General features: G+C 32.7%; 4 protein-coding genes across 4 annotated transcripts in view; 3 read left to right on the forward strand and 1 right to left on the reverse strand.

Annotated features, from left to right (window-relative positions):
* Positions 1–14746, forward strand: part of LOC133200529 (uncharacterized) — a 54186-nt gene extending 39440 nt beyond the window's left edge. The window contains exons 8-13 of the mRNA XM_061336316.1: positions 6120–6605; positions 10017–10268; positions 10768–11013; positions 11698–11825; positions 12571–13833; positions 14034–14746. Of these exons, the coding sequence (XP_061192300.1) occupies positions 6120–6605; positions 10017–10268; positions 10768–11013; positions 11698–11825; positions 12571–13833; positions 14034–14063 (2405 nt within the window). The 3' untranslated portion in view covers positions 14064–14746. The remainder of the gene's footprint in view (positions 1–6119; positions 6606–10016; positions 10269–10767; positions 11014–11697; positions 11826–12570; positions 13834–14033) is intronic.
* A 15480-nt stretch (positions 14747–30226) lies between these two features.
* On the forward strand, positions 30227–42655 carry LOC133200530 (ficolin-2-like). Its single transcript, XM_061336317.1, has 6 exons — positions 30227–30385; positions 33091–33178; positions 33804–33922; positions 34863–34959; positions 41942–42106; positions 42369–42655. The coding sequence occupies exons 1-6, from the start codon at positions 30227–30229 to the stop codon at positions 42599–42601; spliced, it is 861 nt and encodes a 286-aa protein (XP_061192301.1). The 3' UTR covers positions 42602–42655.
* A 2603-nt stretch (positions 42656–45258) lies between these two features.
* Positions 45259–53436, reverse strand: LOC133200643 (tryptophan--tRNA ligase, mitochondrial-like). Its single transcript, XM_061336424.1, has 7 exons — positions 53325–53436; positions 52223–52404; positions 49697–49778; positions 48965–49045; positions 48427–48506; positions 47975–48093; positions 45259–45739 (listed from the first exon to the last, which is right to left on the reverse strand). Exons 1-7 carry the CDS (start codon positions 53424–53426, stop codon positions 45291–45293), a joined length of 1095 nt encoding a protein of 364 aa, XP_061192408.1. The 5' UTR covers positions 53427–53436; the 3' UTR covers positions 45259–45290.
* Positions 53437–54253: 817 nt separating this feature from the next.
* On the forward strand, positions 54254–60746 carry LOC133200531 (nucleolar protein dao-5-like). Its single transcript, XM_061336318.1, has 6 exons — positions 54254–54394; positions 54846–54935; positions 55925–56073; positions 56600–56886; positions 57564–57701; positions 58253–60746. Exons 1-6 carry the CDS (start codon positions 54254–54256, stop codon positions 60349–60351), a joined length of 2904 nt encoding a protein of 967 aa, XP_061192302.1. The 3' UTR covers positions 60352–60746.
* The last annotated feature ends 202 nt before the right edge of the window (positions 60747–60948 follow it).

The raw sequence follows: 60948 nt of genomic DNA on the forward strand, positions 1-60948 counted from the left end.
ATTTCTTCAAATGACTAAAGTACACTATAACTTGATCAAATTTTATGTCCTTAGAATGAAGAAACAATAAATATGCATAGTTGAATGCATGTTTTGCGTAAATAATTTACACTTTTGCAGAAAATTGCTTTTGATATGCACTCTAGAACTGCGCAGCTACACACTTTAATAGAGCCTTAAAAAATCCAAAAAAATATGCAAAGTGTGCCTTAATGTTCTCCCTACAATCATTTGTTGAGAAAATGTCTAAATTTTGCACTGTTAAATGGTAATTTCCAGTTACAAACAAGGCACTGTTATCTTCAAAATGAGTGTAAAGAACCATGAAAGTAGTTCATGGACAGAAGCACGTGATCTATTTTTAGCAAAAAAAAAATTTCCAGACCACTTCTTTTTATGGAGGCACATAATGGTCTGAAATGAAGAAACTTAAACTACAGACAAATTAATAAAACACCTCTATATTAAGTTTATTTTAAAAAGTAAAGGAGAATTACTTATGATTTTTTTTAATTATATAAACACAATAAAAAGGGAAGTTGTGTGTAATAAATTGTAGTGAATTAAAATAATAATTTATTATTGAACATTTGTTTGATAGTGTGTTGTTATAACAAATTCTTCAAGTCTTTGCTTCCAGGCAATGAAAATTGTGCAACATCAAAATTAAAGTTTTTGAATGAATTTTTTTCCACTTTGTAATTAAAAATGTGGTATTTCAAGTATTGATAACTTCCAGATTTGTAATTATCAACAATGAATCACAAATAAAGTAGACATCGTAAAATTAATGTGAATGAGCTTGTTTTAGTACATATATTTTGTCACACATACATTTTTAAATTCCATTACATCCTAGCTACATTTCAATAGATACAAAATCATTACTGGTAAGAGTAATTACTAGGGGATTTAATGATTTACAAACATTTTTTTTTAATTTCTTTATTTTGTCCATGGTTTCCAAATTACAATTTCACCAAGTAAAGAAAACAAAATCAACATAATTATATACAAGATAGTACATGTTTAATCATATACCTAGTAATGCTAGAATTTTAAAACTTTGACCATAATTTCAAAAACAAACTCAAGATTGTCATGGACAATATTGCAAAACAAAGTGCTAATGAAACATTTTGCTAATAAAATTAAGACAAATATGCAATCTACTCTCCAGTGATGAAATCTAAATTTCAATATTTATTTTTAAAGTTGATACTAGCATAATTTTTTTTTTATAATATTGATGGACACCTAATGTTCACAATGCTCACCTCAGTCAAATTGCTTTCTCTGAGTCTCTCAGCCCCCTGTCTCTCACATCAAGTAAATATTTAAAAAAAACCTCTTTGTGGCCCTAAACCAGGTTTTGAGTGTTACATTATATATGTATTGACAACTGCATTTACTAAACATAAATTTGTCAGATTAGTATTCCCTTTTCAATGTAGTTCCCTTGTTATGCTCCAACCATGACCACCCCCCCCCCCCAAAAAAAAAAAGAAATCAACCATTGAACCTACATTGTACAATAGTAACAATACAAATGAGGATACACTCTATAAAACTAAATGCATATAAATGTGGACATCTTTCCAATGCTGATCTGGTAATTTTTGTTTACTTAATTCTTACAAATAAAATCTCAATATATTGGTCAAGAGATATTTGAGAAAAAAAAAACATTTTTGACTGTTCTGAAATACACCTATGACCTATTATGATTAAAAAAACATTCAGCAAATTGACAGATGCTCATCTGAAAAAAAAAACTGTGTGTTACTCACAGAAAGCTGTGATTTTAGACATTGGTTTTACATACATGTATTTTTAAAGTCTGAAGTCTTTTTTTGTAATGACAGTGAGATAAGAACTACATGATAAATTTTAAAATAATCAGTCCTTGAAAACTTATGTATTAAAAGATTCACAAGATTAATCCCTATACACATGTACATTGCACGCACTTAAAGATATTGTATCATATGATGTGTAAATTTTAATTTGAATACACAGCCCTTGTAGCAGACAGATAATGAAATGAATTCTTTCTGATTTAGAAATCTATTACAGAGTAATATATTTCAAAGTAAAACACTGAATGGAGTTCTCTTATTTTACATTATATGATTGATATTCTGTTACCAACATTATCTCAAAATCCTATATGTAAAACATCACAGGAAACAACGCAGCTAGTATGAAATATATGGAGATAACGAACAGTATTCAAGCTCAAAAGTCCATAATCAATACAAAATAGGAGCATATATATAACGAACAAAATTGATGTTCCAAAGATGGCACTATTGGGCTCAGATTTACACTGTATCCTCACTGGCAAGAGTCTGGGTTTACCATGGATTTCTTTTTAGTTTAGAATTTCAATGCAATTTTCACATGATATTCCTCAAAGACCAACAATAATAAAATGCAGTTTTAGAAGATCATTCAGTATGTTTAGAACATTCAACAATTAGAAAAAAATTATTATAACAGTGACAAATTACAAAACAATACTTATAAATCTTTTCTCTGTTGCCAAGGATGGCAAACCTTACCCTATCTGCAAACATTGCCCTCTCTAAGTTCAAAGAAAGAAATTAAGATATTTTTATCAAACTTCATGTGCTGATACATATTGTGGAGAGCTTTCAACTTCATGAACATTTTTTGATCTTGACCTCACTTTCTGAGTTAAGCTCAGTTTCAAAGAAACTATTCTATTATATATTTTTTATGTAAGCTTCTGCACTGATACATTATTTGGTGAGAATTTATCAAATTTGTCCAATTTTTTTTAACCTTGACCTTCCCAATAACCTTTGACTTTAACATTTATTATGTATAAAACCAAATTTTAAAGAAATTATTCAAGATATTTTCATCAAACTTCATACACTGATACAAATTTTCATGCTGCATTACTAATGAACCCTGGGTGGAACATTCATGTCCTATGGACATATCTCTTTTTTTTTTAAACATATTTCTGGTTGCATGGTCTAATTTCCTTATCCATTACTAAGAAACCTGAACTAATATCAGGCACATAACAACTTGACTTACTTAAATAAATTATCAAGAATATACATGATACAAATCAAAGCAAGTTTAGTATTGCAAATGCAATATGTCAATTAATTTTTGTTATGTATACATATCAAATTGTGATCAAGAACAGCTTAATATTAAATTATGAGAGGGGACCTGCTTTAGAAACTCTATATGCATTGACCAAAGATGCCTTGAGCTGATCATTGTCATCAAAGCATTTAAATGACATGCCATGCACATCATTATCTAAACAAGCTCCTGGATATCCAAATGACTTACTTCTCTCTTGCTCTTCTTTTGTAATAATGGGGAGACTTGTGTTCATATTTGCAGTCCATTTGCACCTATAACTTATATCCACACCATTATGAATCTTGAGTTTTTTTATTCTTGGCATTGACTCCCCCTGTAAACAAAATTTTACAAGTACCTGTATTAATAAATTCATTGACAAATGGTGTTAAGAACGAAAAATTTTAGTGTTTATAAGCAAGAAACTTGAAATTAAAAAAGAGGAACTGCACATAGATACAAATGCATGGGCTATTAACAAACTTACTTGATTCCTTTGTGCAAAACTAAGGGCTGTATTAAATTGCATCTCAGAACATCTATGGGAAACTAGCTAAGGATATGACACCTACAATATGAAAAATATTTAATTCATAATCATTTAATCAACAATAAATACACAATACTTGAAGCTTTCCATTAATTCCTGTTACTTTTATTGAAGAAGAAAATGGTAGCAAACATTTTCCTATTGCTTTTCCTCCATGTCCTCTGAAAGTGCTATTTAAACATATAAAAAAAACTGCAATTTTTGGGAGGGTTTAGTCCATGTAATTGGATTTGGAGTTAGAAACCTCGAGATTATGACATAAGTCATGTAAAATTTTATTATACTATAGGGTAAGTTTTTATTACAGAAATAAGTGCATGTGTCTAGATATATATATCATACAGTGTCAAAACTGATGCAAAACAAATTTTGGAAACAATTTCACACAGTCACATGAATAGTTTATTTTTCTGACTAATGACTATTCAACATGTCCAATAACTTAAGTATTTTAATAAAAATTAGACTTCAAAACATTGCAGTTAAAGACCTGGACACACTTTTCCATGATGTGTTTTTAGGTCCAAAACAATGTTCCATACAATGTGCGGCCCTAATACTCGACAGTACAGCAAACAATCTCCTATTATTATGAGGCTCCTGAAGGAAATTTTATAACTAACTACTTTTTCTTTCTACCTGCTGAACAATATTGCACGTGTACTTACTTTCCGAATGTAATAATTACAATGTGTTATTGAATATATCACAACTTGCTTAACATTTTTAAATTTAAAAAATTTCACCCTCCTTGCAGAGCCCCATTTAAAAATAGTCTCTATGTACAAACACAACTTAATGGAGAGGCAATTCGGAACGTGAAGTCAAGAATTTTAACTGATATCTGATAACCGATCAGAAATCACATAGATATATGACATTTTTAGAAACTCTGCAAGTCTGCAGAAAATTATTACACGTTCATTGCAAGGATTAAAACAAAGAGTCACGTTTTTACACACCCGAAATGTGTCTTACCTTCTATCAGCTGTTTTCACCGGAAACTTCTTCTATCGCCATAGAAAAGAGATCCGCCGTAAACACATACGTTTAGAACTGTTTAATCTTTTCCCATTAGTTTGAAAGGAGTCAACAAACTAATAAGACTTGTTCTAAGCAAAATTCGATTGTAATAAATGCATCTATCCACAAAAGAAATATGCATATGCCAACCACGTGCTCCGTGAATGATATGACTGAGGAAACTCGAGTGATAAACAGGACATTTTTTCCCGGTTTGCGAGAGATGGGTTAAAATCGCGTTCTGTCATTAATCAGACGATGCGATGCAACAAATAAAAGATGTAAGTTGTATAAACTAAGGACCATTACTTAGATATGTCTTGTGTTGATGTCGTTACTGTCTCATTTATTCTAAAAACAATGTTATTTGAACTCTGTGTGACAGAGGAATGGCGGACATAATAAACGCATGGCCTCAGGGAGACCACCATACGAAAAATCAAATTTTCAAAAATTATGGACAACGACAAGAAAATAGCAAAACAAATGGTTGTAGCCATATTATTAATAAACCGAACTGACATCATTTTCATTGCATTATTCATCTCCTGAATGCTGTGGCTGCGCAGTTCTAACATGATTAATTTTCACCAAATGCAAACAATAGAAAAATAATTATTTAATAATTTTGGTCTCTAACAGTAGGTAATAAGTGCATTAGCACTTTGAGTAACTTTGAGCTGGTTTGGTAATATATTAAGCGCATTCTCGGTATTTCTTATTTTAGACCAGAATACATCCAAGATGGCTTGTACATCCCCCTTAAAACCACGTGTTTTATTCATTTGCTCATGGGTTTGTCTAAATGCTGTTATCTGATTGGTCAGAAGGATTTGCGCCTTGTTTATTCTGTATATTAATAGCAATTCACGGTTATCGTTCTTGACTTCCATATTTGGAAATCGTCCAGACCTGCACAACCCTTGGTTACAATAGAGAGAGCGAATGTAAGAAGAAGCAGTTTTTTCTCGTTTAAACCATGAGCGCATGTTTGTCTATTAATCTCCTTTTGACACAACATTGTTAATGCAAATATACAACTACTGTTAAACGGAGAACAATAGACAAACATGCGCTGACTATGTATAAAGTCAGCGAAAAAGTGGGCGTCCTCATTATCGTACGGAGATTCAAGGAATTGTGATGACCCCCGCCTTAGAAAACAGCTTCGTACCTCGTAAATACGTACTTTTATTTAATGTAATTACATAAAGTTGTAGATTAGATGTTGACCATTCGTGCAATTTAAAGAAAAATGCTTGTTTTGAAAGTTTGTTTTGTCACAATTTTCGCATGTCCTTAAGTGCAGTCATCCTTTATATTTCTTTAATTTATTGGTTTTATTTATCTATATATTTATTTATGTATCTATTTCTTTATATCTCTTTAATTTATTTATTTATTGTCTCTGCAGCTAAATACCATAACTTCCCGCCAGAAGTCAGATGTCTACTGTACTGCTTACTGTTAACTGAGAAATATCAACTGAATCTCAATGAACAATCACACAGAATCACAAGGGACAAAATCAGAGATAGATATTTCACTGATATCACTGATGACGGCTTGGTAGATCTTCCTGATGGAATCACAGAAACACATAATGGTGTGACAACATTTATGTCAGACGATATCCGACATGACGCCATGTACGCCTTTGTCACGGAGTGTCTGGTGGAGGACAGTGATCAGGAGTTTTTCCTGACCACGGCGTCACGTGACGTGATCTCAGAATACTGCAGGTCCTGGGAGTATAAGAGGAGTGAGGGAGAGAGATGTCTGTATGTACCAGACAAGCCGAAGAAGATGTACGACCTCTTCATAGACAAACTACAGCTGGACATCATCACACACTGTACCGTGTCTGACGGGGGGATTCATGACAGTATCAGTAAACGTTGTAAGTGTATCTTTAGATCTATAATAAACAAATTAAATTGATGCAAAGCCGCAAAAAATATATTTAGCATTTTTAAGTACTTCCACAAGAAAGAGTCCAAGAAAAAATCATTTTAGAAAAAGTACATGTATATGATACATTTTTATTGCCTTTTTGGAAACTTTACACTTGCCTTACTTTTCTGTGTTGTTTTAATACTTTTGTTGTTAAATATTGGTCAAAATAAATAAATTCATCGAAATGAAAATCGGTCTGAGATAGAGAAAAGGATTAATTTGTTGAAGAAATGATTTGATTCGTAGATTAATGCAACAAATATCAAATATTTATAATTAATGTCTGAATGATGACAAAATAGGGCTTACACATTTAAAGTGCTGATACCCTGGATGTTTGTCCCGTGATAATTTGTAAATGTGAAGAGCAGAAAAGAAAATCATTTTGTTATTCACATAGTGTTTTCAAATGAAAATTTACTTTCTCTTAAACTTTTTACTATTTTTTGATAATTCTGTGATTTATATCCTAAAACTTTTATTCATAACTTTTATGAATATTATCAATAAGGAATTATCCCATCAAAACAATGAAAGACTAACATTTCATTTCCCCATGTGCACTTTCTAACACAACCAAAAATAGATCGTCCGCTCCTACGGCCGATAATAAATCCTAAATTTAACGGCAGATTTTTTCTGAATATGATTCCGTTTCAGTGTTCTTAAATTGTTTACACGGATATACCATTCTCCTTCTTGCTTTTCGTCAGCTAATGTTTACGTATTATAGCTCATGTTGTTACATGTATAATTATACATGTAAGTGTGTCAAATACACCAATTATCGGAAAATTATTTACTACGAATAAATTGAAATGCTCTGCTTACTCACACGTGTTAATTTTCGTTAATGTACATGTATAATTGTAACGTTATTATCTTTTTTTTTGGGGGGGGGGGGGGGATATATCATATTCACATACTTAATCGATGATGGTGCACCTCTTTAGCAAATAAAAAAAATAAACAAAAAATCGATGAACTATATATGTATAGTAAACTGTAATTTAATTTCATTTGACCATACTAAAAATGATATTCATATAAACTATAAACTTTTATTGTATTGTTGGGAATAGGAGGGTACATGTAGAAGTTTTAATGAATTTTTTAATAACCTTGGAGACCTAGTTACTTAAACATGTTACATGTATTCAAGCAGTACGAAAAGATTTTTTTCTTTCATATCTTTTTCGTTTTCAATCATTATAACCCACCCATTAACTCTTCCAATTGTATCTACAATAATGCATGCCAGTATGTCAGTACAATCAGAAGTAGGACTTACAAAAACACACAATTTTCTTTGCATTTTTTCTTATTTTTTATGAATTAAGGAATCAGTTCGGTCTAACTGGATGAGAGGTCTTTATTTTTCATAACAAACAATCGAAGAAGAAAAGGAAACATAAGGATTTGTTCTTTGCTTAACTGGTAGAGATACGTTTTTCTTACTGAAAATTCAAAAAGAATAAAATATGTGTATGATTAAGCAAGAAAAAAGGGACTGTTAATTTTTATTATAATAAAAGTTTCTTTGACATGTCATTTAAAATTAATGCTAACTTTATGTATAAACCCCTCAAAATACCAAATGTATATCAACTATTCGTCTATGAAATAGCATTAAACATGTTTAAAAAAGCACCAGATTTCTACCCGGCAAAAAATAAAATATAAAAAATTAGGTCTACTAAATAAAAGAGTGTTTGTTTGTTTGTTTGTCTATTGTTTAACGTCCTCGAGAATTTTTCACTCATATGGAGACGCCACCACTTGCCGGTGCAGAGCTACAAATTTTGACCTATACTCGGCACTCAGGGCCATTGAGCAGTGAGGGATCTTTTTCGTGCCAGCACCTACTGCAACACGGGACCCCGGTTTATACGGTCTCATCCGAAGGACCGGTCTCCACGTCCCACAGTGGGATTCGAACCCGCGACGTAAGGATCAACTCCTAACTCCGCGACTCTAGAGCGAACGCTCTAACCACTGCGCCACGCGGGCGACAAATAAAAGAGTGAATATTTTTAATTAGGCCAGCATTTTCTTTTTATTATTATTATTTTTTTTTTACAAACCCGCCGCTCAATTTTTTGAATTAAAAAAAAAAAGAAAAGTGGAAGTTTTTTCTTTTCGTTGTCGAATTTGTGTCGGGATCGACATTTCGAATTTACGAACTCGTACTTCCGGTTTATGATAAACATGGCGGGTAAATGAATGTATATCTGCATAGGCCATAGTATGATAGAAGCAACATAGCCATGGTTTAGTGTAAAATTTATCAATAGGAGTGCTATTCAAAACGTTTTCACCTGTTCAGAGGACAAATAAAATGCTGATGACTTTGTTTCACAATGGATTGTTGGTGAAATAATTATGTATCCGTATTCAAAAGTATCTGCATGTGTAAATTAATTTCCTCTCAAAGGTTAAAAACTGCCCATGGTAGCTATAGCCAGAGATACTGTTTAGGTATCTGAAATAACTTACAGTCTAGCCAACATTCATTAGAAAAACATTGCTTATGCATCAGATGTAATGAATAACACTTTTGAAGAAATGAAGTCCATTCGTGGGGGGGAATAAACAATAGTCTAAAAAAATTAAATATTTCATCTATTAAGAAAATTAATCATATACAATTATATACAGGCATATAGTATTGTTATGAATGTGACAGCCAGAAAAATTAGTTTACATTTAGTTGAAAAAAAATTTTGACACCTCCCCAATACATGTACTCCCTGTCTGTTACATGTATTAACAGGAATATGTAAGCTTTCGAGTATATTTTTAGAACAATTTCTAGACATTCACTTTACACATGATTAAAATAAAAATAAAGATATATTGAAAGAGTTAAGAAATTTGATTTTTTTTTTTAAATTATTATGTTGTCCAACATCTCAAAATTTATATCACTGGCCCCAACTGGCAGACGATGAAATTATCAATTTAAGTTTCTACCTGGTCCTAGTTGTAACCATTTTGTAGGAAGCGGCAAATTAAAGAACCTGTTATGAGAGCATCATAAAGGAAGCAAAAATGAACGAACAGAAATCGATAATTTATCCCCCCAAAAAAATTATTTCCCCCTCCTATGAAACTTTATAAGTCTGGTGTTCGTAAACATAAATACCAAAAAAAAAATGGTCTTACATCAGTTTAGATTTTGCAAATATAAATGTTTCTATAATTACAATTACACTTGTACCAATTCTGCTAGAAATGATACCTTTGCATGTACGTACACTTATTAATACATGCGACAGTTAACAGAGGTATGTGTGTATAAAGTAATAAAATAATGTACGTAAATGGTGTATAATTAGATTCATGATATATTTAGTGAAAATACCCAGAGAAATACTGTATTGGGACATTGACGCAAGAAAAAGGTTCGTCCAAATTTCCAGTCAAGATAGTGTGAACATGTGTCGAGCCAGAGGTATGATAGTGGGATGCACAGGCGCAGGAAAAACGACTCTTCTGAGAAGGCTTCAAACGAAAAATAAAGAAGAAAGTATACAGCCAACTGAGACGACCGTCGGCCTTGATATCCACGAGGATTTGTTCGAAATTAAAGATGACACGTTAATAGGTGATTGTTTTTCTTATGTCTTAAGACGTTTATAAATTGTTATAAATCAACAGGTTTTTCGCTGTAAAAAGTTGAACATACAAACTACATTATTTCTTTGTACAATGTAGAGAAATATGATATTTTACACTAGACATACTCAGTAATAATATAATTTGACCTCATATCTGCAATATTTATTTTTAAACTTGCATGCTTTAGTTGATAATTCTACATTTAATCTTTTCCAATGACCATTTTACCCCTGTGATATCAGTATATTGAATTATCTATATAAAAAACACTTTTACTAACATCTCATAGTCTTTTTAAAGAAGTTATAAAACAAAGTCTATCTGTTCAAGTGTCAAAAATATGTTACACAAGCGCTTCACTTTGAAAAAATATACATTATTGTGGGGTAACCATTCAATTTCAATCTGTATTTAATAGCGTAGAAAATGTTCTCTTTCTGAAATGAAATAAGTTAATATTTGCATTCTGTTTCACTTTTTTTCAGATTTTGATAAAAATGGAACCAAATCTGATAGGACCTCTAACAGCACAAGTGGCAAACAACTTATAAGTATGACGGATTTTGCTGGACAGATAGCGTATTATGCGTGTCATCAGATTTACCTCTCCAGAAGAGCCTTTTATCTCGTGGTTGTTGATATGTCTAAACGGCTGAATGAAAAAGCCATATTATACGACACCGATAGACACAACCCCTTAGGATCTTTATTTCATAAATGGACATTTGCAGGTACTCCCTTTGATAAACGAACTTGAAACATAAAAGTTTTATTGTCTATTTACAAGTTTGACTTCCATTTCATTTAAGAAGACAGATATAATCTAGAGTCAGAGAAATACATGTATACATTTTACACAGGGACAGTTGTCCAGAGATTTTTTAATGCAGTACTCTCTCCCTTGTCAACAACAAACTGGAATTATTATTAACATCATATTTTCACCATTTTCATACAGATGTACTGTAAAGAGTATTCAAAAACATCAATATTAAAGCTTATCATATATTTTGGTATATTTCTCAATTTCCATATATTGTATAGAGAGAACATGCATTATTTAAGAGTCATGCCCACCCGAAATTTATTTACCCGTGGTCTCCATTGTAACATTTCAAATATATATCTCAGACAGTGTTTAATGTTCAAAGGATTTTTGTCAGATTAAAAAAAAGCTTCCATTTTAAGGGGAAGGGTATAAGCATTAAAATATATGTTAAAAATGTCATTGACTGAAAATTGGGAATTATACTGTATTTGGCCTTTGGATGAAAAAAAAAGACCTTCGTGTGCTTGCTTTGCTTTACCAAAAAGACCTAAGTCGGTATTTTCCAAATATCATATATATAGCCTGAAATAATAAACTAGCACAGCTTAATTAATAATAAAGATATATATGGTTTGTTCTTTGCAAGATTATTTTGTGTTTTGGCTGCAATCAATTAAGACCTACTGTGAGGATGGGACATCTAAGGAAAGTCAAAGTGATGAAACTAAGGCCAACCCTGTTATCTTGATTGCCTCGCATCATGACTGCTTAGGGGTAAAAATATTTCATGTAATATTGGTTTCCTCTTTATTTTTATTTGATGCTATTCTTGCTCTTTCAGACCAACATTAATATTTTTTTGTTTGAAAAATTCTTTTGTTTCAGTCAGGAATTTGCAATCAATATTAAATTGTAAATACTGTAAAACCACATTACAGTGAAACCACATATTTTCCCGGGGGTAAGATTTTCGTGGTTTGAGGAAAAAATATTGGTTCGTGTGGATTTGATTTCTAGGATGAAGTACTGTTTAGTTGTCGTGTATATGAAATTTTACATTTCGTGGTGGACATGAATTCGTGGGTTTCCTCGTGCCTCCAAACAACGAAAACTAAACCCCCAGAAAATTAGTGATTTAACAGTACTTGAAAAATGCCTGCATTATAAACAGTATATATAGAACTTTTGACAATATCAATTAATATTTAGGTTAACTACATCATACATCAGTGTTATTCAATTCAGTAAAGTAATTCGAAGTGCTTAAATGAATTACGAATTGATAATATACTTTTCTTAGCTTATCCGTCTAGATAATCATCAAAGCTACTTTAGAAACCAGCTCATGCTCTAACATTTAATGTTGATGTTGTTGACATAATTTGGAACACACTAATTCCACTATGCTTATAAGAGTTTGATAATCTACCTGGCTATGCTACATGTATATTATATGAGGATAAATGACACATTTTGTGTTTTTCGTAAATATTAACACGCAGATATACAATTTTTATAGCAGAGGAAACAAACCACGTCCAACGAAACTGCATTCTATGATACACTAGAGAAATGTTTACCTAAAGAACATACATTGAATGATCACATTTCACCAGCACGTTACTTCGAGATTGAATGTCCACGTGGAAAATTGAATGAACATCAGGAAGAATCAATCGAACAAGTGAGAAAATGCATTGTTCATACAGCAACAAGTCTTCCGCATTGGGGTGAAAAAATTCCACATATATGGTACATGTTTGAGCAATTTGTTCAAGAACACAAAATAAAGAGAATTTGCAGTAGAGAAAGCCTACAAGCAGAGAAAGAGTTTAATTTTCTAGACGAAAATGAGTTGGATGATATGCTTAGATACTTTTCAGAGGTAGGCCAGATAATCTATTTCTCAGAAATGGGTCTGAGCCACAACATTATATTGGACGTTGAGTGGTTTGTAGGTGCTTTTAGAAATATCATAACAGATCCTACTCACGCACGCCCAGCATGCAGAAGGGTTAAAGAATGGGAAATTTTCATGAAGAACGGAATAATCTCCGATTCAACACTGGTCAAGATTTGGAGAGAAAACAAAAAAGAATCATATGTTCTTCAAAAGGATAATATAGTACCATACATGGAAAAACTTGGCATTGTTGCAAAAATGAAATCACAAGAAGTCGAGGAAGAAGACGACGAAGCGTCGGGGAAAAGACAAGAATCCCTGTACTATATCCCTAGTATCAATAAGACTGACTTCACAACAGAAGGCTTTGATTTATACAATAACGGAAATAAGACTCCGATTTTGGTTTTTTCTTTCAAAACATTTATTCCGCATTTCTTTTTCTTTAGACTTGTTGCGATATGTTTTTCGAAGTGGGAATTTTTAAGCCAGGACTGGCTTTGTAAAAACGTTGCTTTTTACAAGGAAAAGGGTGATGACATTTACATTGCTATTGCTGTTAATAAAACATCCATTCAATTGCAAGCGTTTACTCCAGAGGATAAAATCAAGCTAACAAGCGCAGATACCAAACAGATCAGAGTTCAAATTGAATATATGCTTGGGGAGCTTACCACCACATTCCATCACCAAGTTCTCTATGAAGTCGGATACGCGTGTGAAGATATAAATATCACTGAAGAAGATGAAGACTGCTTCTTACCAGAGAGAACAGTTGCGGAACTGAAAACTAATGAGCGAGTTTGCCCAAATTTTAGAAAAATGGATCATCGAAAGCATCAGATTGTTCGTGATGATCTACTGCATTATTGGTACACGGTATGTGCATTAAACAGTTTACATTAAAAATAGCAGTGTCTCGTATGGAATATTTTTTTTAATACATAATGGTGATATAGATAGAAAATGAAAAGGAAGTCGTTGATTTAATCTTCCCATGTAAGAAGTAAATTTAAGAAATTTATAGAAAACTGAATAGATATATATTTTGAATGTTATTCTTATGTTTGGTATTTCAGGGAGCTGTTAGCAGTGATCTGTTTTCTTGATTTTTGGACAAAAAAGGAAATGATTGTGAAAGCTATGACATTTCATATGTACAAAACAAGCTCTATTTTCATGTCTTATTTCTCGTAGATGCTGGTTTTCATCTCTATTTATAGTTTTTAATCCTTTAATTTAGCTATTAACTCTTGTGTTTTTTTAACTAAGTGGTCCATATCTATCCAAATAACTATTGATAGACAAATACGTATTGAATTAATGTTGTATTCATCTGCTAAGGTTAATAATCACAGGATTACACTCTGCCATTCAACTGAAAATCTACTGAAAGGTCACTGAATGACAAAGCTCTCCAGTTCAAGGACCTTTTCCAGACCTTCAGTGATTATTCAGTTAACTGACTTGAGTAATACTCACTAGGTTTATCCCTTGAATGCTGTAATGCTATTGTTGACTGATAACTTATTTTTGTTCATACAAGCATCGACCTGAGTATTTCATGTAAGTATTCATGTAAACCACATATTGCAAATTAAAAAATATATATGTATCTAAAAATATTATAAGTGCATGTATAGTATTAATGATGTAACAGGGATGAAACCCAAACCCATTCATTTTTGTGAAGAAAAAAAATGTGTTTAAATTGAACAAAAGATGTAATATTACTCACATGCTTAAAAAGGAATATGCCTGGATTCTGGAAAATAAAATATTCTAAGCATATTTGCTTACATGTATATGTCCTATTTGTTAAGAGGTAAGTGACTGGGTTTTTTTTCTATCCTTCTCATAATTTTACAACTTTACATTGAAACGGGTAATCTGAGTTTGAAATCTAGCAGGGATTATATTTTGGCGGAACTGCTGCGTATGTAAATATTTCTTTTTCTACTTTTCATATCATTACAGAACATTGAAGTTACATGTAGGTAATATTTTTAAACAATCAAAGATTAAAAGAAATTTCCTTAAAAAAATGAGATTAATGACTATGATCGTAAGTTTTAAGATAAATCAAACTGATATAATTTTCTAAACACACCACGAGATTGGCGTCCATTCTAAGAACAGCTTTGAACAAAAAAATCAGTAAAAAGAGTTGTTTATCTTACTAAAGGGTCAAAACTTTTGGTGTTTGTATTTTTTCTTCGCAGCATAGTTAAGGATACAAAACGGAGGGTTATATTACTTTGTACGGGAAATTTCAAATATGACATCACACAAAATTACCAGTTCCTGAAAATATCACAAAAGGAAATGATCTTTGATATTGAACTATAGGGGAACATTAAACAGCATTAAAACTTATTACAACATGTTCTTTTATCGTTAGTCCTTTATTAGCTGACCTGTTTTATATCCCTATCAAGCAGAATTTATTCAAAATCTTCTATTTGAGAATAGGAACACACTAGCTGTGGCCTTCAATTCGGCATTCGGATATATAGGGACTATGTTTTATCAATTAACAATGGTTATTTTCATTCGTATGTCGACTCGATATACCCCAGTAAACTTGAAATAAAAGACACCACAGAGTCTGTCACATATGTTTTATATTTGGATGTTTGACTTACTATAGACAAAAAGGCCAATTAACAATTAAGTTGCATGACAAACGAAATGACTTCAGCTTTTCCATCGTCAACTTTCCTTATTTATGTAGTAGTATTCCAATACCACCTACTTAGGGTGTTTATATTTCCCAACTTATTCGCTACTCAAGAGCTTGCTATGAGTACGATCAATTTTTAAAGCGAGGCATGCTACTCACTGATAAGTTGATGTGACAGGGATTTCATCAACCTTGTTTAAAGTCTGCATTTCGTAGATTTTATGGCGTTATAATGGTCTTGTTAGTAAATATAACCTATCATTGGGTCTTATTTGGAAGACTTGTTTCATACCATTGTTAGGCCTTTGTTTTTATTCTGAATTGACTACGGAAAGTTCCGTCTACCTGATCAATACATAGGGCTCACGGCGGGTGTGACCGGCCAACAGGGGATGTTAACTCTTTCTGGGCACCTGGTCCTTCGTCTGGAATTTTCAGGAGTCCGTGTTTTATGCCCTCTTCACATATTTGTATTGTTTATAGATTTTATGATATTGATCACTGTTCGTTATCTTCACCTTTGACATCCTGAATAACAAGTTATAAGCAAGTCACTGATTGCGATGTACTTGTCTATGTGACGTCATTCTGTAAAATTTGACGTGCCTTGTATAGAGTAAGATGCAGATCATGTAATATTTTCACAATGGAAAAATCTATCTTATATATATGACTTGCAGGAGAAAATTCACATGGAGGAGATGTTTTTTTTTTTTTTATGATTTTATACATAAGTTTTCCGTACTTCACGTAATTAAGTGATACAGCCGTATATTTGTATGCAGATACATTGGAGTTTAATGTAATAATTCTAATAAATCGATCTGGTGTTATTTTTTCAATTAAGTTATTAGTTTAACTTAAGAATCTCTTACGAAAAATCTTAAGTGTTTTTCATGAACGCATTCGTAGCAAATTGAATATAATATTTTCTTTACGACAGACGTCTTTCCTAGCATCGATTTCTGTATGCTTTATAATCATTAAAAAGTGGATGACAATAATATTGAAACGAAGTTTTCAACACATTTAAATGAAACAAACCTATGGACAACAGAAATCAAGTGAAATCGATAGTAAAGCAAGGAAGTCTGAAATCTGATTTCAAAATCACAATTCTGACATCAAAGTAGGTCATACAAAAACATACGAGAAATAGCAATAATTTTGCAATATATTTCATTTATTTGTTCGACAATAACAGTGAAAAAATATAAAATGCTATTGTAGGGTTCGTAAAAAAAAAAAAAAAAATCAATCAATGAAATGTGCATTTTCGTGTTTTCTGTTATATTTTACATCATTATTTTTTTCATGAAATTTTAGTAAATGAACCTGTATGTACGTCTTGTGAACTTTGATATAACATCCATAAATTATAGATTTATGTTTTCGTTGTTCCCTGATGTCTTAAAAATGTTGTGTATAACTATTACTTAAATTACGGAAATGCTTAAAACTCACAATGAATCTAATAGAAAGTAAAGTATGCATTACTTGTTCAATTTCCTTCTGCATGAAAATAGTCAGACACTTCTTCAAAACGCATTTGTTTTTGTTTTTTTTGTTTTTTTTTTTTTTTGTTTTTTTTTTTTTTTTGTTTTTTTTTTTTTGATGAATATGAACATTAATTTTATACATTCACTTTAAAAGATATTCATTCCGTTACTTTAGATTCCAAATGTCCCAGCAGTTTTCCTTAAATAATTTTGATGTTTAAAATCTTTTAAAAGGCTTTTATCGTATGGAATCATTTCCATTAGATTGCATCAGAAAAAATAAATGGAAAGAAAATTTTTCAAAGAGTATTTAAATGCCATATTCTTCCTTTGCTGTTTTAGTGGTAAAATACGAATTCAATTTTATTTGTTTGATGTAAAAATCATAATAATACTAACACTTTTGTTTTCTTTTTTATGCCCACATAAGCGATTATTTATAGGCATCTAGTTTTTTCCTCTGTCTATTCGTCTGTCTATTTGTCTACAAAACTTTAGCCTTCCCCATTACCTTTCATTTGTTGTGTTAGGGCTTTCATTTTTTACATGTACATGTATTTTTCTTGTGACAAGACCTTTCCACGTGTACCAACATGTTTGATCTCCTTCTTTAGACTATTTTCTTTTCTATAAAATTCAACAAGACTTTAACTTAGGTCATATGTTTTACGATAGGATCTAGGATTTGATTTTTCCTATGTTCTTGTTACGAAAAAAAAAATCTACGGTTCCAACTTATTTGAAGTTTGACTCATTTTTGGAAAAAAAAACCTTGGCCATAACATTTCAATAGTTGGTGCTAGGGCTTTCATAATTTACAAGGCTGTTTTTTTGGTGACAGGACTTTCCTTTGGATACAAACACTTAATTTTACCTAACCTTTTGACCTTGATCTTGGAGTTTAATTTACTTTCAAAGAAGATTAACTTTGATTATAACTTTTTAACCGTTACTGCTAAGGCTCTCATATATATATATAGCACTAAAAATGACCAACGACACGAACAATAATTATTATTGTTCGTGTCGTTGGTCATTTTTAGTGCTTTATATAAATTTCCATCCGTGACCTTGTATCTACTTAGTAGATCCGACACTTAAGATATACAGTGTTGTTGGTTTTTAGTGCTTTATATATATATATATATATATATATATATATATATATATATATATATATATATATATATATATATATATATATATATATATATATATATATATTGTGTTTTTCTTGTGAAAGATGATTTCTTGGATACAATACCTTTTGGCCTTGGACTTTAGCCTACTTTTAAAAAAACTAACCATCAGGCCAACTTTAAAAGTATGTTTGCTTGCCATCTCTCGACTCAGGATGAAAAAAAATGAGTTGGTGGGTAGGTGAGATTTTTTTTTTTTTAAAGCAGATTTCAAAATCAATGCTGAATTTTCAAAGTCTATTGTCCGGAATTCATAGGTTAAAACAATAGTGTTGGGCAATTTTTAACCAGTCATTCTGGAGAGGATATAATTAGTTTATTCAGGATATAACTTTGGGCAATACAGCCCATCAGTTTACAAAAATAACATATAATAACATATATTACAAAATTTAAGACTCTCAGTGAGCCTAAATTGGGGGGTGAAACCCCTGGTCAAGTGTTCCTCAGTCCCACAGTTCCACTCATTTATAATATACAATAATATATATTGAACAAATTAAGTACAATACAATAAGCAGCACAATACATAATTCAAAGTTATAATACAATATATAGCAATGATGTTTTAATGTACAGACATCTGAAAATATAAACTTTACATAGATAGAAATTAGGTTAACCTGATTGATCTTCGTTACGTAATATTAGAGCATAATGAATATATTTCCCTAAACCAACTAAAGTAGATATGCGGTTGGTACCCAACAATTGGATTAATTTAAAAGTACTTGGTGATTTTTAATAATATTCATTTATATATTTTTTTCTTAAATTTAGATATCTAGGGCATTGAAGAATGAAATGGAATTCGTCTTCTATTTCACGTGTATTACAAACATCGCATAATCTATCCTCTCTACTTTTGCCTTGATACCTTCCGCATTCTATGTTAAGATAGTGAGACGAAAGTCTAATGCGGGAAATATGTTTTTTTAAATTACTCTGAAAAGGTTTTGTTAAATAGGATTGCATTTTACAGAAGTCAGATTGGACAATATGTTTATATAGAAAGCATTTTGACGAATTATCCATAAATGCAGTGCACTCTTGGAGGTATATATCTAGGATTCTATTTTTATACACGTGCATAAAATGAGCAAAGTTTATTGCTTGCTGTTTTATCCAAAATTCTCCCAGACCCAATCTAAATAGTTCCAGTTTTACATCACGCGCCCAGTTTATACTTGTTCCCGACCCATTCTCTGCATCATATCGCAGGTATTCATAAGAAGATTTTAAAATGCAGTTTTCTGTTTTTAATAATTTACACCAGAATTTCATAATTTTCAATTTCCTTTGTATAATAAGTGGATATCGTCCCAATTCTCTATAAATCATATAATTGCATACATTGCGCCTAACACCGAGGGTAATTTTACAAAAGGATAAATGCAGTCTTTCAATTTCCGGAGATTTATGAAAACCCCAGATTTCGCTTCCATACGAGATAACACTTCCAACATATGTATCAAAGAGTTGACATCGGGTTTCGACGTTGAATTCAAATTTCTGTATATTACGGTTTAAACCAAATAATGCTTTTTGACCTTGTTCAGCTAATTTCTTTTGCGTAACATTGAATTTACCGTTATAATTTAAACATAATCCTAGGTAATTAAAAGAGTCGACAATTTCCAAAATTTCATTGTTATATGTCCATGAAAAATTTACGCATCCTCCTTTTCTGAATACTAAAATTTTGGTTTTTTCAGTGTTAACAGTCAAATTCCACGAGGTAACATATCCGTGTAACGCGTCAAGCATATATTGTAATTCTTCGGGTGAGTTAGCGAATATACGGTGTCATCTGCGAACATTAAAACAAAAAGATTAAGCTCCCTTAATTCTACGGATGGGCATTTGTCGTTTATGAAGTGATTTTCCAAGTCGTTAACATACATATTGAATAGTATTGGTGATAACACTTCCCCCTGGAGCAACCCGGTGTTTACTGGAAATTCTACGGATATCTCTCCAGCATTCTTGACACATGCGCGCACGTCGACATAAAGCGATCGGATGATTCGAAGGAATTTTCCGGTAATCCCCAATTTAATCAACTTATACCATAATTTTTCTCTGTTAATTGTATCAAATGCCTTTTTATAGTCAATAAAACAGCAATATAAACGTTGTTTGTTATTCAACTTTTGTGATATTAAACTTTGAAGCGCGAATATCGCATTAGTAGTTGATCGGCCAGTCTGAAATCCAAATTGCGCATCAGTGATAATATTTTCTGAATTGTTCCATTTCGTTATTCTTTCGTTAAGAATTGATGTAAAAAGTTTTCCTAGACTACTTGTGATGCTGATACCTCTGTAGTTTCCGGGATCGTCAGTTTTTCCTTTTTTATAAATTGGAATAATAATTGCTTTAGACCACGATATAGGAAATATACCGGAATTGAAAATTTTGTTGAGAAGGGTCAGTAGAATAGGGAGAATTATGTCAGGACAATCATTAGGACAACCAAACTTTTTTTTTAAGAGGACCTCATCATAACTTTTAACATTTATTGCTAAGGCTTTCATATTTTACAGGTGTATTAGTTGTGATAAGATCTTTCCTTAAAAAAAAAGAATACTTTTGATCTCCTGGTCTTGACGTTTAAGTTAGACCTTCTTTTGACAAACTTTAACCTTGATCATAAGAGGATGTTGACGTTCTCTTGCTGTTTACCGTAAAGATGTAACAGATATGTAATTTTAAGTAACAGAAAACGATGTTCACTTTTTCATATACAGTGGTATACGTATACACTACTATACAGAGCTTAATTTGAAACTGCAAACTTCTCTTGTGTCATTAATGAAGTAGAAATAAGTTACACAGCAAACTATGTCAGGTTTTCTTATAAATAAGGAATCCCTATTGTTCTGTAAAATTGCCTCTTGAAACAGAATAAATTTGATATATGCATAAAGGGGCAGAAAATTTCTTCAAAACATTTATTTCTGATTTTTGTTTCAAATAGGCATATTTAAAAAAAAATGAATAAAAATTATTATCTATCCGTAACGCAAAACTGTACATAAAATGACACGTTCTATCAAAGTGTCAGAATTATTCAAGAGGGTATGCAGGTGGACGGTAAATATATTATTTGTCCTGATAATACATTGTAGGTTCGAATCCTGTAATGGCTGACATATGCATTTTTTCATATATAATGGAAGTGCAAGTGCAAGGAAATATCACTTTTAAGAGAGAGAGAGAGAGTCATGACAAAGAGCACACGGCGGTTGGGACCTGTCGGCTGGGGATGCTCACTCTTCCATGGCACCTGATCCCACCTCTGATGTTTTGGAGGCCCGTGTTTGCTCTGCACCTATTTTGTAACGTTTAATGGACTTTTGAGCTTGGATACTGTTCGTTATCTCCATATATCTCAGTCAAAAAGTTAAGAAATCGCTTTTTTGAGAAATATTCAAATTTTCGATGCTTGCATATTCCAATTATTGTTATGATCTTTACTATGATCTAAAATTAATGACATAATACTTTTATCTAGATGAGTGGTGATGTTATGAATTTTTTTTTTAAATAGTTAAATTTTTAAAATGCTTATTTCGGTTCACCTTTGCTCTGTTAAGAAATGGTCAAAATTTGAATTGAAACAACTTAATTGAAATGACCTAGTGGAATGGTTTATCTATAACCAACTGTGTTTAAAATCAAATGCCTCAATTAAGTAATCACAATGTTGTAGTAAGTGTAAAACTAAGTGAAAGGAAAATGATCTTAAATATGGAAAAGATGAACATCTCCAGCAGAATAGATAGACAACAAAATCATGGAACACGAAAAAAAATGATGTTGCTTGTGACTTCGGGATTCATAACAGGGGAACATGATTTCCTTGTGGTTGTTACAGAATAAACTAACTGAATCTTGAGACACACACTGAATCAATAAAAATTAGTGACACAGAACGTGTAGTTGTATGTAATTTTCAATGAGATATAAACAATTAAGATTACCTTTTGAGGCGTTTTACATCAAAATATACTTCTAAAGTCTGTAATTAAGGAATTTTTTAAAGTTTTGTGTGAGTTATTGGTGTGTAAATCACACAAACTTGTCACGTAGGCATATTTCATGAAGCGCGCTAGCTCTTCATTGAAAAATATGCCTACGTGCAAGTCTGCGTGATTTACACACCAATAATTCACACTTAACTTAAAAAAAACATTCCTGATATTTATATTTTACATGCTTAAAAGCACCAAAAATATTCTCAATGTTTGAATATCTCGCTGCCCTATCTATACTTATAAATAAATAAATTTTGCAAATAAACTCCAAAACGGGTGCACCAGAGTTCTTACTTACTCCTCCAACAATACACTATATACAAGATGATGTCCGTAAACTATATTTAGATTTCACTAGCATAGTAAGTATCGTACATTAAATTAAAATTCTACTTTTATTTTCTATAAACAGTCATGAAATAGCAAAAACGTGAGTACGGTGGGGTTTCCTTTTGACGTATCTAGGTTACTGGAATTTTTAAAGAAAGTGACAACAAGCAATTGTTTATTTATTTCATAAACGTCAACACTGAATTTAATTAATCAAAGCTTGATATAAAAGAAAAAGATAGTGACAACCGACTAAAAAGGGAAATGTCCAAATTCTTTTTATCATTCACCGATCTTAATATTGAAGGAAGCTTCTAAAGCATCATATAGCATCAAAACCAGTGAATATGTAGTGTTATGAACTGTTTGCGTTTGTATAGATTATATAGAGACTATAAATAAACTATATAATAAATTTAGATATCGAAAGACTATTACATATACATGTATATACGTAGTAAGTTTTCTAATAAATTTATCGGTAAAATTTGTATATATAATTTATATTCCTACATTCCTTACTGAAAGCATCGTGGCAACGAACTCGAAGTACAATTTGTACTTCGTAATAAACTTGCTTACATGAAAAGAGAAAATTAATGAATAAGGTATTGTTCAAATACAATTAAAACTGTAAAATTTTGTGTTTTAATCAATACATTTCAGTTTTTTTTCTGAATACAGTCTTTGTATCAAATGATTGGCCTATTCATAGGGCGTTATAAGCTAATTTTTGTAATGGTATAAATTCAATTTCCCGGGCTTGCGCGGGATTTCATCTAGTATCGTTACATTTTTATCAACGTCTCTGTAGCCTCATTGTGACGTCACTTTAGCACGAGTTTCTCCGTATATACCGTATATCGGGTGTTTTTTACGTGCTGCTAAATTTTACTAATTTTTACGAGTTTTATAAATCCGTAAAATTTAAACGCGTTAAATTTCACAGAAAAAAAACGCCTTGCGTAAATTTTCAAAATAGTATGTATGAGAGTAATGCTAATTGCCATTCAGCCCAATCCCTGGAATTAGTACTGTTGGTATTTTAAACACTTTTATGTCACGTGCTGTAAGTAGTTAAATTCCTTTTATTCAGTCTTGAACACTTTTTAAATCATGCAATGTTTGTTGCTAGATTTTAATCAGTGAATTAAGAATTATGGAGGGGGTACGAAGTTATTTCAACCAGTATCTGCATCACCAAATCGAAACGGATCTCTTAGTGAAACGATTCCTAAAGAGGTGATTAATGCCATAAGTAAATCCGTTGCCACAGTTTCCACTTCTCCAAAAAATCCAAAACGTAATACTGTCAATTAAATCATGATGGTTTGAGTTGTCTATCTTTGTTTCCGGTAAAACAAGACGAGCACGTGGTGCGCATCAATAATGATACCTAGCAATGTGTATTCAAAAAAAAAAAAAACAAACACAAAAAAACAAAGCAAAACAAACAAAACAGGAATAAATGAAGGGCAAATGGTATATAAAGGTAAATAAACAAACATATTATAATTTAATGAATCGTTATCACCGGAATTTTTTTTTTAACATCGGGTTGTCCAGACACATTTATTTATTTGTATGTAAAACGCATTCAAAGTGCTAACAATCATTGATCTGGAATTTACCTCCTATGATTTTAAGTTTTACGGACATGTTCAATTTGTAAAAATTTAACGCATAAAAATTTAAATCACCCTATTCGAACCTAAATTCGTTGCCCGCGTGGCGCAGTGCATGGTTAGAGCGTCTGCTCTAGAGTCGCGAAGTAAGGAGTTGATCCTTACGTCGCGGGTTCGAATCCCACTGTGGGACGTGGAGACCGGTCCTTCGGATGAGACCGTATAAACCGAGGCCCCGTGTCGCAGTAGGTGCTGGCACGAAAAAGACCCCTCACTGCTCAATGGCCGTAAGTGCCGAGTACAGGACAAAATTTGCAGCTCTCCACCGGCAAGTGGTGGCGTCTCCATATGAGTGAAAAATTCTCGAGAGGGACGTTAAACAACATACAATCAATCAATCAATCGAACCTAAATTCACTTCTCATGCCGGATGCTTGGCGAAGGAATAGCCACTACCTATATTTACTTCTTAGGTTTGACGCGGCAGAATGAACGAGAAAAGAATCCGAGTCTCCTGATCACGAAGAGAGCGCCTTACAACTAGGCAACTGTGACAGGTGACAAGGTAAGAAGAACAATGATCTATTGTCGCAGCATAAAATTAAAAATATACAGCAATATAAAAAAACAGTAGTGTCATACATAATAAATTTAGTAGAAAAAATAATGAAGCGATTAAAAAAAAATATAGTAAAGATAAAAATACTGTTTATATAGTACATGGTAAATTATGCAAGTATTTAAATTTATATTTAAGAGATGAATTTAATTTTTGAGAATTCATGAGGACATGAACTACGACAATTCACGCCGCCATATTTCATGAAACGCATTAGCACTTTATGATAAATATGCAGGCGTGAAGCGTTGTTCTTGTATTTCATGAAATCTCAAAAATTAAATTCATATCTTATATTTGCATTATTTTTCTGATGACTTGCCATATATTTTTGTCATTCAACAATCATTCTTGAAAAAAAAAAATTGCACTATTTTTTGACTTCAGTCACTTCACATTGGAAATATTCTTACTCATCCCACGGTAGTTCATGAGAACATGAACTCTTTCTAATTTGCAAAGAATCTTAAGGAAAGATATTTGAAAATATAAATATATAGAAATATTAAGATTTTGATTTGTAACAGGTTAAAAATGTGTGCAGAGGTTTAAGACCAAAAATTACTATCAATTAAGGTAGAATTACTACAAAAAAATATATAACTGGGCAAAACATGGCTAAATAATTTTCACATGATGAACGGATTTGTTCAGATTTTTAGATTTTGTTTTAGATTTTTATGAATTATATTTGTTGGATGTTACCTCTCCTATCAGAGGGTCATTAGACTTGAAAAACCTGCAGACCCACAAAAGAGATTTACGGACAAAAGAACTAACTCATATAATCGAGGTCTGGTCAAAAAATTAAATATTTGTGTGACTCAATACCAACCTCAAATTTGATTTTTTTTTTATTTACTTATAGAAAATGTTGAATTTCTGTTAACTTTATATGTAAATTGTCATATACTTGCACACTGTACGTGGAACTACAATGTAAGTTTCGGAATATTTTGATATTAACTCATTTCAGTCATCTGAGCATTGCTTTTTCTCTTAAACAATATTTTCTTTATTTTCATATCAATAATAGCACATTTAATTTTTTGTACTTTGCATACTTTCTAAATAGTATTGTACTTAAGGAGGGATTCTTCTCATATTTCTAGTATTCAAAAATCAATGAAATTTTCAGAGAATAAAGAAGACAATATCACTAAGTGATGGTATCAATTAGATTAAATTTGACCGTTTTATATTAGAGGCAAGGTCAGGTCAAGGTCATTACCTTTTCCCTGGACATTAAGAATAAAACAAGTTTGGCTTTCCAGAAAGCCTGAAATGTCATCTCTTTGGCTTCATTAATGTCACAGAATAAACAGTGGAATGTTATATTATTTTCTCAGCTATTACAGGCAGTAGTATCGCTTCTGAAAAAATGGGGGTGGGGTGGGGGTGGAGGACAAAAAAAAATCGACGATATATCTGAACAATCTTTGACAAGGGGAAAAAGGGGCTATCCAAACTCAACATTTTCATTTCTTGGAAGGGAAGGAGGGATTACAACTTTTCCGACAAACATATTTTAAATTATAATACATTCTCATGGGATGAATTGACGTACCATACTGCAACAAAAGGTGGAAGAGGGGTCAAGGGTGCGCCTCTTCAATATTTGGTGCTATGTGCCTGTATTATTTTACCTGTTGTAAATATGCTTTATTCAGTTAAAATATATTTTGTATAATGTCTGTAAAAAATTCTAACCACTGAGAAATATTCGTAAGAATTATTTAAAGTCATATATTGCGTATTTTTTTTTTATAAGTTCAGACTACCTAAATTAAAAAGATCTTTCTATTTGTTTTATTACTTTATATAAAAATAGGACTTTCCTGTAAATTACACAATTTAAATCAATCACGTTTCAAAGATATTAGAAATTTAAAACAAAAACCGATTTATTTACCGATTCAGATTTTAATCAGTTGAACTGTGAAAACATGAGGTTATTCAAGTTCAAAATCGGTGAAAAATTTAATTTCAACGTAAATAACATATATCATGTTTAGCTACGCCCAATCTCGTATTTTTATTTTTTAGTTCAGATACGCCATATATAGCTTTAACAATTATTCCGAAAGAAGATGGATAAAAACTTAGCGTTCCTTTTGACTTTAGTTCTTAGCCGCCTACTACGGCAGCAAAGAAGTTTTAAAGCGCCAACTTAAATTAATCTGAACCTGAATTAATTCCCAAGACTTTCCTTATTTTCCTTAATCGTATCCTCTGAAGTGACTTGGCCATCGAGCCACTGGGATTTGATTGATTATCGAGCCACTTTGAATATCAAGGGAAAAATTGAGACACTCCTGTATCATGCCCTTCTGCTGACCATGCAGATTCATGTTCTAACGCTATATTATGTATAATATAAGTACATGTACCTGTATACGCTCCTAGGAAAAAATCATGCATAGAAAGGTAATAAAATTAAAACGTTCCCATTTAAAATTAAGTATTAACACACCGAAAAGAACCCCAATCTACCAACATCGATTTTATAGGCTGTTCCATGAGACACACATTTAAAATTTAAAATTTTGGCTTTATTTCAAGAATACGAGGAATGATTTTTTTTAACCTTTTCTCATTGACAAAAAACGCAAATTAGAATTGCATAAAGAAAATTATAACAGTTGCTTTGTTTATTAATTCTTAAAATCTGGGCCAGGTAAAGAAAACTATCTTTTCTTATACTTTTCTACAGGGGTAAATTTAAATAAAAAAGAATAAAGTGCACACATCCGAGAAAATACTCGTATAATGATTCTTTATGATCTTTATTCCAATGCCTGCAGCACTGAGTTACTGAAACCAGAGAAATTAATGTTTCTGCCTAAATTGTGCTTTTAGGTAAAATTTCTTTTCTTCAGAATTTATTTATTTATTTTATTATATCATTATTATATTATTATTATTTTTTTTTTTTTTGGAATAAATTCCGTTTTATTTTTCATATATATACGGCATTAATTATCGATTGACTAAAGTGCACATAAAAGTAAAGTTTTTGCCATTGTATATATGCATTTAATGTGAGTTGTTATTTAAATGTTTTCACTGTTTTCTTTCGTCAGTAAATCTTGGATCCACGCCTTGGCTTATACATTCAATATGCCATGTTTTGTGTATTTTGATCCCTGCGCGCTGACCATGCATCGTTTACGCAATAGCCTAGATACAACGTTTATGTGTATAAACCGTTAATGAAGACCCACCACCACCCAAGTGATCCTACCTCTATTACTCTTAATGAACACCGGTGTAGTTTTACTTTAAGATGGACCATTTTGTTTAATAATAATAAGACAGACTTTGGTCAATTTTGTTTACATCTCTATATTTAGAAATCGTGTCATCGTCAGTTCCTTTGCCGGACCACCAGCTTATCAATGGCAGCTTACACTAGGACTTCACTTCCGGTGATTCAAACTTAATGTGTCATCTCCCGAGGGATGTGACAAAAAATACTGCTGCCAATCATCATAAAATATAGGTCTATAAAATGATATAACCAAATTTACATAAATAATTTAACTAAAATGGATATTGACTAATCCGAATTTTCTCTATTTTTCTTAAATTTTTAGGATATTTTAGTTATTTTTATATGCTTCCTATATGTAAATTTTTCTTAATTTCACATATGGTAAAATTGTCAAAAAAAAAATACAAATTGATATAAAAACAAAAGTTTTGATCGTTTACTAAGAGAGAAAAACACTTTTATGGATTTTTGGCTCAAATCTGTACTTAGATTGGATGCTTTGAAAAGCTAACATACTTGTAGTTTGTTTGGAAAATCATATTTGTTTCATATATTTCAAAACTTAAGTCCCTTATTATTAATTTAACTTACATTTCAAAATTTCTCTATGATTGTGTAAAAATTATAACTAAATTCATTTTTCTATAATAATTTTGAGAGGCAGAAAAGAAGATATTTTCATACGCCGCCTTTCCGCCAAAAATATAGTCCCTTACATTTCAAACTCAGTTTACCATAATGATTTTTATTTAAAGTTGTACAAATGTGATGAAAAAAGAAAAATATGATCTTTTAAATCTCTTATAATTACATCTAAATATATAAAACATATAAGCAAATATACTTTGAGTATTTCATCTAATAAAAAACCAGACAATAATCCCTCCTTAAGCAGAATAATTATAATGTTAGCTTATTCCGGTTCCAAAATATTCTTATTTACACCAAATGTTTTTTTTTTTTTTTTTTTTTTTTTTTTTTTTTTTTGAATGCATGCATCGACTTCAAATTAAAGAAAACATGAGCTTAAAATGATATTGACGCTATCAATGTAAAATCGTTCTATTTGCTTGAATCTTAATTACATGTACATACATTAGCCACTTGAAAAGAAAAAAAAGAACAGATTTAATCTAAAAAACAAAACAAAACAAAACAAAAAACAACAACAAATTTTAATTCTTATGTTGTTGTTATTTTTTAAAGTTTTATGAGAGTGCTATGATAGGATATATACTTCTACTTATGCCTCAAGTTTGTTAAAAAATGAAATGAATGAAAATACATTTGTATTTGGTACAAATTGAATGAGTAAAATCGGCTACTTAATTTTTCTTAATTTACTCTCAATTTTCAATGACTAGTTTTCCTTTTCTCTATATTTAAATGCAGAAAAATTATACACCCTCATGGAAATTGACAAGGAACATGTTAATAGAGAAGTCAGTTTCATATCATTTGACTTAAGAAAATTAACAGCAAACATTAGTAGCTCGGATATTTTCCAAAAAAAATCATACCCAAGAAAAAAAAGGGGTTTTATAGCAGGGTGTTTATAGATTTTTAAATTGGCTATATTTTCCTGTATTTCATGTAAAGGAATCAAATAATTAAAAAGAAAAAAATGAAAACTAAATTTTGATATTGATTGTAGCAATCGTTATTACACTCCTAAACGTTCTTAATGGTTTCCTTAAATATTTAATTTGTTTTGTTTCAATATACACTTCGTTTGTGCCGCACGATAATTAATAGCATTTGATCAATAAACTAAGAAAATTAAAATCATACAATAGTAACTTTGTGAAAGGAAAGTCAAAGTTGAAATCATGTTGAAGATATCTGACTTAGTTTCCCTTGTTTTGATGTTTTTTCTCTCCTTTTCCAAAATATCTGGCGCAGCGTTGCTTTTCCAAGAGACTTTTACCCACACTGGAAACAACCTGTATAGTAAAGTGAGTCATGTCCGAAGTGAGCATCCATCACCTGTTCTGGAAAATATTATGGGATTTTGCTCCCGAAAATGCATCCATGACCTGCAGTGTAATGGATTCGAACTGTGTACCCTCAGCGGTGGAACAGAGACCTGCCGCTTGACGAACGGAGGTTCGAATGGAACATTTGGTTCACTGACTGGTGAACTCTGTAAATACTATCAGATGGTAAGATTTAGGTTTTGTTTCTTTAGTAAAGTAAATTGTTTTTAATCTTATCTGTTTATTTTAAGCAATCAAAAAAGAAATATAAGACTTTTGATAGGATAAAAAAAACCTATTTCCTCTGATGTTTCGGATTTCCAACCCTTCGGCATGAGATTACTGAAAAGACATAATTTATCCAAATGCGCATCAAGTGCATTAAAATTGGTACCGTATAAGATTTACATAAATTCAAGTATCATGGATATTCTTCTCATCAAATACCAAAACGTGTTCCATGAGTAAATTTAAAAAAAGGATTTTTTAAAAATAACGGCCAAATTGTGCTCATTTTCGAAAAAAATCAACCTTTTTATTATTTTTTTTTTATTATTTCAGCATTTTTTCTTCTAGTTAAAATGTCTAAAATGGAAGAAGGAAAACAAATACATTAAAATGCTTTTCTCTCTCTTATATATCTGGGGAAAAAAACAAATTTTCTTTCATATCTTAAATTCTTTGTCCTAATCTTTTCCAAAAAGTTTCAATTTGTTTATTTGTTTGCTTGTTTAAGTCCCTTCGAGAAATTTTCACTCATATTGAGATGCCAACACTTGCCGGTGGAGGGCTGTAAATTTAGACCTGTACTCAGCATTTACGACCTTTGAGCAGTGGGGGATCATTTTCATGCCAACGCCTACTGCGACACGGGACCTTGGTGACCTCGGTTTATACGGTCCCATCCTAAGGACCGGTCTCCACGTCTCGCAGTGGGATTCGAACCCGCGACGTAAGGATCAACTCCTTAACTTACTACGCAACTCTAGAGCATATGCTCTAACCACCGTGCCACGCTGTCGACAAAGTTTTAATTTGGATAAAAGTCGTACAATGAATTCCCAAAACATTCCTGTCAATTCAATCAATTTTGAAAATGTAAAGAAAAAATCATTAAGGAATGTCCTATACTACTAATATATACTACATTTTGAAGTTATCTTATTTAGAATACCTTATTTTGTTGCGCTAGGAACTGACAGGTAAAAAGGGGGTCAAATGAGAATTTTTTAGGAATCTGCAATCGTATATGTTTTTGCAGACATTTCATTTCATTTTTCGACAAAAATTATAAAAATAATATAAATATCTATTGTAGGATGCTTAAAAAGTTTAATTATTATGTATTTTGGTTTTCATCTTCCAACAATCTGTTGGCATTTCGATGTGCACTAATTGTGCTCCTTTAAAGCCGACCTGTTTTTATATTTCTATGTAGCAGAATTTATTCAAAAACTTCTCTAGAGAAGAAAAAAACACTTGTTGTGGCCTTCAACTCGATATTCAGTTGTATCCCTGACGTTTTATCGATTAATAATAGTAACTCCCATTCATTTGTCGACTCGATATGTCCCAGTGAACTCGAAATAAAAGACACTACAGAGTCTAGTCCATCTGTTCATATTTGGATGCGTTACTGACCATAGACGATAAGGGCCAACTAACAATTAAACTCTTTGACACAAAAAAAAAATGAATTTAGCATATCCATAGTTAACTTTCCTTTATGTAATAATATTCCACTATCACCTGCTTATTGTGCTGTCTTACAACTTATTCAGAGCATGCTCTGAGTACGATCAATTTTTAAAACCAAGTCAGGCTACTGACAAATATGTTGACGTTACAGGTAAATAACAATAACCCCGTTTAAAGTAAGAACTTTGTAAATTCTATAGTTGTTATAATGCCCTTGTTAGCAATTATAACCTATCAATGGGTTGTAATTTGACTGACATATACTAATTTTAGGGCTTTGTTTTTTATGTTTAATTTGACTACGGATTACTTTGACTACCTGATTAAATACATAGGGCTCACTTTGGGTATGAACGGTCGACAGGGGGTGCTTATTCCTCCTAGGCACCTGATCCCACCCCTGTATTTTCCAACGATTCATGTTCTAGTCCCTGTCAAATAGATTTGTATTGTTTGTATTTTTTAGCTTGATCAATGTTTAGTATCTTCAAAATTTTAAATCAGCTCTAAAATACTCAAAAGAGAATTAGAGATCTTGTAAATTTTTTAATGTTAGTTATATTTATATGCTTCTTATATTTAAAATTTTCTTATTTTTACATGAAGTGAAGTAGTTAAATAAAGATTCAAAATGATATAAAAATAAATACTTCTATCCGCATAATAAGAGAGAAAAACATACATGTATTTTACTGAATTTGTTGCTCAAATTTGTTTTCTTCCTTCAGAGGCTTTCAAGATTGTCCTTTGACAATCATATTTATTTTATATTTTTGAAAACTTTAGTCATTAGTTTCGGTTATTTCAAAATTTTTAAGTCTTTGATTGTTTAAAAATGCCATCTAAATTCATTGTTTTATAGTAAATATATATCTTATAATAAATCTTATTACAAATAAGTAGCAAATAAGGAGATATTTTCATGCGCCACCATTCCGACGAAAAATAGTCCCTGCTAGATTTCAAAATTCAGTTTTTTTCATTTTGATTTAAAGATGTACTCATATGAGAAGGAAAGAAAAATATGATCGATTCAAAATCCTTAACATCTAAATATAAAAGACATTTAAGGAAAAATACTTTGAATATTTTTCATTTAGCCAGAAACCAAACCAAGAAAAAAAGACTTTAAAAATATCCGGAATATGACCAATATCTTATTGATATGCACAATAATTTGATTTACCCTGTAGGATAATAACTGTGGAAGTGGTATGCAGCTGAATAGGATAAGCGGTACCTGTGAAAACATACCTGGACAGGTAGCAGGAACACATCTAGGTACGTCATGGTCCTGTGCTGACGTCAGATAGGTTGTGTATTGCCTAGATATAGATTCAACGAAGGAAATATATGTGCCAAATATATGTGAAATATATGTGCCAAAAGAGATCATGATTCTTATTTTTAAAAAAACAGAAGAATCATAGGAAACCAAATTTTAATTTCAGCAATTACATATAGATTGATTGATTGATTGATTGATTGATTGATTTATGGACGGAAGGATGGATGGATTGATTGATTGATTGCTGTTGATTTTCAGTCCTGGAAAGATTATTTTACTTAAATGACATGTCACCAGATACCCATGAAGGTTTTCAAATTGATTCTTTAGGAGCTCGTGGCCAATAAGTAGTGAGGGCCTCCGGGATTTAAGTGCCGAGTGCAGTTGCTACCTCTTTTATATTAATCTGAAGACTTGTACAAATGTGTTTATGTAGGAAAAAAAGTTTTTTTCGTAGATTTCAGTAGCTTGTTCGATAAATTGTACATAAAGATAGATAGTCAGCAAGTAATCGTACGCGCACTTATAAATTTTTATGATATTTTGGAAAAGCTCCTTATACAGTACTGTGCTTTCAAAACTTAATATGTTTTGTTTTTGTTTTTTTTCCAAACGCAGGTTGTTCTGACTGTGATTGCATAGCCTCGTTATCAGGTACTAGCGGGGTCTACACAGTAACCATTAATGGTGGACCAGTTGACGTTCAGTGCATCATGAAGAATGGCTATGCCTATACAGTATGGTGTCAAGGACATACGCAACGCAGTTTGAACTTTCCAATACTTCCAATACTTAAAGGAACTATGTGCTACATTTTAATGCCTATATATGCTATTGGACACTTCTTCTAAAACAATTTTGGATAAACAAAACATCTAGAAAATATGTTAAGTAATGGGGTTTTTTTTTAATTATTATTTTATGTTTTTTCTTTTGTATATTTTTCTTTGAATCATACAAGAATTTTCATCAATTGATATCTTTTCAAAACCCCTGATAATATATCCTGATTTTTTGTCTACAAACATCTGATGGCACTATAATTTTAAATTTAAACTATCTTGAAAAATTATCAGTAGATAAGGTACGTTGCGTATGTCCTTAAATTGTTTAAACTTCCTCCCTCTTTTCATTTAACCTCACAGTAGCTTTAATAAGCACGTGATAGTTGATATAATGGTGGCTTATTTATATCCTCAAGATGGAAGGTTTTCTATTTTCTAAAAGATTCATCGACATGCCAGATGTAGCAATGTCAACATACAACAAAACTATGTTGATGGCAAAAAAAAAAATATATAAATAAATAAACATAATCGGAAAGGAATAAGGAAATTGTTCATGAAATATTTATGGTGGCATATTTCTGCCCTTATATGCAAGAAAAATCGTCAAGTAATTTATGACAGATAAGGCCTTATATTTACCAGAAATATTAACGTCAAACAATATTTCTAAAAGATTGTGAAAAAAAATTATCCATTCGCTCTCTTTTAACCAATTAATGTATACAGAATGTGTACACTGAGGAAAATGAAATTAATTAGTTTACGTACATGTAATGATTCTGATTCCCATTTTGAATTGACATGAAATAATTTGGAAGGGGTGCAAAACGTTCCAATATTAATTGTCATGCTGCACTTAATCCCACACATTAAATGCTGTCCTTTCCAGGTGATCATGGACAGAAATGACGGTAGTGTGGACTTCTACAGGACCTATGCTGAATATGAGAATGGATTTGGTAGTCCCTTCACGGAAACCTGGATAGGTGAGATAGGGATAGAGTGTGGAAGGGGAGAGGGGAGGGGGTAGGGATTCTAAGATTAAAGACATGTATCCAAAGAATACATAACTGTGAAGCGTTAATACATATATGTATAACATGACTGTTCAAATTTATCCTAAAAAGTGTTCACTTCTGAGTTACCCTAATAATCTATCGATGGATGGATAGATGAATGGAATGTTATCTTATATTATTGCCTTAAAACAAATCTACGAAAAATCAAGTTAATGAGGGTAGAAAAAGATCCATACAAAACTTTGGTATTAAAGGAAAAGAATTTGATTTTTTATGCCCCGAGATCGAAGAAGGGGGTAATATTGTTATTATCCTGCCTGAACATCTGTCTGTGTCTCTGTCGTAACCTTAACCTTCCTATTAACTTTTGAACCACAGAACTTAAGACTTTATATTTATAGAGCGAAAAATGTGCCGTGAGGGAAGGCGCTAATTGTCGCCAGCGACAGTATGACATGTATAATTTTGCAGCCTGTGAGAATATATTGTACCGATGGACGACAATACGTAGCTGCAAGGAGGGTAGGTACACATTGTCGCCGGTGACAATTTGTCCAGGACGACAATATTGCTAGATATAAGGGAAACTGTCCAACCCCATATGCAGTAGGCCAAAGGTTTGTTAGAAGAGTAGTGGATCAGAAACCCTTGGCTAGCTACGTAGCTATGATAAGGCTGTCCGAAGACTTAATATGCATTAGATATATACTATTTTATGTTGAGCTATGTTTTGATTTCAATTTGTAATCTATGTATATATAAACAGTTAAGTTGTAAAGAGAGTTGAATAAGGTATTATAAAAAAAGCATTTTTGTGATGACACATGTGCGGGTTACAAACAAGAGGAAGCCCATCGTATCAACATATACTATCCACGGAGTACCACTTACCACCGTAAAAACAGCCAGATACATCAGCAACAACTTGAGCTGGATCCCACATATCGACAGTGTGACTAAGAAGGCAAATAATACAAATGCTTTCTTTCGGCGTAACATCAGTTCCTGCCCAAAGAAGATCAATGAGCAGTACGTGCTATAGAACTATGGTTAGGCCCATAACAGAGTATGCCAGCATAGTATGGGACCCAGTCACACAGAAGGGCATCAACAAGATCGAGTTGGTCCAGAGAAGAGTCGCCCGTTTTGTCTACGGAGATTACAGAACCATCAGTAGCGTAACATCAATGATCCAAGACCTCCACTGGCGTACTCTCCAATACCGTAGACAAATGCTTAAAGATACAATGCTGTATAGATTCATCAATGGATTAGTGAATATTCCAACACAGCCATACTTAACCCCAATACAATCAACAACAACAAGAGGGCACAGTCTCCACTACCAAATTCCATACTTCAGAGTGCAGAATCACCAACAATCCTTCTTCCCTTCCTCAATCTGCCTATGGAACAACCTCCCAGTCAGCGTTGTCCATGCTCAACTTTGGAGGGATTTAACCCTTTCGACGCCAAAGCGACATAAATGTCGTTCACTGTGTCAACGCCAAACCGACAAAAATGTCGTTTTTAATAGATGTTTTACTTTTTCTTTTATTAACCATATACCTTACGTGTAATTAAACACAATGATATTTATATTTTGACACGAGTATAGGTCTTTATTTTCACATAGGTACTGGTCTAAATATGACGTCATATTTCTTACGTTGACGTTAAATAATGACGTCAGTTTTGGAGTACGCTAGCATTGTAAATAAAGTATGGCGCACTTTCCGTTAGCAATTTTATGTTTCATTGTTGCCGGAAAGTTTTACACTTATTTTCTGCGGTGATACATAGCCTACATGCATATATTTTTTTCAGAGAGAAAGAGAGAGTGAGAGAGAGAGAGATACGTGTCCTTTATATTATAAGTGGTTCTTTATTCTGAATAACACCTTATGAAATGTATTTAGCCATTTTGTTCCCTAGTTAATCATATTGATATACACGATTAGACAGGCTCAGGGTGTAGCGTCGATTTCCAAATGAGTGTGGGTGGTGGTGCCGGGGGGGGGGGGGGGCAGAGATAATTGACAAGCAAAAAAAAATTCCGAATAAAAAGGCAACCGTGAAAAGTTCAACCTGAAAAAGAGACCCCATCTTTATTCGGATATAAATACTGGTAACATGGGATATTTGAAGCTACTACAACAAATGAGGAGGGGAGGGGGCAAACAGCCCCTATATAAATAATTCTATACTAAATTAACACACAATTAAACGTAGGATGAGGGCACAAATTTTTGCAAAAAAAAAAAATAAATAAATAAATTTTGCTAAAAAAATTTCAATAATGGATCTCCAAGAGCATAATACTCAGTGTTGAAGAAAATAACAATTACATCGTCAGTGATTTTATGCTTGAAAATAATTATGTATGAAGAAGAAGAAACAATAGAATAAGCAATAGATTACGCTGTAAAGAAACTATGATTGAACTTTTGAGAAATGGTCATATGGCGAAAATCTTTTGAAAATAAATCACTGATCTAGAAGGAAAAAATACTTTTACATATAACAAGTGGTTATGGGTGTAATTCAGATATTTTAAAAATGTTCAAAATCATCAACCACGTCACACCAATCGGAAGGCACAAAGACAGTCAAAAAAATCTATACATTATGAGAAAGATGAAAATTAAAGCAACGGTGAAGTTTTGAGCAAAAAAAAACAAACAAAAACAAAAACAAAAAAACCGGAGATTCGTGCAAAACTTTGATGACCGTGAAATTATGTAAAAAAGCGTTTTGTTTGTTTGTTCATTTTTTGTTTGTTTGTTTGTTGTTTTTTTTTTTAACTTATTATTGAAATAAATTAGCCCTGCTTGGAAGTCGAGTTTCAACTCTGATATCTCGATACCCAGGATATCTCGACATTTTCTGAAAGTTCCGTTGACTTGTACATGACCTTTAGGAAAAAGGACACACACACACACACCCTTACACACACACACACACCTTTCTGCTTTTAGAGAAAAAAAAACGTTTCTAATCCAATCGTGTGGTAACAGCCAAAAATACAAGTCATGTTCTGTAATTTCAAGATTCCGAGAAAGTGATATTTTTAAAATAATAACTAGGAAATGGATATTGCTTAACTGCATCGCCATATACAAAAAATATAAACGTGTATTGGACGTAATATTTATAATTATATGTACATTTTATTGCATCGAAGTATGAAAAGCTAAGATGTCAGGTTACCTGATGTCACGGAGGAAGATGAATAGATGACCTTAATTGCGAAAAAATAAATTCAAGTCACGCAAGATATTCAGTTTCAATTTCAGATTTAATGCAACTGTATTTCATTTTGCCCAGAAAAGCCCAGCTCCATTAAATGTGCATAATTATATAGAAAAGAGCCAAGAGTAGTACAAGTATTTCTTGGATGATTTTTTTAATTTTAGAACTTTTCGTCAATCTGAGTTGGAAACCAGACAATCGCTGTAAACATATTAGTAATTAATCTCTCGCGAGATTTCTTCAATTCCAGGAATCCAGAAAGGTCATTTCGGATCAAGCGCAATGCTACAAGGAATTTTATTTGAAATAATAAGCTTAAACATGACAAGTGACTGATGGCTATATTTCTATGTCCAGCAGGTGAAGTTAGATCACGAAGTTTCAAATCATTCCGACATCATTAAATGGTAAGATTGAAAATATGCTGCTCACGTCATTTCCATCTGTCAGAGTCAAAACAATTGATGATAGAGAATGAGTCTGAGAAAACATGGGATTGAAATTCTAGTTCGAAATTCATTTTCAATCCACCCCAGCTACTCTTGTGCGCACTGTGTTCGTGATAGATCCAGAAGACATATAATGTCAATTTCGGAATAGATTGACATTTATATAAATCAGGTAGAGTTTTCTGTCCAAAAATAGAAATAAGCAGAAAGTTTTTGAGTTTGGACAGCCCCCTCCCCCTTTTCCCGTTTTTGCTTGTCAACCGTTTTTCGGTGAAGAAGACTGAAATAAGATAAAATCTCTTGACATCCTTGAAATAAATATGTAATGTATTCTGTATTGTGAAGGCATCGACATAAATAAATTTGACCCCTCCCCCCCCCCCCCTTATAATCAAATGGCCGTCCCATGAAAGAATACATCTATAACGTTTGATATTGGATTGAAAATTCTTATCTACATAATTTTCAAACTATTCGGGAATTAAAACTATTTGTCTTTTGAAGCATACATTAATACTTTGTCTATGAAATCAGCTTAAGTGGATGGAAAACCAACCTCAAACTTAAATTGTCAATCCACTGTTTTCTCAGACGTCCGTGTCGAATTGTACCCGCCCATATCATTATCGATCATCAGATAAGATGGAAATGACGTAAGCTGTATATTTCCAATCTTTCCAGTAAATGTTCCGCTGTCTATTGAATCTATTTTACAGAAACCAATTTACATGTTCTCTTTTTGAGATTTCAGTTTCGGCCTTTTTAAAAAACGATGTACGATTGTTGTGTCCAAGTGATAAGCGTCGAGAGCACATGTAAAAGAAAAAGAAGACCACTTTTGATACAGTTTGATTTACTTGGAAAAAAAATAAGCAATTGACTAATAGTTTCAATTTTCATGAATGGAATAACCTTTCACAAAATAATCTTTTGACATCGTTATGTGCCTCTTTTTTATGTTTCTATTCCATATCTAAGACAGGCGAAGAAATTGAATTGTATGAACAATGGAAACTTATTTAAAATATTTTATCAACGTATTTAAAAAGAATATCCGCTTGGAAGTAGAAAAAGATTTTTTTTTATTTATGACTTTTTATGAACAGAATAAACTTTAAGAAAAAAAAAAAACAATTTCACACATTATAAATTCATCTGAATTAATTTTCCATTAGAATCCATCGGTGATACAAAAAATACTTGGGTGTGGTTATCTTCTCTTAACAAAGCTAGAGGCGAAAAAGAAACACGCTTGTGGTGGGTGGGGGGATGCGTGCTTATAACCGATATTAATTATTTGCTTTTTTGCGAGGGGATGGCCAGCTTTATGCGCGGTGCACTTGTTTGGGTTGGATTTCTTATTTCTCTAAGGGGCATCCGTGTATTTTTTTTTGGGGGGGGGGGGGGTAATGTTACAAGTGCTTTATATACTTTATTAATTGAGCTAGAGTATTAAATATAAAAAAAACCCTTTTGTGGAATTTTATTATTTTTTCGACTGAATATAAACCGTTTCCAGATCCTAAATTTCTAGACCCCCTCCTCCTCTCTTACGAAATAACTGGATCTGCCTCTAGAAGTATGAACTAAGGAGTCTTTTTCTTAGGACATACTAGTAGTTTAGAAGAAAAAAATCAAATATTTTCTCAAGTTTTTATGTGTCAAAACGATTAAAATTATTTAAATAATTTTAAGAATGTTTAGAAACTGAATTTACGCACGCGGCATTCTTAGGTTTTCAGTCAGTAACGTCAACGTAGTTTTGAAGTGCCTTACTAAAATGCTCATAAAATACAGAAGAAAAATAATCAGATATGTTTTTTAAAGTTATTTATACATGTATTTGCATTCAGAAGGGGCCAGGCTATTTAAGGGCCCTTTACTCGTGACGGCAGTCATTTGTTTATAACATTTAGTAGAAATGTTATTTGAAATTATAGATTAAACTCTCTTTTGTTATATTTAAAGAACTTTCCTTGCATATGCTAGCTACAGGATAAATATTGGCTAAATTTACTTTATGGCGATTAAAAATTACTGCAATAAATATGACTATATTATACGATTTTTCCTTGAAAACTATAAACATCCTATTATCTTGGTTAAACAGGTGCTTGTTTCATTATCAATTTGACGATTTTTCTGAAGCAATTATTTTACGTCCCAATTGACATCATAGTACGGCATCCATGACGTTATAGACGTAACTTTATTCAGCGTCGAAAGGGTTAAGGAGCAGCTGCACCAACTTGGCAATCCATATACCATCTAGAATAGTGCTGTGTTTTTAACTGAACATATGGACTTTTATCTTTAAACTTGTGAGTATTTTAACATCACGCTTCTGTTGGGCATGCGGAGCAAATAAAGTCTGCGATAATACTCCAGAGGAGGTTTGCAGTACTAGTTACTTGGAAGAAGAAGATGATTGTGTTGATCACGTGACGGACACTTATAAATTTTCCTAAATGTTGCACAAAAATCGCATCGGCACAAGTGAAAAACAAAATTATTGTGAACGGCTTGTTACTTAAACTAATTAAACGTGTTCTTGGGTATATATAAAGTGCTGGGGGAAAATCTGAATTTTATTTCTTAAGAAACTATTTCACGAGAAACTCAACTTACCCACATACAAGGGGTCATTTTCCACTCTTCATCACAATTTATACAAAATTGGATAAATTACATACAATCCCCCAGCAAAATTCAGTTAGAGAACATATTTCTCTAGTAGATTCACACAGAATATCTTCAATTAATCCTTATCATTCACTTGTGCCAGCCTAATATATATAAGATTTATAAATTCTAACTCTGTCTACGGACGTGTAAGGGGAGCATTTCACAATCTTTCTTGTAATTATTTGAATACGTACATTTCATATAAGAAAAAGGAATAACGATATCATACTGCAAATATTCACCATCATAACAGCCTTAAAACAAAAATCAAAACACATGAATTATAAACATCAACGTAAATAAAATTCTACATGTGATGTGAAAGGAATGTAAAGGTTATGACACTTTCCCCGTCATGTTTGCTCAAATTTGCAGTGACTTGACGTCATATGCCATTATGACGTCATATCTAGGTAGTTCAGAGAAGTTACTACGGCTGGTATACTGTGACATTTTTCGGACAGCTTTATCGATCCTAGCCGCGGAGGATGGCTATTGAAAGGGTCACAAAGAAGAGTCATTTTATAACATATGATGCTAACTAAAGTCTTCTTCGATTGTAGGAAACCTATACATCCATCTGTTGACAGCCGGGGGAAACACAGTGCTGAGGTTTGAATTCGAGGATTACTCTTCAAACACTCGTTACGCAGAGTACAGTAGTTTTAATGTTGGATCGACTTCAACTAATTATCTTATGACGGTTTCCGGTTATACTGGGGATGCAGGTAAATATCATTAGATAAATAAGTAAAAATATTTAAAAAAAAAAAAAAAAAATAACGAGTTTTTTGAAAATTATGTATTGAGAGAGAAAAATAACTTCATCGTACATGTACATCAATACCAGTTTACCAAAAATTAATTCCCTCAGCATTATAACTATATATTGCATTTGGTAATATAGAGCTTCCCATTGATTTATCAATTTCCAAATTAATGTCTATATTAATTTTTTTTAAATAATATACATGGATTTTAATTTATTAGGTGACAGTATGGCCTTTCACAACAATGCCCCCTTTTCTGCTAAGGATGTCGACCATGATACAAATTCCGGAAATTGCGCAGTGGACTATAAAACAGCCTGGTGGAATCTGAGTTGTCTACGAACCAAATTGACGGCGACGTACGCCTCATCCGGAAGTAATGTTATGGGCTGGTATGGCTGGGATATGTACAAGCCCTTGAAGGTGGTGAAAATGCTTCTTCGTAAACCTTGAACACCCCATCGTAAACAGAGATACTGTTTTCTCTTTTTAAAGCACTTACATTTGTTTAAGTTCATTTTATTTAATTTTTGTTTGTTTGTTTGTTATTATCAATTAATATATTAAATTATTTTTTTTGTGTAAACAACTTGTGCAGATTTATATCAAGGGGGTTAATATTCTAGGATTCCCAAAAGCTTTAATTTTTTTATCTCTCTGTGCCAGTTTGACTTATAATTATTACCTATAGGATTATTGACTTAGTATTCCAAACATCTCTCTCTCGTTCATGCTTCAAAATGTTTAACTATTGCAGACTTTTTGCCCCTTAATAATAAATCACTTGGACATTTTACCAAAGCATATTTTCCCATGGAAGAAAGTTAATACAATGAGGGATATTACATAGTGTCGGGGAAGGGGAGGGGGGGAGAGACCTTACTTAAGTTCAACTGTTAATTAAGTAAGAAAATGTTCATTGAAAGGCAGGTGAAACCACCACACACCCCACCCCCACACTTTTTGTTGTAGAAACGTCGAATTCTACCATGTATCGAAAAAATTTTCTTGCGAAAAAGTTGGAACACCCACCCCACCCCCGCAAAGTTTGGACAGTTAACCTTTATAATTATGCTTGTCAAAGATTTTTCAGAAAAGTTGTCAAGTATTTTTCTGGGTGGTCCGCCACATTCAAAAAAAATTACGTGCCTGCGATGATTAAAAGCAAATAAACTCTTTTTTGAATTCAAGTCATGGCAATTTGTCTTGAAATTAAAACACATGATAAACTATTCTGAATGACATTGTAGTCGGCACTTCAATTCTTTGAGGTTTAAAGAAACAATACACCGATCGTTACCGTGATATAGAAATTGATTGCTTAAGGGATAAAAACTCGGACTAGTTGTTCAAAATAAATAATTTGTTCGACCTTTTGTAATAAACCTTTGTGTTCCGTCTTTCAAAAGTAAACTGTTAATAGAATTGTACTCTTATATTAATCTACTATCATTGTTTGTTTGATTTCCATACTGCAGCAATGTACTGACTTTAGGAGAGCCTTCGGGTTTAAACGAATTTTAGAAATCGTTTTCATTTCCAAGGTACACGTGTCAAAACAATGAGACAAGAATAAAATGTATAGTTCGATTTTACCGAGATCATAATGTGCAGCCAAATAATACATCTAACATGACGAAAATTAAGACTGATCGCTTTAAATAGACTATTGTAGTAAGATGCCATATTGTAATACTGGAAAGACTTTCTAGTACAACCCTGTGCGAGCCGTTTCACTCCAAAAATTATTTTTCCATGTTCTTTAGACAGTGCATTTCAACATCCTTTCTGACACAAAAATATGTGTCCAATTGCTTGTTGACTTACATAGATTTCATTGTAAACTTTTATAAAGTCACTGCATTTAAATGTGGATCAATAGCAAAATTTGACGACACCATTCTCATAATTAATGTGCAACATGTGAAGCCAAATGATCGAACAAAATAGTGAAACAATAAAATGCTCTGCTTGTTTGATTGCAAACAGTGCAGAAAAAATGCCCCAAAAAAACCATGTTAGTGGTTGATGTATTGTTTTGCAATTATTGTTTTACAAACCTCAACAGTTTTGTCATTACTGGATCAGATGCTCTTACGAGATAGGCCTACACTCATTTGTAATCTTCAGAGATGACGTATGACTTTCAATATTTCTTAACTGCATGCATTTACATATTTTTTTTCTGCTGGAGGATAACTTTTTTTTATTTGACAAAATTACATTCCCTTTTCAAATTTACTTAAGAATTTACGTAAGAATACCTATAATCTTTAAGAAAACCACATAATTGAGCCCCAATGAATTGTATTTAGTACAGAAATCAAGTCAATCTTAATTTAATTAAAGTTTCTCCTTCTACAGTAGCTTCTTTTAAAAGGTAGAACATCCTATCATTTGTGCAAATTTTAATTTTTATCACCCAATAATGATTTATAGAAATTTTGGAGATTGATTGATTGATTATATGTTGTTTCACGTCCCATTCGAGAATTTTTCACTCATATAAAGACGTCACCATATACCAGTGAAGGGTTCAAATTTTGACCTTTACTCGGCACTCAAGGCCATTGAGCAGTGAGGGATCTTTATCGTGCCAACGCCTGTCGTGACCCAGGGTCTCGGTTTTTAAGGTCTCATCCGAAAGACCCGCAATTTTCACTTCAAAGTGCCGAGCGCATGGCGAAGGAACAGTTGCTACCCATTTTTTATCGACTTAGGTCGGTCGCGGCCGAGTTTCGAACTCACGACCTCCCGATCACGGAGCGAACGCTCTACCGACTGAGCTACGATTAAATTTTAGAGAAGAAATTGTAAATGTTGGAAAGATTATGCATGGTGAAATACAAAGAAAATTTCCACAAGGTTCCTCAACTAATAATAAATCTAAAGAGAGTGAATTTAATATTTTATGCACAATAATTTTTCTTTTTGATTTCATTTAAATTTTTAAATTTCTAAATTTATTTTAAGTTTGAATCAAAACCCTATAAAAATCTACAACATTTATGAAATTTATAAAAACATGAACTTTATCAATTTGACTCTGTCTTTGAGTGCTATCTCTTTACTTTGATTGATATGTGCAAAAAAAAAAATTAAAAACCAAATTAATTTTAACATTTTTAAAATTTATTATTCATCACATAAATCCTACAAGATTTCTAACATCCTTCATTGTGTCCTCAGCTATCACAGATGCCACTTCCTGTCCCTGTCTTAAAATGCTCTGAAGATGTGACTTGTCACTAAGCAACCATAAAATCCTCTCTCTGATTGGATGAATTTCACTGATCACAATATCTGCTAGGAGGACTTTATATTCAGCAGTTGTCAATGTGGAATATGTTTCACAAATTTCCTCTGGTGTTTCCCCCGTGCAAGCAGCATGAATATTAATTAGGTTGGTCACACCTGGGCGATTTTCCTTGTCATAAGAGATTTGTGAGGTGAAGTCTGTGACAGCCATTTTGATTTTAGATGCTATGTCATCATTAGAATCTGTTAAGTCAATTCTCCCCTTAGGACTTTTATCAGATTTACTCATTTTGTTTTCTGGAAATCGCAGACTCTTTATCTTTGCAGAGTCACCTAGAAAGCAAAAAAAAATATATATATATGTAAGGACTTAATTCTGAATTCTTAGATCACCTGATTCTAAGATTCAAATGTTTTACATGGAAATAAAAGAAAAAAATTCCAAAAAATCAGCAGGGCCTTGGAGATTCAGGTGGCACTGTGGCCCACAGGCTTCTTGTTTTTGACATACTGTATATGTACTTGAAAAGCAGGCTTCATATTTTAGCTGCTTTGGAGTGGACAACAATGTGATAATTAATGAATACTGTTAATAACTAGAAAACTGACCAGTCAGCAAGGGCCCCTCCGAGGAGTAGAAATATAAGGGTACAGCTTACAGAATGAGAATTTTGATTACAAAAATTTGAAAATATATGAAGAAGATTAAGCAATAACAATTTTATAAAATTTCAAGATAATTCCTAAATATCCAACTACCTGTAAAGAGTATCCCTGTATTTACATAAGGCAGTAAAAAACATCATATCTATAATAACTCAATTAAATGTATATTTAAACAAGAATAAAGCATGTGTTTTATAAAATGCCAGCCTTCAGTGAATACAAATATCACCCAGGCTTGACCTTAACTTCAAAAAAAAAAAAAAACATCAGTTGCAGACAAAGATTAATTTATCTTAAAGTGACAAATAAAGATAAGCCTGGAAAATGTTCTGCCCCAGACAAGATAATTAATCCCATGGGATTAATCGTACTGCTCTCTCATCCTTTTCTTCCAAGTTTATAATAAGAACTCTTTCAGTAATGATACAATGTGTTTGTTATTGGACTACTCGTTAAAATTAATAGTATTCTTGAATTTACATACAGCAGCCAAAAAAAGAATAAATAAATAAAATAAATGAATAAAAACAAAAAAAATTTAAAAAACATATCTTTATGTATATCTTGTTTTTAGAATTCAATAAAATCATAACTCATTGTATATTTTACCAAAATAAAGTATGAACATTATTTAAATCCACATTTCAGAGAATGTAAACATCATTCAGAATTGACTTTAACTTCAAAACAAACTTCATTTGCAGACAGAGGTGTTATTTAATTTAAATTTGACAGAAACAGATAATGCTCTGGATTTTCTTCAAGAGGAAAGCTAATTAATCTCATGGGACTAGTTGCAGCTTTCATAGTTTACAATAGGAACATTCTCAGCAGTTATCTCTCTTTGCCCTGGCATTCATTCTAATGTAAAGTTAAGGAATCTACCCCACCACCCCAGCTCCAAACTGGATGACACAGAGAACCAAATTTAGCATCAAAATATGTCTTACTGCCTCTTCAACCAACATACCAAATTTGAACTTAATTGGTCAACTACAAAAAAAGTTATTAGAAAAAAACAGAAAATTTGTGGACGGAAGAATGACAGACAGACAGACGGACGGACAGACAGACAGACAGACAGACAGACAGACAGACAGAGTGATTACTATAGGGCACCCGCAAATCCTTGCGGGGCCCTAATTACTTAGTGAATACAATACATGCACTAAATAGTTTCACTGCAGTTGTAAACATGAGATTTAGATTTCACAAGTGCATATTAGGAATTTTGGAAAGCTGTTTATTTTGATGGAATCAGGACACAAGAGAAAATGCAGCGGTTAAACAGTCTACTTAATTGAGTATACAAAATTCTTGAACATGGTATGAGGTAGTTGTAAATAGATGGTTAAGCAAAGAATTTTTTCTTTAATTACAAGTCAGGCATAAGACAAAGGATAAATGGAAAGGATATTTTTCATCATTTGAACATATGATAAATAGAGTTTTAGCTCTACGCTCTTCTGGAATATTTGGGACGGATCTTTAAAACTTTTGCTACAACCAGCGTATTGGTCTATTCTGATGAAATTTTAGAAACAAGCATTTAAAAATCTGAACACTTGCGCACCATACAGCTTTAAAATGTGTTTGTAAAATTGAGTCCTACATATATACTATTGCTAAAATTGTAAATACCTAAATGAAATTTGCATGATTGATATTATGATCTGCTGATAAATAAAATTTCACCTGACCAGATGAGCTCAACATTTGTTAATGCATCATATTGGTTTTTGAAGAATAAAATGTCAATGGGGGTTGTTGCCTTATGACAAATCATACTCATATTTCACTTATATTTCATATAAATAATTTAACAACATATCTTTATTAATAAGTTAAATCATGCATCTATAACACCACGCATACCATGATTATAATATACCATACACTTACCAAGTAACATTTTTGGGACACGGAAGACTTTCCCAAATTTATTATTAAAAGATATGGCTAAATCTTCACACAGATCTAAGTGTTGTCTCTGGTCCTCTCCAATGGGAACAAGTGTGGATCTGAATAGAAATCTGGATCAATAAGTCAAAAACAGAAGTATCTAGGTCAACTCAGAATTTATTTTTAAGAAAGTGCCAGGCCTACCAAACTTTAAAACAAAAAAAAAGTCTTTGCAAAGGGAAGTAACTCTTCATAAAATTTGGTATCAACTGGTACCAACTGTAAATTTTAAAAATAAATTTGAAACATGTAATTCAACAAAGGGATCAGGAAAAAGAACATATTATACTTGCAAACTAATCCACATTCACATGTAAAAATGCACCTTCTTCATTTTTATATGAAAATGGAAAATTTCTTTCTTATTCTCTGTCATGAATTCTCTATCTTACTTGTACAGTAAAACATCAGCTGCCTGAAGAACAGGGTAAGTAAACAAGCCAACACTGGGATTCTTTGTGTTAGATTTCTCCTGAAAGATCATAAAAATATGAATTCAGTTAAACAATGAAAATCTTAGAAAGCTCATCTGGCTGATGTGTATTTTGCATCATGGTTTCAGAATTAGTATCATCTAGTTTATGTACTCCAAAATTGAAAAAAAAAAATAAAACATTTAAAAAATAAAACGTTTCTTTTAAAAGTTTTAAACATTGACATTGACGCCCCCCCCCCCTCCCCCCCCAATATTGTATATTAACTAAATTGGCTTGAACTTCATTCAGTATCTAAGAGTGCTGATGTCAAATGCCAAGGATAAATTTTGTCAAAGAGAGAAAGTGAGGCTATCTCCCATCTACAGTTTGAGTTTGAGTTTCAACTCATCTCATACTCTCAGTTACCTTGAGGCCTTCATTTTTTTTTTTTTTTTTTTTTTTGCTCAAATCTGCCGAGTTTGACATACTGATGTTTGACTGTATTTTGACAAACCTTCCACTGAGGTAAAAGCTGAAGTCTGGCGTTGGTCGTGATACAACTCAGGATCCAACAGAGCTCGCTGTGCTGTCGCACCTGTAACAGATTATTTGAAAATATATCCTGACTTTCATAGCAAGAATATTAAACTGTAGTCAAGCACATATTACCTGAATCTTTCATCTGAAGAATTTAAATTAAAAAATCAATAGTTTAAGGTTTTGACATGCTTTTAATTCATTTCCTATACAGCATACATCAAAACTGATTTTTAAATAATGTTATGCTGTGTAGTTAATTGCCTGTAATTACTTAAAAAGACAATCAATAAACCAGCAAAACAGGGTTTATTCAATTTAAGGGCAAATGTAGAAAACATACTAAATACATGAATACCCATGAAGCTTTAAGACCCCATTTATTGCATGTGAAAATACTTCATGTACAGCTCTTCTTTTCACAGTTTCAAAATTATATCAAAACTATCAAAACTACATGTACAATAACCTAATCATGATACAAGTAATTTTACTCTCATATAAAGCTTCCACTCTGCAGAGTCTTTTTTGAATACAACTATTGCATCTTTGAATAATTATTATTCTACATACATTAATTATATCATTCTTTACTATCGAAATTTTTTTGACGCACATCAGAAAGAGGAACCTTTCACAACATTCCTACTTAAAACATTTTACACACAATTTAATAAAGGATCCAATTTATAATTCACTAATAATATACCTGTGACTGTAAAAACAAGATTGACTTTTCTGGGTCTATTCCACAGGCCAGCAGACAGGCCACCATCTTGTAAATGTTCTCTCTACAAATATAGAAAGTAAAGGTGAAAGCATCATTGTAGCAACGCAGGTTCTTTATCCAGTATCTCTCCACTGAGAGGGCTTTCAAAAAGATTAGAAACGTGGTATTTTTACAAATAAGAGGTACCTTCTGGAAGAGATTTTAATTCAATATGCTATCTGATTTAGATTTTTCTCCAACAAATATTTTGGGCAGTTCAATCATTTCAGCCAGGTAAAAATACATATGTACCACATACAGGCAGATTTTGAAAGGCCTGAGAGGAGAGGGTATGAGAGAAAACAAGGTTATATGGACTGCTTTGGAGCTAAACACACAAGACTTGTTATCCCCTGGCAAGGAAGTTGGAGGGGATATAGCAATATTGTGCTTGTACCTACTGTATATACTCACCTATAAGTCGTTTTTTTGGGAGTTAAACTTTGGTCCAAAACTCTTTATCCGACTTATGCGCGATTTATAAAAAGTTTGGTATTTTAGTGAGTGAATCCCTCTAATTTAAGCTTAAAAATACAAACGACTTAAAGGCGGACCGACTTATAGGCGGGTATATACAGTATATGTGTGTTGGTGAGTGAGCACATGTGTAACAAAAGTTACATTACACATATATCATAACTAATTTTGGGTTCGATGTGCTCATTTGCCAGGGGATTTGCCATGTTGTGGTGCCCTTGTTTTACATGTGTATGCATGTGTAATCTTTCTGATTGGAGTCATCATGCATGGTCATAGAATATGATTTACTGTGCTTTCTTCATAAATAAATGAGTGTTTCTTCATTCTATTGCATATAAAAAGGTGACAATACTATTTACAATAGTGTACTGATTAACTACAACCATAAACTTCATGACTTCTGGATTACTAGATAATTAAAAATTTCTTTTCCTCTATTCTATTTCTGATCAGTTTTATTAATATCTAGAAGTTCTTTTCACTAATCTCAGCTGAGATTTGGCTAGGCTGGATATGTGGACTGCTGAGAAATTTAAGCCAGTTACTATTACGAACGTCAGTGAATAATTTGTGTACAGATGTCACTTGTAGCTGTGATAATTATTTCACCACGGTTAATGAATAAGTAATACTGGAATGGTCTCATCCCACACTTAAACATAGGTAAACAAGGATTATGAAGCCCACCTTGACAAATGTTATGTATAAGTAAGGCAAATCTCAAACCAATTTTTTTTTCTAGTTAGTATGCATCATGAAGCACCAGAGATCAATATCCATGCAAGTTTGATTTAAGTGGAGTTTATAACTCCTTGGGAATGGACCAGCTCCTACAACTTTAATCTGTTCACTCATTTAGAAAATGTAGGTCAGATCAAGCATCTGAAGCAAGTCTCATAGTGTCCATCCCTAGATGCATCATCCTTGCAAGTTTAACATAACAGGCCATGTAGTTACAGAGCTACTTAAAAAACATTACCCTGGTCACTCATCTAGAAAACGTAGGTCAGATCCAGCATCTGAAGCAAATCTGGTAGTGTATATCCCTAGATGCATCATCCATGCAAGTTAGGTCCAGGTAGGGTTTATAGATACTTGGGAATGGACATGCTCCAAAAACTTTAACCTGGTTACTCCTCTGAAAAATGTAGGTCAGATCCAGCATCCAAAGCAAGTCTGGTAGTGTCCATTCGTAGAATGCAAGTTTGGTCTATGTAAAGTTTATAGTTACTTGGCAATGGACTTGCTCCTAAAACTCTTTAAACAGCTAGGACTCCAAGACCTATGCCGATGACAGGTGTACAGCCTAAGCTCATCTTGACTTTGTCGAAGTGAGATAAAAAGTTTACAATTAAATGTTATAACAAAACCAACTTTTCTTGGGGTTTAACAGGTTAACTGTTATATACTGAACTGCATTGTTTTAGACACCATCTAAGATGGATAGTAAATTGATGTGCAATACACTAACCTTAACTCCTTTGAGTCCTGTCTAATAGTAAGATATACATGGACCTGTATTGGGTCCTGTCTGACAGTAAGCAACACACTGACCTCGACTTTCAGAATTCCTTTCGGTCCTTGCACTGCAGTGATTTTAATTAAAGCTGTTATACAATTAAGTTAAAGCTGTGCACTGACCTGAATTTCTTCAGGTCTTGTCTAACAGTAAAGCAACACACTGACCTGAATTCCTTTAGATCCTGTTTGATAGTAAGCTACATACTGACCTGAATTTCTTTGGGTCCTGTCTGACAGTAAGCTATACTGTATACACTGATCTGAATATAATTTGTTTTAAGATTGATCAACTCATACTCTAGATATTCATCATTTTTCACTTCGAAGCGGTGGTCCTTGCTAGTGCAATGGTTAGCATGTTGGATTTTCATGCTGGCGACCCTGGTATAATCCCCAGAATGTCCGTACTAATTTACTTTTTTCAGCTTAAATATAACATTTTATCTTCAAAATCTATACACTGACCTGAATTCCTTTGGGTCCTGTCTGACAGTAATAGCATGTAGATCCACAACGCTATACATGACATCCTGGTACTCCTCCTGAAGCTTTGCCCACAGCTTGATGACCCCCAGGTAGTTACCTAGGTGAGGGATACCTGTGGGTTGAATTCCAGAGAATACTCGCACTTCTTCATCAGGTACGATCTAAAAATTAAAGCTTATTGTTATAAATATAATGAAAATTGAGCAAAACTAGTATACGTCTCAATATATATGAATTTTTTATTTCATATGTCTTCAGAGTTATTAATATCTATTAACAATTATTAACATTTTTTTTAGACCAGGTAGCCTTTAGCCTTTGAACTGATAGTGGAGTCTTGGGTTGTTACGATTTGTGATACAGATTTTGCCAAATATTTAAAAGTATCTACTTCAACAATGCAACTGCCCATAATGCAATATGGTCACTTCATTCACCTGTAACCAACCTTGATGGTGTTTTTTTTTTTTTTTTGTCATTGGAAGACCATAACTTCTTTGACATATTATTAACAATACATCTTTGATTTGGATTGTGTTAATATGTGTTTTGTTTTTCTTCTAGAGCTCATGATTCTTGCATAAGTGTCTATGAGTATGGTCACATATTTGCGATTTTATGTTACTATTAGAAGCATGATTGTGAAAAACAAAAATGCACCCCAGCAGCTTCATCAAGCTAGTTTGATTAATATACTAGAAAGTTTTAGAATTTATATCTTGCATTCAAGATATATATACCTTGATCAAGAGGAAGTACTAGACCTGCACCTGTTTTGGCCATGGCAGCCTGTAACGTGTTTTAAGCCTGGAGCATTTAACTTTGTTTAGTAAATTGCTTCAGGGTGCACAAAGATTTCAATAAATTTACAACACTATAGTAAATAATTCCCTGTGTAATGGGTCGTGCGGTGTTTTGTGAGCATACATTATGATACAATACTGAAGTATTGTCAACCGCCGTTTACAACTGTACCTGCATTTATAATATTTAACCAGCTGTTTAATAGTTTAAGTTAAAAAGAAACTGGAGAACATCGAGATTGAGTGACCACATGTAACCATGGTAACTACAGTTGTACCTCTCTATGTCGCCTTTTGGATGTCATTCTCCTTATATTGGCAAACCTGCTGCAAAACACATTTTTAAATAACATTAAGTTTGTCCTGTGTGCCAGCGACATGATGTTTACTTTCGGAACTTGAATTTCAGTGTTATCAAAACGCTTAAGCACGTCATACGAATTTGACAAACATTTCGACGATGAAGATCATACCTTTTTACTTTCGTTTTCAAGGAAGGGAATTTTGAAAAGGTAAATATATCTACATTCATACTATCTATATAGCTCGTGATTAAAGGCATTATATAAATATGTTTGCAGATAATGATTATATTTTATCACCATAATTTAACTATTTGCAATCGGATTAAAATCGTTATGCTACTTGGCCGTCGTGGTTTCTTCACTCTTTCCTGTTCTATGACATGACATAATAATACGCGCGCAAGTTAGCACTAAGCAATTAATGCAGAGGAACAAAAATAATACGACAATCCATAGTAAATAAACAGCTGTTTTAACATGTTTAAGTCATTGTTAAATAAATAAACAACGTAAGGATTTATTTCAATTTTCCCCCTGGACAAAAATCACACACTTATATTTGATATCAGCTGATTAGATCTATATAGATGTAACTAATCTTTTCAATCTCTTCTCTGATGGCAAAAATATTTAGTATAAATAAACACTTAAGCATTTTCCACTCTTCTTGTGTATGATACAGGACACATGTTTTGTGATGGTAGAAATCTGTATTTCTCTTGTGTTTAACATGTTTATAATGTAAATCATGATGCTTTTCATTTTTACCAATGTTCAGGGATGATATTGAACAGGGTCTCAGTCAGTCTTGTTATATGGCATATGCAGTGAATACATGTTAACATATTTAAACTGTTAAAAGACACATGATCTGTTTCAATTCACAGAGCATACCTATAAAAATGGCTCGTACGAAGGCTTCAGTCATAGACCAGGATAACCCAAGAGTCAAATTATCTGGCAAAAGTAAACCAAATCAGCAGAAGAAGAGGAAAGACAAAGCACAGAGTAACGATTCTGTAAAGAAAAAGAAAATAAAAAAGGTGACATGTTGTTTTTATAATTACTAAATTAGACATTTATTATGTGTGGTAATTCATTCTAGCTAGAATTAGATGTTACTGTAATTCTATATCTATAGAACATTCTATCGTTAAAATGATATTGTCCTACGGACCCGGTTTGTGGTGAGGGCTTGTCCCGAGACACAGATTATTCTAACTACTGTAATTCCACTCCACAATACACTTGACATATTGATTTGTTACAGTAGGAAGTAGGTAGAGTAAAAATATGTAGAGGGCCTGATAGATGTTTATTCATTTGATTTAATTTTGTGGAAAAATTTTTATATCAGTGTGTTTAATTAATACAATTAATGCAACTTAATTGTAATTACATGTATGTGATGATCTTGTAGTTTTATCTTGAGACTGAGAGTCATTAAGAAGTGTTAATTAAGTAGATATATTGCTTTATAAAACACTTTAACAGGAGGAATCTGAGAGTGAGGACAGTGATGAGCAGTCCAAGTTTCCTCAGTTCTACAAAGGAACAACATGGCCACTGGACGCCAAAGTAGAGGTGATTTATATGTGTGTAAATTAATAATGCAATGCTGAGGCAGGTTGGAGGTCTCTTTACTGGTAATTTTTAGGGCTGGGACGATATATCGAGATATCGATAATATCGATTCTGTGTGAAGACGATACGCATATCGATACATATGAAGTAATATCGAAATATCGCAAAAAAAATTCTGACTTTTGTTTTTCTTTGTTTACTTAACATTTTGGGTTTAAAATATAAAATAAATCTGCTAAATATGAATATAAATATGAAATACATAATAACACAACTTGTGTAAAATAATTATAATGTTTTAAAACAGCTACTAGCTGATATACAACTTCTTTCAATAAATTATTCTTATTTGTGAAGAAATGTTTTGTTCATTTCAATACAGAAAATAGATTTTATAACCAATTTAACATATCGTGATACATATCTTATAGTGGCTCAAATATCGTGATATGTATCAATATAGAAAAAAGTTGTATCGTCCCAGCCCTAGTAATTTTACCCTCAGAGCAGCGGGGGATGTCAACAAGTATAATATTATATAGTCAATGGGAAATCAACGTTCAATTCACATTAGTCATGATTAATTCAGACCACATTTACTTTTCCAGTTAATTTTTGCTATGTTACATACAAAATTCTTAGATCAGACACAATCAGATTGTGTTATTAACTGTATATCAAAGCTTTTCTCTTTCCTCCTTAAATGTTAATTCATGAAACCATGGTTACATACAAAATTCTTAGACATTAACCAATCAAAACCTATTTATTAACATTGAAAGATTATACAGTGAAGCTTGTCTAATCCAACATACACTGAGGGGACAAATTTTGTGCCGTAATAGAAAGGATGTTGAATTACACAGGACAAAAAGCATATTAATTAATAAATAATAAAATGCAAATCAAAATAAAAGTCAGAATTCACTGACAGTGAAACAGATTAAACAGGTGCATTAGACAGTTTATACTGTATATTATTTTAAAAGGTTCATGTTGACTATGAGGAAGTGAAAGAGGTCCGCAAAATCAAGCCTCCGTTTCTTCCACTGCTGTATCAGCTGACCCGCGGAGAACCTGAGAGTATCACCAAAGCCGTCACCTCAATACAGCCTGTTCATCAACTACTTAAAGAAAGGTATTGGATTATTGGATGATCAAATCTAGACTAGTTTGATTTTATAACTAGTTGTTTTCAAAAAAAAGTTTCATAACTAACTTTGAGTTTACAAATTTTTGTAAAATATATATAAATTAAATAGATTGAAGTTTATTCAAAGCATGACTCTTGGGGGTAGGGTTGAGCCACAACAGGGGATCGAAGTTTTTATATGGGCATATCTATAAAAAATCTAAAGAAGAGCTAAGGCATGATGAGTTATATTGATTAGGAAGCATCATCAGGTAATGTAGATTCAAGTTTGTTCAAATCATGACCCCCAGGGGTAGGGTAAAGCTACAGTGGATGATCAAAGCTTTGCATAGAAATATATAGGAGAAAATCTTTGGAATATAAAGAAGAAAAAAATCTGCTTCTAAGGAACTGCAGGGGGGATAGTGATTAAAGTGAGCATTGTGGCCCATGGACCTCTTTTTTTCTCTCTGAAGAGATAGCAGTGCAGTTCATTTTCTTGTTGATTCATGAAAATCATTTATAATTTCAGATTTGTAAAGGAAGATAAACCAGAAGTGAAACAGGAACCAGATAAGAAACCTCTCGCAGTGAACCCCAAGAAAGTTGATCTGGCAACATTAAAGAAAATCCCCAGTCAACATTTCCGAGATGCGAAAGGGAAATGGCTACCAAAGAAAAAGTGGAAATTTGCTGAGATCCTTAAGAACAAGCCAAAGCTACGTCACCTGCTTTCGGAGAGGACAGAAAAATCAGATGGAAACCGAGTCACTGACAATACTGACAAGGGTCAACAAGGAACTGCAAAGAAGCTTACATGTAAATGTTTAAATGTTTGCTTCACTGAAGCTCAATTGAGCAAAAGGCTTATGATTTACCAGTAATTTTTACAACTTTTAAACCACTAAGATTTAAAGATAAAGTTTGGAATTTTTGATTTTGGAATTTCCAACTATTACTAAGAAAATGAAGTAGTCAAGACACTTGAGTGATAAAAAATCATCATACAATTCTCAAGCACCTGTATCATGAGTAGCTGTTAAATGGACAGGCATTTTAAATATTAAGAATGAAATAGTTATACATGTAAAAGAATTCACATAAAACATACTTACCATTAATAGATAGTTCCAAGGACATGCCTTAACCTTAAAAGTTAAAATCATACTCGGCATCAACATGACAACACTGAATGACTAAACAGACCTTCACAGACATCAAACTGGGCATTCTTGTTCCTCAGAGAGTAAAATACCCCTATTGACTTTGAGGTCACAAGGTTAAAAGTAAAAGTCAAACCATTTTAAACATAGTAAAATAATGTTATGTTTGCCTCTGATTAAATAGATGACATTTTTTCAGTATCATTAAAATTACCATACAAGTGTCATACACATGAGTGTATATATTAAATATGCTTCAAAAACCTTTCTTGTTCCAATTGATATATTACATTTTTTAACTATTGTTTATAACTGAATTCTATTTTCCTTCAGTGCTTGCTGATGCGAGGTCAGCCATTGAGGAAGTCTTAGCTCGGGTCTGTATGAGACGACAGGAGTTCGCCAAACTGATCGTATGGTTAAGGAGTCTAGAAATGAAATCCTACGGAAAATCCAACACCCCGAATTCTGGTAATATTTCTGTTAACTTGTATATATATAAAAGTTTTAAGATTTGCGGAAGGCATTTTCTATCATAATTAACTCATTTGTATGCCGTTATTAGAAATATGTATAAATGTGGCACATGTCATGTTAGAGGTAAAGACATTTAATTTATTGGGTCAAAGTCATATAAAGATTTCAAAGATCAACTGCATGTATTTATAACCTAACCAAGAGATACTGTATGTGTACTTAAAAAAAGCGGGCTTCATATTTTAACGGCTTTGGTGTGGACAATGATGCACTAATTCATGAATACCGCTAAGATCTCATTTGTAAATATAATATACGGTGCGGAAGTGTGTAGCGCTAATTCATAAATACGCCAATAACTTTATACCCAGTGATTGCGCTAAATTTTGAGTACGCCAATTTATGTACATGTACAGTATATTTCTTTGGCTGAGGATCCATTGTGTTGCATGATAAAATCATGTTTTAATGTTTACATACAACTCATGTTTTAATGCTTACATAACATTTCAGATCTTCTACATGTTTTTTCTTTCTATCTTCAGTGAGACCCTGGCGGAAGAAAATAAGATCCAGCCCGAGAAGCAAACCGAAGGCTATACCAAAGACTGCTGTTAGGGAAACAGAGGCTGACGCAAGTTCAGATGACGATACCAATGTACCAATCAAAAAAGCTATGTATGGCTTAGAAAAGAGTTCAATTATCCGCAACACTCGTCTCAGAAACAAACCCAAGTATATGCCATACATTCCTCCCAAAAATCGGGAAAGCAAGGAGCCAGCAAAAGTGACATCAAAAACAAAAAAGGAAAATAGGGTTTCTGGTCAACATTCTGGTTCAGCAAAGAGCTTACCTCAGCAATCTGAATCATCAAAAAGTTTAACTCAGCAAACAGGGTCTTCAAGAGGATTTAGTGTTTTGTTCAAAGGTAGGACTTTCTCCTCAGGAAAGAAATTCTTTTTCAACAGAAGACAGAATGTCCAAAGTGAAAGTGATTCTGAGGACAATGAGGAAGAAAATGATAGGTCTTCCACCAACACCAGAAAATCAAAGGAAAATAGACAATCAAAGAGTGGACTTGAGTCAACTGATAATCAAAATCCAGGGAAGGAAAAGTCAAAGTCACAGCAAAAAATCAAAAAGGCAACACCATCAACATCAAGACTGCAAGAAAGCTCACCCAGCTCGGGGACTGAAGGGGAATCAGAAGAGGAGGATGCTGTAGAGAAAAGGAGAACTCTTAAATCTTCTAGTGCACTCTTTCCACAAGTAAGGGTTCCATTAATGAAGTTGAGTGATGCAGTAAAACCATCTTCACAGAAAGAAGAGGGCCCACTAAATATTGTACCATCAGCTGATTGCAGGCAGACGGAAGCGAAACATGGAGATCCTCAAGCAAGTCAGAACAACTCAGAAGGGAGAACTTCTTGCTCAGGAAATGTGAGCAAATTAAAGAGAACCATCAACAAGGAGGGAAATGAGTTGAGTGATAAACCTGTCAGAAAAAAAGCAAAGATTCAAATGGTGATGTGGAAAGATGATGTAGAAAAATTAAAAGATAATGTGAATAAAAATGGAGGACTGGAAGAGGATGAAGATATGACAGGGATGCAGAATGAAGCAGAAATGGGGGAAGGTTCAACACCCACGTCTCCTTTGTTAGGTGAGGAGGATGGTAGTAGTGAAGAATTTCCCCCTCCAGAGGTTCATATTGAAAACTTAGAGGGAGAGGACATGAGGACCAATGATGAGGACAATAATGCAGGAGATATGGAAGCTTATGAGGGTGAGGAAGGAGATATTTCCTCAGCATCCCTAATCTTAGAAAACACTGTCACTCAGAGTAGTGGAGAAGAGAGGGAAAATGATTCATCCAATGCAGAGAGGGGGAATAACTCCTCCAATATAGAGAGGGGGAATAACTCCATGAACCTAGAAAGGGGGAATAACTCCTCCATTACAGAGAGGGAAAATACATGCAGCTCTTCATATGTAGAGATCGGGGATAACTCTTCCAGTATAGAGAGGGGAACTAACTCCTCCATCATAGAGAAGGTAAATAACTCCACTAACCTAGAAAAGGGAAATAAGTCTTCTACTGCTGAGAGGGGAAATAGCTCTTCCAATGTAGAGAAGGGGGATAACTCTTCCAATGCTGAGAGGCCATCTGGTTCATCTAGTAACCCACAAAAGTCAAGCACAGAGGAAACCCTGCGTTTACTTATCAGTCATTTGTCAAACTTGCGAGATTCCCAGGGAGAAGCTGTCGATTGTAAGATATTATTCTCCAATGCAAACCAAGTTTTAACTATATCTGGGAGAAAAAATATTTCATTAGAAGAAAGCATAGATGTAAAACCAATCATTGATCAGGGAGAGTCATTAGGGAATTCTGGAGCCCCTACATCAGATCGCGTCAACAGAGCCAGTCCTGATACATCCAACCAGATGGACAATCCAGAGAGTTCAGAGTTGAATGTCCGTGGCATTGTAGAGAATGTAGAAAGTGATGATAGCAGTTTGGAAATTATTTCCCCAGAAACCATGACAACTGTTAAGCAAGAGAGCGTGGAGACTGAAGGGGAAGAGGTGGAGCTAAAAAACCAAAAAGAGGCTGAGGCAATTATCATAATAGATGATTAAATATATTGATGTATAATTCTGGATTTCTTGTGACCTTCAAATTATTTCATTAGAGATACACAAGTGTTTTGAAATAGTTGTACATGAATGTGGGCAACACCAAGTGAGAAGGGTAATTCTAAGAGATGTGAGAGCTAGGGAAGATTGGCTTGTACAGTTAGAAACAAAATGTGTTGTGTGGTTAAGATTCTGGAAGAATAAAGGAAAAATATGAATATTTCAAATAAAAGGGGGGAGGGATGAGAGAAATGTGATAAATCTGGATAGAGCTGTATTAGATGGTTTTGTTATTGGCATTTTTTTTTGTGGTTATCATTTACCTGTATAGGTTATAATTTGTATAAACATATAATTTTTACATCATATTATTTTGTTTTCATAGATTTCTGTAGATGCGTGAGTTCAGTTTGAATTTAAAACCTTCATTGTTCAATAAGTTTTGAATTTTGTATGTTTTTTTTTTTTATTAAGCATTGTATCAAAATTGTTACACACATTTCAGAGAATAATTATTTTTCTTTTATTCAATCATGAGAAATGACAATATGAACAACTATCAATAGATTTCTTGTTTTAAGAATTTCATTCTTAATTTTC

This window comes from Saccostrea echinata, unplaced genomic scaffold, assembly GCF_033153115.1.
Source record: "Saccostrea echinata isolate AGI-Se365-2 ecotype Australia unplaced genomic scaffold, CSIRO_AGI_Sech_v1 ptg000040l, whole genome shotgun sequence".
Classification (NCBI taxonomy): domain Eukaryota; kingdom Metazoa; phylum Mollusca; class Bivalvia; order Ostreida; family Ostreidae; genus Saccostrea; species Saccostrea echinata.

Coding starts and splice junctions, on each gene's coding strand:
- LOC133200530 (XM_061336317.1), top strand. CDS start 30,227: ATGGGATTTTGCTCCCGAAAATGCATCCATGACCTGCAGTGTAATGGA. Junction 33,179..33,803: donor GGTAGCAGGAACACATCTAG/GTACGTCATGGT, acceptor TTCCAAACGCAG/GTTGTTCTGACTGTGATTGC. Junction 42,107..42,368: donor CGGTTATACTGGGGATGCAG/GTAAATATCATT, acceptor TTAATTTATTAG/GTGACAGTATGGCCTTTCAC.
- LOC133200643 (XM_061336424.1), bottom strand. CDS start 53,426: ATGTCGCTGGCACACAGGACAAACTTAATGTTATTTAAAAATGTGTTT. Junction 52,405..53,324: donor CCAAAAGGCGACATAGAGAG/GTACAACTGTAG, acceptor TTTAATTTTTAG/ATCGTACCTGATGAAGAAGT. Junction 49,046..49,696: donor TCTTGTTTTTACAGTCACAG/GTATATTATTAG, acceptor AATCTGTTACAG/GTGCGACAGCACAGCGAGCT.
- LOC133200531 (XM_061336318.1), top strand. CDS start 54,254: ATGGCTCGTACGAAGGCTTCAGTCATAGACCAGGATAACCCAAGAGTC. Junction 56,074..56,599: donor CATCAACTACTTAAAGAAAG/GTATTGGATTAT, acceptor TTATAATTTCAG/ATTTGTAAAGGAAGATAAAC. Junction 56,887..57,563: donor AACTGCAAAGAAGCTTACAT/GTAAATGTTTAA, acceptor ATTTTCCTTCAG/TGCTTGCTGATGCGAGGTCA.